The sequence below is a fragment of the Mytilus trossulus genome, unplaced genomic scaffold (assembly GCF_036588685.1).
Source record: "Mytilus trossulus isolate FHL-02 unplaced genomic scaffold, PNRI_Mtr1.1.1.hap1 h1tg000085l___fragment_1__unscaffolded, whole genome shotgun sequence".
NCBI classification, from domain to species: domain Eukaryota; kingdom Metazoa; phylum Mollusca; class Bivalvia; order Mytilida; family Mytilidae; genus Mytilus; species Mytilus trossulus.
Genome location: NW_026963295.1, coordinates 1,876,969 through 1,949,057, shown reverse-complemented (window position 1 = coordinate 1,949,057; position 72,089 = coordinate 1,876,969). Strand labels below are relative to the sequence as shown.

General features: G+C 31.2%; 2 protein-coding genes across 5 annotated transcripts; both read right to left on the bottom strand.

Annotated features, from left to right (window-relative positions):
* Nucleotides 1–36,797: 36,797 nt before the first annotated feature.
* Nucleotides 36,798–47,712, bottom strand: LOC134699797 (uncharacterized). 4 transcript variants are annotated; one of them, XM_063561211.1, is made up of 11 exons: nt 43,621–43,757; nt 43,008–43,094; nt 42,447–42,558; nt 41,899–42,105; nt 41,126–41,293; nt 40,360–40,569; nt 39,743–39,811; nt 39,205–39,410; nt 38,161–38,317; nt 37,567–37,673; nt 36,798–36,919 (listed from the first exon to the last, which is right to left on the bottom strand). In XM_063561211.1, the coding sequence occupies exons 2-11, from the start codon at nt 43,092–43,094 to the stop codon at nt 36,857–36,859; spliced, it is 1,386 nt and encodes a 461-aa protein (XP_063417281.1). In that variant the 5' UTR covers nt 43,621–43,757; the 3' UTR covers nt 36,798–36,856. The 4 variants fall into 4 exon arrangements, 2 of the variants coding, with proteins under 2 accessions (XP_063417281.1, XP_063417282.1); XM_063561212.1 differs by having other exon boundaries at nt 41,126–41,290; XR_010103675.1 differs by lacking the exons at nt 36,798–36,919; nt 37,567–37,673; nt 38,161–38,317; ... (3 more) ...; nt 41,126–41,293; nt 41,899–42,105 and adding an exon at nt 47,580–47,712 and having other exon boundaries at nt 42,516–42,558; nt 43,621–45,633.
* Nucleotides 47,713–64,734: 17,022 nt separating this feature from the next.
* LOC134699839 (uncharacterized) lies at nt 64,735–66,327 on the bottom strand. The gene has a single exon (XM_063561248.1). The coding sequence runs from the start codon at nt 66,325–66,327 to the stop codon at nt 64,735–64,737; it is 1,593 nt and encodes a 530-aa protein (XP_063417318.1).
* Nucleotides 66,328–72,089: the final 5,762 nt, after the last annotated feature.

Here is a 72,089-nt window from a genome sequence, read left to right as displayed (position 1 = left end):
GCATCCACAACAGTCAAAAATATTACCAAGGATCTTGAGAAGGTGAAACAAAACCTTCATTTAAAAAATCAAACATACGAGAATACATGCGACACATTTTTCAGTAGAGTGTTACCTCATCTTGTAAACACAAACACAGATAAGTACTATCCAGTAGGAAGTTTTGGTTTAAGACAACTTTCCATGGGTGCAATTCACCCTGACATTGCAATTTTAGATAAACATTACCGGGGCATTATACCTAAAGACTTGGACTCGACTGCCAGGTGTTTTGGTCAAATTTTGGAGAAATATAAAAAAAATAATCACGGACCTACTGAAAAACCAAAGAATCCAATCCAGAGATTCATGGAGGAGAGAGGTGTCGAGTTTCCAAAATTCAAAACCCCTCAAACTACGACGACTACAACTAGTTCAACAGTAACTTCCGCGAGTGCTCCTCCCGTACAGTATATGCCAACCTATGGATATTATCCGATGGGACCAATGCCAATGCCGTATCAATTTAATGCATCGCCATTAATGATGAACCAAAGAAGAATGCCAGTAGGGTCTCCTTTGCCGATGACGGTTTTCAATCCGACGCAGTCCCCTAGTTTTGGGTGTACTGAGATGGACACAGTAGGTCCTGATGCATTTGAGGATGAGTCGGAGTATATTGCCTGTTTACCTCCAAAGAAGCAAAAACTGTAGAATATTTAACATTTTCATTATACTCTTAGTTAAACTCCGAAAATGCAAATTTTCGTGCATTCATTTATTTTTAGTTCAGAAAGACATTATTTCATGTTGTGCATTAAAACGGATAATCAGAACGTTAAAAAAAAAGGTTGATCAGTTGAACTTTAAACAATGATAATTTGGATTTAATTATTTTAAAATGCAAATTTCAGTGATATTGACATCACGGAGTTCTTAATGTATAAGAATAATGATTGGCCATAAGACTTTATTATTGTTAAAATTTGTTTTTAATTTCCTAGTTTTCAGTTATATTGCTGTTTTCTTTGTTAACCATTAGTTCCCTTGCGGTGCTTAAATGTTTTCCCACTATGGCCTCCATTTTTTTGGGTGAAGCCATCCGATGATACAACGATATATAGATGCAGTATGATTGTTAAGAAACGACTATCAATCCCCACCCCCCACATGTCGATCCAATTAAGTTTTGTTCACTGATCCTGTCGTAGGACCTTTCGCTAAACATGAGTGCATTTGAGTATAGTAAACTTGAAAATGGTAGCAATAGAAATTAAAATACACTTTATTCGTAGTATGTGTATATTCAAAAAAAAACGCAAACCGGAAGTCTAATCTGAATTAAAATTTCTTCCAATGACGGGGCAATATCCGGATGCCTTTTTCCTCGTTTTTCACCCAAATAACTCAATCTGAATACTCATATGAATGGATGATAAATGCGACTATGCACTGTACATATAGGACACAGAAGCGTGTTGATTAATTTATTGTGGAAAGAAGAGAAGCGACACACACTTTGAAGTCTTCTAGTTTAATAGTAAAGATAATTCAAAAAACAATTTTAATAACAACCGCAATGATTAATATGTTGCCACTAAATTTATATGGATAAACATAATCATTATTATTTTGATTCACATTATCATTACTGCAATAACAATATCTATAATTTGTTTCATATAAGATGTTTGGATAGTCACTGAAGGAGAATCTACATGCATTGGACATATTGTGGAAGATGTGACTGGAGGGAACAATGCGACAAGTAATTCACGTGTTTTGCACAAGGATTTTAATACAACTACACAAAAGGTATGAAAACCAAAGATCCACTACATTAAAATTTTGAAATACTTCTTCTTCTACTTCTACCATATAGTGACCGCCTTCAACAAATTGAAGATTATGTCACAGGAGGAAACTTACAACAAGACATAGATTGAAAAAATGTACAAGTTTTTTAAAAATATGAAAAATTAAAAATATAAAATGTTTTGTATAATAAAGTAAGATGTTGTAATTAATATTGAAGCTTTGAGATTGAAGATTTGAAAGAGTCTACTGAAAGCATTTTACAATGTTATCTGGTAGTTTGTTCCAGTCGGTAATAGTTCTTGGAACATATGATTCTTTTCTGTACTGTGTTTTGCAGGATGGAATTTGGAAGCTGTTCGAATTAGAATGTCTTGTTTGTCTTTTTTGAGGAATTAATTAATTATTTTTAGGAATTGCAACCTTTTTGTGTTCAATTTTGTAAAGCATTACCAATCTGGAGTCTTTTCTTCTGTCAGAGAGACTGCGCCATTCAAGATGTTGTGACATGTTACCAACGCTTGAGGTGTTTCTGTATTTGTTGGTAACAAAACGGGCAGCCCTCCTTTGAACTTTTTCAATGCTATCTATGTCTTGTTGTAAGTATGGATCCCAAACAGAGCAAGCATACTCTAGTGATGGTCTTACTAGGGACTTATATGCTTGCTCTTTAATGGATGTTGAACTTATGTTCAGGTTCTTCCTTAGAAAGCCTAGTGTGCGATTAGCTCTCTTGCATATGTTGTTAATATGCACATCCCATTTAAATTTGGAACTGATGGTGACCCCCAGATATTTTGCTGTTGTTACATGTTCTAATGAATGATTGTGTAATGTGTAGTTAAATGTGATTGTTTTTTTTTATTTCTGGTGACTGAAATTACATTACACTTATCTGGGTGGAATGCCATTTTCCAAGTAGTTTCCCACGATGGAAGTTTGTCTAGATCTTTTTGTAATGTTAATGCATCGGAGTTTGATTTAATTGCCAAATAAACTATTGTGTCGTCTGCAAATAAACGTACTGTAGATGTTAGACCAGTTGGAATGTCATTAATATAGTACAAGAAGAGACTTGGTCCAAGAACTGACCCCTGTGGAACCCCTGACTCAACTGCAACATATTCAGATTTCCCCCCCTCTAGAACTACTGCCTGTTTGCGATTGCTAAGAAAATTTTGTATCCAGTAATTTAATCCCCCCTGTATCCCGTAATGATGAAGCTTATTAGTTAAAAAAGAATGTGAAACCTTATCGAATGCTTTAGAAAAATACGACGATAACTTACATTTGTACAAGAAAAACATTTTTTCGCAGTGGTAAATTGTAAAAAAAGAAGATTGGTTGGTCATGTTGGTAGCCATTTTAAAAAAAAAAAAAAAAAAAAAACCTAGAACCTGTCGCCCAATTTAAATGAAGAATATATGAAAATAAGATAGGTTTAAGATAATAACGTGGTAATAAAAAAATCATAAAATAGATTCTCACATAAGCCTGAACAAGTTAGAAAGTATAATTTAACAGGTTCAAAGCAAAGTTCTTCTAAAATTGTTTTTTAAGACTCCATTTACGAACAACATTTTGTGTTTAAAATATGTCACTGGAATAGCCTCAACAAATTTTAACAAATTTGATTACACACAAGGTCAAAGAAGCAAATGCAGCTTCACATAATGAGTAGAACATCACCATTTACCACATTATTGGTCTTTGTTAAATTTGCACTGATGAAAACAAATTATGCCGAAAAGGTCTTTGTTTTATATATATAAAAATATACTTGACATGCCCACATGTTTATTCTGTTCAGAACTAAATACACATTTGCACATAATATAACATTGCATTACATGTAAAAGAGGGATGAAAGTTACCAGAGGAACAGTCAAAACAACAAATCGAAAAAAAAAAACTGATAACGCTAGTGCTAAAAACAAAAAAAGACAAACAGATAACATAGTCACAATCACTGGAACTTATTCATCCTTTTCTTCTCTATTTCTGCCATGTGACCTTCTCAATTTTTCAAAACATTTTATACAAACCCTATATGAAATAGAATGGTTCTATGAAACATTAAAGACATAGGTCTATGATTCACAATCGTTTTACAGCAATGGACTGCAGGATTGATTTTCTTATAGGAAATAATGTTGACCTTTTTCGTATGCAACTGTATGTTATGTTCTATATTTATTTGGAATGACACCTAAACTTAAGCAATATATTATCGTTACTTACGGTAATTTGATAATTGTTTATGCACCGACAAAGATGTCTTCACAATATTTGTGTTCATTCCAGTAGAAGGTCAAGTTTTAACATTTTGGTTTCCTTTATTTGAGAAAGAGTTTTTGTAGTCTTTGATTTCTACGTAAAACAAGAATCACATAAGACATATGCTATATGGATATGTCATAAGGATATCAAATTGATTTTGCACCATACGATATTTTGGTATTGTTTTTGTATACTACATTATATCTTATATATAAATTAAAACAACATTTTAATTATAATAACTTGGTTTTATAGTCTTTCTACTATTTGTTGATTAGCATAATGTCGCTAAATAATCAGAAGATGAATAAGACTTGTTAGAAGAAAAAAATCGCATTATCTGAAATGATGATGAATATATTATTAAATCATACGATATTTTTTTCTTTTTTATATTTTTTATATTCAAACGTGCACTACTACAGGAACAAAGCAGACCAACATCAAATGTCTCACATATTCAGCTGAACCAAAATGACCTGGAACATTACATCACAGGTAAGGCTGGTTAATAAATGTCCTTGCACAATATAATTACTAACACATTAAATGAAATTAATAAACAAGAAAACTTTGAAAAGAAAAATTGAATGTTGAAAATATGTTTTGGGAGCATAAACTTGATATTAGTGAAGCCCATTATACCATAAGCATTTAAATTAGAATAATGTAGATACAACATTTATTTTTCAATGTGTGGGTGGGCCAACAAACTTTGTTTTTATGATCCATTTTATAACCTGGTAATGTTTAATTTCAACAGTAAAAGGTAAATATTTATTTGTGAAGATATAAACTTTTCATGACGTGATAATTTCGAGAAAACAATATTAACTGCACATAAATCACACAAAGAGTTAACCTTGTAGATTGTTAATAAACCCAAAGTTAAAAAAAAACCGAGTAATTTATGTAAAATGGTCAATAGACTGAGATTATGTACATTTTTGTAAGAACCACTGCACTCTGTATGGAAAGATATTTTGATATCAGCGTGTAATCTATCGTTGATATTAAAATACGATACTACATTAGGGAATAATAAGCAATGACATTATTTTTTCATTTTTTTTTTTTTTTTTGAATAATTATGTCCTGTTAAAAACACTTTAAAGCAAAAATGTATCACACGGTTTCGATTCATAAAGTGTATGAAGCATGTTTAACATGAAACCTTATCTACCAGAATGAGACGGTAATAATATTTTATATCAATTTATAGAGCATGATTTAAATATATAAAAGTATGAAGATTGATTAGATTAGCAACTACTCGATTGATATTTAGTAAAAAATGATTTCATTTAATGTTTAATATTCTCATTTTAATCATAGCGTGCAGTAAACATTCAAAGATCCCATTTATAACGATTATCGTTGGAGGTGAAGAAAATTCGTTTCATTCTGCTATAAAGTCATTGGAACGGGAAATTCATATGTTGGCAATAGACGGTTCTGGTACTGTTGCAGACTTCCTTTCAAAGGGATATAAAATTAGTATGCCAAAACGCAAGTTCGTACAATATTGACTTTAAGTATGTTTTTCATGTAATTTGTCAAAAACAATTAAACAGACAATGCACATGCTATCAATCAATGTAACAAGTAAAAAATAACTGTCATATTCCTCACTTTGTTAATACATTTTACAAAGGAAATTTGGGGTTAAACCTGGTTTTTAAGTTACCTTAACCTCAAACTTGCAGGAGAGTAGTTCGGATGAATAGCTACAACTTACGCAAATTTACGCAAATTAGAATGATAAACATGTACAATAGCTGCGGCTGTTTATTTATACATCTACAATGAATTACCAATCAAAGTACTGTGCCTAATGCATGTATGCTATGTACGAAATGATCTACACTTTTTTAATTATATGAATTTTTACCAAATATTTTGTTTAATCTTTAAACCTAACATATTTACCGAGTGTTTATAAAGTTTTAGGACATATATTCCAAATGAACCAAAACTTCAAGCTGAAGTGGCTAGACCTTAACAATTTGAAATAAGTCTCTGTACTGATCAATTCGTTTCAAATCAATTGAATTACCCCTATTCAAATCTACCTTGGAGATCTGTAATTTTGTGGACACATTTTATTGTATAACCCCAACTGTTATTCAGGTATTGTGTTTCTGCTAATATCTTTTTTTTGTAACAACTTTAAGCAAAGGTAGACTGTGGTATTCACATGTTCAATCATTGATTAGTTAAACGAAATACATGATGAAGAAAGTGACTTAAGATATAAAAACAGGAAAGTAATTTGAGAAGACAATTTTGAAATCGAAGACAATGAAAAATTGTAGAATCATCAAAATAAAAAAGGACATTTTACATATACGCTTTTATAAATTATTGTACCATTATTTCTTGACACTTCATCTTTTTCCTTTTTTACAGCGAACAACACAGTGTATTTTCTGACACATTCTTATACGAAATGATAGAAGCAGCAAAAACATTGGGCGAATCGTATAATGAACAAACAGATTTAAGCCTAAACACACGTGAAAAACTAGCGATAAAAATGAAGTCAGTGTTAAAGCAACATAGAAATTGTGTACGTATTTTATAGTCATGGTCTGATATCATTTACGAGTTCGTTCACTATGAGTTCATTAATATGTTAATAATTTGTCTATTATTTCACAAATATTGTTTTCCTCTCTGAGAACTCAAACGAGGAAGAAATACCCATTATGGTATTCATTAGAAATTCAATCTTTCGATTTTAAATCTACCTCTCCTATCTCTTATATCATTTTTCACGATATGAGCTTTAGTTTCTATTTAGCACATTTTATTTTTTTAATATTAAAAAATTAACGTATTGTAGAATGCACATTACATTTCGTTTATGCCCTTCGAGGATTACCAACACTTATGCACGTGAATTAACACTCAATAAATATGTCAGAAAAAATAAGATGACAAAAAAATATAGACTAATTTTCATGATCCGTAGCGCAAATACATGTATAAGTTTTTAGTTAGTCACACTTGTTTGTTTATACCATAAAACTTAAAAACGTGGGCATAATTCAGTTGGTCTGCCACTGAACTAAAAATGTATGTACATCAATGCAAGAGTCCAGTATCATACACGATTCAGTCAATAAGCACAACTTGTCATAGAATACATCGATGCTCGTTAGCAGTGATAATGGACGTAAGGTCGTATTTGCATATACTGTCATAACTTTCATGGTACAAAATGTTGTTATCCATACCAACAAAAACACTAGAATACTTAAAAGTGTTCAACCCACGATGTGAACATCATGATAAGATAATGAAATGACGTGAAGGTATTGAGAGTTGAATTCTGAACGTAAAGTCCGACGACACCATACAAATTAAGGGTAACACCAAACCAACATTTTTCTCTCGTTAATTTTCCTTATATTTACATCATTGAATAGTTAGGGGTCCATGCATCATCTGCCAAAATCTTAATGAAATTAACAGTTTCATTTAATGTTAAGGGTATATTGGATATGACCAATTTTGGGGTAACCTAAAAAATGTAAAAAAAACTAGAAGGTAAAAATCATTCACTGTTTTTGCACATTTTGTAATTAGAAATACCCCTGACTGTGATATTGCATAGAAGAAACATATAATAAAGTAAATATGAAACATCGTGTAAATACTAATAGCCTGAATGTAAAAAAAACGGTTTTAAATAATTGATACGGCGAAAAGTCTTTACAGCTTAGATAAAACATTATTTTTCAAATTTAGCCCGACATTCCTGGAAAAAATTGTTTGAACATTTATTGGTCAGTAATCTTAAAAATCACAAACTTTTATCGAATCTGACGGCTTAAAATTTTCAAACTTTTTACCAAGTTGACTAACATGGCACACGAAAAAGTAAATTTTTTGAAAAAAAATCATAATCCCCTTACAAAACCTCATATAGACTGTCTTTGCGTTCTCTTTATGTGTACTAGTCAAAAGTGTACTGTTCCAAAAATAGTTGTCATAATTTCATAGAGAAAAAACAATAAAATTTCGAATTGGACGAGTATCCTTGGGGCGACTTGACATAATTGTTTATCACAACTATTTATTGTTTTTTCTCGACAGACTAATAATTGCACATAACTCAGCAATGTCAGACGCTATCATAATTCATTGTTTTGACAATCTGCCACTATCTAAGTAATATCCTTGTGTTAATGTACATCACTCCCATTTTTTTTGGGTGTAAACTGGTCATCGATGTTTACAGCAATATGAAAGAATAAGATGATGATGGTAGAAAAAAATATGGGCGTCATGTGGCAAATATTACATGCATATCGAACCATGAGTTGTCAATCTGTAATAAAAGATTTCCAAAACAACCATATTGAATGTTTACATTCTATACTCTCGTACTAAAGTATGAAGGGGTTCTTGTGTCAATCACCGTAGACACACATTTTGAACGATAATTAAAAAAAAACCATAACCAATTTAATGTCATAATCCACACTGTCCTTAGCTTTTGACAACGAGACGAGTACTTACATTTTCTCAAATTTAACCTTGGAAAAAAATGTGTAAACAGATTTTTATCAAATCTTTTTTTTAAAATTATTTAGATTTTTATAAATAATATTCTTTACACCAGAAATGTTATTTATAAAGAAGCGTATGAGTTTCAGTAATATTGACTTGTATATATCACTATCGGACACGCAAGACAGAGATGTATATTATACACCCGACAGGAAATCGCTTGAATACCTGGACGTTTCACCTCACAATACCTTTGGGAGTAATTACCTTTAGCCATGCTGGTGATCAGACAAGGGAAGGTCTGAATTTATTAAAATAAGTTTATTACATAAAAGAATTATGAACAAATTAGATTTTCAAAATCAATTTTCACGGAACACTTATTTACAATCATGTATGACTTTGAACTATGACTGTTTAACCAATTCCCATATAAACAGTTGAAAACAACATGCAGACCGTGGTTATTTACAAAAAAAAAAACATGTTCCGTCTCAAATTAGTAAGTCGGATAATACAACCGTACGATTGACAAGATATCCACTCGCAATTACGACTGCATTAGGTTACTGCTTTGGTCTTTTGAGGTTCATAGAAATATCGTGGCTAAAAAACGGAAAAGATGGTCAAATTGGCGACACGCAGAGAATTGATACTCTAATTTTGAAATCGATGGCGATCTCTTGTCTAGCAGAATAAAATTTTAATAATATCAATGAATTTTAGCATTTTTAAACAGAATGGACATAATATCAATTTTTGATTTTTTTGCGGAGTTTCCCTTTAAGGGCATACGATACAGTTTTGATAATGTATTTACAAGTTCATGAAAAAATTTGCATATAGTCTATTTTTTACCTGATTAAATCAATTATGTAATAAAAAATATACCTTCATGTGCTACTTTTTGAGTAAAATGAGGTCGAAATTTTGTATATTTGCTCAAAATTCAGATTTGTGGCCGTAATTTCTTTTTCGAAAGAAAGACATAACTTTTTTGTTATAATAGATAAACACAAATTGTTTTTTGTTAAGTAATCGGTAATTTCTGTATTTTATAAATATCCTAAATAAATATACATTTTGTTATTCAGAAATAACTCATATTTATCAAATGTTCATGAATTGAGGAAAAAACGTCATTTTTTACTGCATGTTTATCAAAATTAAAAAAATCCTCTATTTACAGTTTTATAAAATTTGGGTCACATAATCTCCCTGCAAAATGAAACAAAATGCCATTTTGAAAAATAGGGGTCCATGAACTCTTTTTAAAATTAAATCAGTTTGAATGATAAAAATCTGTCGAAAAATGCATCTTTTCCCGATATGTCACAGTTTGACGTCGCGAAAATAACAAATTACGTTAGCAACGTCATTACCTTCCCTGTAACTGTATCGTATGCCCTTAAGCTTATGGTTAAGTCTCGAAAAAAAATGCATCTTTTTCCGATATTTCAAAGTTTGACGTCGCGCAAAATAACATTTACGGCAGCAATTTTAAATGTGTCAAAAAGAACGAATTCTTCAATTATTAAGTAAGAAAATTTCTGTCAAAAATCATATATATAGGAAACTTTTATTAAGGTCATATAATATGTGAAAAGAACAAGGATTTGTATAGTTAGATTCTATACAAATCCTTGATAAGACTGATAATAAAATATTATTTCAATGTCATGCAATATAAGCCTTAAAGGTTTAAATGCAAAAAGTTTTTAGAAGAAAGTGTTTAATGTCTGCTTTTTTAGATTAATTCTGCGAATTGTTTTTGTCTGTAAAACACCAAACAGAGAGATAAAGAAAATCACATCTAATTGAATAAAATGGAGGATTGAAATGGAGAATGTGTCAAAGAGACAACAATCCTACCATTCATCGTGCGTTCATTATTCATCATTCATTTTGCGTTAATCCTTCGTGTAACGCTCATCGCTCATCGTGCGTGTATCGTGTATCGTGCGTGTACCGTGCGTGTATCGTGCATTCACCGTGCGTGTATCGTGCGTGCGTGTGTCGTGCGTGTGGTCAGTTTGAATTTTAGAAGGTCTGTATAAGCATAAAGTTGTACTAGGATTGATGTTCAGATCATATCTTTTAGAATTAAGTACCTTTTATATTTGAAAAAATCCAAACACAAACACTGAGTACAATAGATATAGGAAGATGTGGTGTGAGTGCCAATGAGGCAACTCTCCATCCAAATAACAATTTAAAAAGTAAACTATTATAGGTTAAAGTACGGCCTTCAACACGGAGCCTTGGCTCACACCGAACAACAAGCTATAAAGGGCTCCCAAATTGATAGTGTAAAACCATTCAAACGGGAAAACCAACAATCTCTGTATTAACATGCATGACCAATGACTTAGCATTCAACATATATTATTTCTTTATTTAATACATTTGTTCAAATCGAATTTCCCAAAACTTCCATTTTTTTTTTATCTAAATGATACCACAAGATACTTTAGTCAGTAGAGTTGCTCCAAAATTCCTCAGACTCGGTTCATTGTTTTTTTAAAGGATTTCTACCTTTTCATTCACGTCATTTAAAAAAAGATGTTCTTTTGTTTAATGATTGTTGCTGTCAAACATGTACAGCTTACTGGATCTCTTTGCATCCTTCTAACAGCCAAATGTAAACAACATCAATGCTGGATCACTGGGTAATTTACTGCCATGTTGAAAACGCACTTCCGATTTTCAATACATGTGTAAGAGTTGTGCTCCGATATACCAGGTCTTCACCCTTATAAGCCTCGGGATACCGTATTAAAAGGCCATCGATGCTAGAGTGAAATTATAATGAAGAACACATAATACTTATATTGAACTCGACAGATAAAAATCAAAGATTAGCATTATGTGTTCGTTTCAAAAGTTTGACCTGGTATGTTTAATTTTGAGTTCATGTTCGTTTAGATTCATGTGCATTCGTTGTTTGATACCAGTTACACATTAGACATGACAATTCAAGATATATTATTCAAGATACTTTGTAAAGGTAAGATTATTTTTTTTTTTTGCTTTTATGATACGGCTTAAGATTGTTTTTCATTCTGTTACAAAAATAGTATTCTTTTAACCTCAAATATCAGACGTTAAGCATTTGTTACATGTTAGCAGCAATCTATCATCAGCATTGTACATTTCATTACTGAATTTTCGTACTGTTTTGTACTTTGATAAAATGTTCCTAGTTTCTCTTGGATAAATGATTGCAGTGTATTACTGCGAACCTTGTGCTCTATCTTGAAACAAATTCTATAGTGGGTTTTTTTTCAAATTTAACTTCGACGGTTATTGCTAAATTATATTGATATTTAATCTTTGATAAGTTATTTAGAATCCAAACATTTCAATAACAGCAAAAATTTAGTCAAGTTACTTTTCTTATTTAGCTATATGTTCATAGGTTTTGGTTAGAATGGTGTTATCCCGTTTATAAGATATTATGTTAGTATATCCTCTATTATCTAAGTGTGATTTAAAAAAAATAACAGGATGAATGGTTTGATAAGCGGGATGTTATTGGTGATATATATGACTAATGTATTAGTATCGTTAAAATTTCAAAATTGTTTAACTAATTTTACCAAGTTTAAAAACAAAGATACTTCGATATAACACTCTTTATTTCTGTGGAATCATTAATATTCGTTGGAACCAACTTCCGTGGATTTCCTTTGAACTGTTGAACCACGAATTTATATGTATAACTGATTACAAGTTTGCTGAAGGAATGAATGCAGTCTCTGACATAACAACGACAGTAAATATCAACGACAATGATAGTTTTTCTCAATTTTTGTAAACTGTACACACGAAAATAAAGGCATCGATTTTTTTAGCGTTGAAACATAGCTACACAAATATGTCATTTCTTCATATATTGTGAAATCAGATGGACTTGGTTATAAGTGTTGCCATGATTTGAGTACCAATATATATATATATACATATATTTCTCCAATTCTTCGTCAATTTATCCTTTTCTGCATCCATTGTTATAAACAAATGTTTAATCAACGTGTGGTTCGTTTGATCTCAGTAATTCATTGGTTTAAATCCGATTATGATGTCGAATTTTCTTGCTTTCCTCTAAATTTCTTATTGTGACGGCATAAAAAAAAGGCGACCATGCCTGATGACGTCACATAAAAAAAAGACATCTTTTTGCAGATCACTCGAAAAGAAGGAATAAGTTTGAGAAAATTATCAGAGAAACAGATTCGTCCACTCAATCTCGTGTAATACGATATTTATCCACTCTCGAAATTATATTAACGAATGATCTTGAATTTGACATCATTTTAGCCTCGGGTTTTTAAATGTGTTAATTAACACTAGTTTTCATATTTTTCTAAGTAAGTTCCTTCTTATCATCGTATTCTGATTATGTTTTCGTGTAGGTGATAAAAAGAAAGAAATGAAAAAAGGCTACATGCTCAACTTAGTTGATACATGGAACAGACATGACATTGCAGAGAAAGAAATATTCAATTTAGAAAACAGAAGTGTTTTCAAGATGTTACAGGTAGATAAATATGTTATCTCAATATAAACATCTGCATGCACAAGGATTATTGATACATGTCGTTGAAAAGAAGATACAGTACATACCGGATTAAAAAAAAAACACTGGATAATTCAGACGCACTTCGCAGCTAAATGTTTTTACACAATTCAAAGGTATCTACAACTACAGCATTCGTATATCAACAATGCATCTTTTTAGCGTGTTACTTCGCTTCTTTTGATTTATTTCTATTAACCTTATTAATATTGATAAGTTCATATACTCATATGAACAATCATCTATTGCTATTTTGCAAGTTGAGGCATGTTCAAATTCACCTTGATCAGTGCATATTTTAACATAAATTCAAAACAGGAATAACAGTATCATGAGTATGTTTTTATCAAATTCAACTTTGTGGCGTTTTTCTATCTAACAACATGAACAAGAATTTAATATATAAATCGGTTGACCTCAACGATTATTCTAGTTTTTCGTCCATCTGTTCAAATGACGCGATACGAAACATAAATAACAACTTCGAGTCAGCTTTTATATTTCATTGTCATCTAATACATGTAATGATCAGATTAATAAATATCAATTTATCAAAAAAAGAAAATATTGCAATTGGTGCATTAATACCAATATTTAGTTTTGTAACAACATTGTTAAAAACGACAACTGGCAGGAGGACCTTCAACATATATGCGTAAGAAGTCAATACACTTGTGTTTCTTCAATTTAACCCGCCAGGCTGCGCATTATAAAAAAAAAGTGATGCTAAAAATTAATGTTGTGTTGGATGACGAACATACGTAAAAGAAACGTGGAACTGTTGGAAATTCTAACATGGTCTTATACGTTATATTCGAATTTCAATGTGAGTGTAAAAGAGAAAAACCATTATTACAGGCCATATACAATTAAATAATTAAATATGCTAAAGATTTAAAAGCGATAAATGTTTTCGATATTTGAATAATAATAAACTTGAACTATGACGACTCAGAACTAGAATTCGTGACATACGTTATTACTATGTAAAAGTTATAGCGTGTCATCTGTTGTATAGCATAGCTTACACTATAACATTAAAGTGTATACGCATTTGTTCATTTATTTTTTGCACCATACAGATTTAAGTTATAGATATATGCTATGTACAGAAAAAGTCCAACATAAATCGAAAGAACATTTTAAAGTCGATACAACATAAATTTTACATTCACAATCCGAGTCCATTGATCGATTCTAAGTGTTATTGGCTGGCAACATGTTGAACTTCCTTTTGATTCTCAGACTATGGAACAGTTAATTAAGAAGCAAAATTTGCCCATCTAACTTTTTTTTATGCAGAGACAAATTTGAAATCAATGGTATATTCTTTTCAAAATCGATTGTCAGATAATCAGACAAAACGACTGCTGCTAGTCATACTATTATGTAGGTCAATGTTTGTAATTATATTATGCAACATCCGTATGTTTCAATCATTTCAAAAACAGATTTTCTTTAACCATTATCGGCGAATGATCTGTAAATCTACAGATTGTGTTTATTCATTATTATGAAATTTAAGTCAATTGATGATATTGAGCATTGACAAAATCGTATCTTCTTATTTGTTTTTCGAGATTTTATATAATCATATAAATTCAGAATTGCAACCGAAAAAACCTAGTTTGTATTCGAATCTGTGTTAAACAGAGTTTTAAAGCACACACATTCGTTAATTATCAATATCCAGACACGATATGTATTGCATCAATACTCATGGACAGAAAGACAGATATACAGTTGTTATTTATATTACAGTATACAAACATAAATATGAATGACACATCAATCATTTTTATATTTTATAGACTGAACTAGGCAAAAAAGATAGCCATTTAGCGAGGTTATTTGTCAACTCATTACTCCTAGACAGAGTTCACTTCGTTAAGCTAGTTCTTGAATATGTCCTGGATAGAGAACTGTATAAGCAGTTTTTAGAAATTTATCTTGAGACGTTATATCAGGTAAGTTCACCAACAAAATATTCTGTGTTTGATAGACGTTCCTGCAGGATCTGTTTTACACAAATGTTTTAATTAACAATATAATAGTAAGAACTTATTTTTTATTCATAGGCCGAGGAAGTGTTTAAATGATTATTACATTCATTTAACAGGCCAGGAACATTACCTTATATTGAAATGCATGAATTAGCATTCGTATGTTCTCGCACGTGTAATTGTTTATTTACGTGTGACGCAATTTGATGTTACCTGTTGTTTTTTTTACCAATCCACGAAATGAGTAACAATGCATTATGAACAACTACGTGTTTAAAATGAACCGATAACACGTGCTACTGCCTGAAAAACAACACATTTTTTCGTGCAATGCGGGATTTAGAATTTCGCTTAGTTATTCATTTTTTTTATCCGCATTTATAGAAAGTGATATAAAGTGTTCGTTCCATGCTCAGACTAATGAAGAGTTGTTGCTATGCGAAGAAACTTATGTTTGAATTACCAGATGCATAGCTATTTACATGTTTGATGATGACATGCAGATGTCATGTATTCGTCTACCAGACAGCAACGAAACAACAGTGAAAAACAGAATTACCCATATGACAAACATACAAGTGTAAAGTTAGCTGTCGATAACAGCCGATGTTAATATGCATGAGTGCAGCAACTTTCGTGAAGGTAGTTAAAAAGAAATGCGTAATGCATTAATTTTGTGTTCATACAAAAGACGAAAAATTATAGTTTTTCAAGTATCTAATGGGGTTCCTTAACATTAAGTTTAAAAAGTAATTAAAATCGAGGAAAACATTTATATATTTGTCTTTAAGAAACAACAGCGAATCAATCGCGGCCGTCAATAGCCAACTATACGGTACGGGTTTTTCCTATTGTTGAAGGCATTACAGTTGCCTATCATTACTTACATCCACTCCATGTGTGCTTGAGTGGATAGTTGTCCCATTTGGCAGACATACCCCATCTCTTTATTTTTGTATATTAACATCCCTCAGATGTTCGGGTTCCATTATAAAATATTTACATAGTACATGACAGTGTTTACAAAATTTATAAAACTATTGATTTTTTACATATTTCAGTTTTTGGGACTTTCAAACTGCTCCCTCTGCTCTGAAGGTAGTGGGAAGCAACTGTAGTTTCATATTGTTTTCGTCTTTGACAAGATTTGTTTTTTCAAATGGAGATATAAGAACTTTTTTTTTATTTTCACGGACTCTGACTCGAACATTTCTCAATCTTAATAAAATCATTGATGATGTTATCCATGTTTATGTTCGACAACGTGGGAACTTAGAAATGTTTATTGAAAACTGCAGTGTTGGATCTAAACGTACTATATTTCTTTTATTCATTTGATATAAAAAAATCTATTTTTGTATATAAAATAAGCCCGTTTTGTTATGTTTTTTACACAAATAAAAAATGTGTGGTCCCATTATGGTTTACTTTTCAGCAACGAATCTATGATTGCTTACTTTACTAGATTGTGCCTTGAATGGAATAATGTCCATATAAAATAAGCCCGTTTTGTTATTTTTTTACACAAATAAAAAATGTGTGGTCCCTTTATTGTTTACTTTTCAGCAACGAATCTATGATTGCTTACTTTACTAGATTGTGCCTTGAATGGAATAATGTCTCATTTGGCATTAATACCTCATTGTCGTATTTCTAACTTGATTGGTAATATTGCACCCACTATGATCCAGATGATTTATATACTCTGAGATATTACTCATGCGTCAAAAGGATAGCAGCCGAACGATAAAATACCTCTTACGGACTCTGTTCTATGGTCGGGTTGTTGTCTCTTTGACACATTTCAAATTTCCATTCTCAATTTTATTTATCGAGTGCTGAAACTGTACAAAATATGTTAAGCTATTTACCGTTCGAGCTTTTATAAAACTTATTTTTAGAATACTGATATAACGATGTTTAAATCGTGATTAAAAGTATACACATCCAGTACATATAATGTATTATTTCATATTTTCTATATTAGCGCAAATTATAGATTTTAATTGATAGTGCTTCGTAAGCCTTTGAAGGCTGGCTGATTGACTTTGTATCAATGTATGTAAAATAAATATTATATCAGGTTGCACTATTAATAAAATTATATATATATAAAAGTGGTTCCTGTGCCAGTTTTCGAGTTTTTCGAAGAAGAAATGTGTTTGGAATAACATTATATATGTTTAAAAGAGATAACAAAATTTTAATACTTTACAATGACAATTTCATCCGAAATTTCACGGTTTGACGCCGTGAAATTATTGCACAGGTACAATGCATAACAATGGGAAAATACCTGTTTAACTACTTTGACAAGGCGAGAAAGAAAGTCGAACAATGAAGCTCGTAAGCAATATGTTTTTCAATCTGAGCATGCGAATTTAAGATTATGTTATACATTTAGCAATCAACATATTCGCAAAACAAATACATCATTTTGGAAATTACTATGCAAATTTATTCTGACGTCAGGATATCTCGAGTTCTCGACCTGTTTAAAAGTCGATTTCATTATGTGGATAACTAGATAGTTATGGTATTGGGCAGACATCCTGTTTACTTAAATCTTTAAAAGACCGCAAAAAACGATGAAAAGGTCATCACCATTTTTCAAAACAAAACACATGGGAAATTTAAATGTAGAAACATTGATTGATTGATTTGTGTTTACTTTTCACCGGATAAGCCCTAAAACAAGAATCCCACTAACAATCAAGGGTTATACAATGTGATTAGGAAAGAGAGGTAAATCCTGTTCCTTCGGTGACATTTCAAACATGATAAATATGACACTTCAGAAGGAAATTGAGAGAGTTAACACCGTGTCTACAACAATTATAAGTCATTCGTGGTCATTTATATAATATTTTATATACGTGTTTCGAAGACAATCAACTCATGATTTTTTCTATTAAACCAACGAAGAGATCACTGTATCTGTACTAAATTACACAGTTGATTTGATGATGCTTCAAAAGCAACAACTGTCTATCATGTACTACACACGAGACAAAGCTGTAACTATAATACCATATATTGATGTCATTATACCATGAGATCAGTATTGTTCTCTTGAAATACAAATTTTGAACCGATGTTGTCAACATTGTTACACCCAAAGAGGTTCGGAAAGCCTTCTTTTACATCCGCGTTTTATTTAATTGAGCCACTGAGTGAATTGTAACTGAATCAATGTTTTCCATCGGAACTACATACTTGTATTCCTTTATTTCAGAAATCCGGCTGTTATGCATGGCATCTAATTAAGAACATGTCAAAGGTATACACTATAACGTGTAATACTAATAAAAAAACACGAAGGGGATAGCAGATGTAGTATGATTGCCAAGAGACAACTACCCACACGAAATAAAATGACACAGTCTTTAACATCTATAAACAAATAGATATAGGAAGATGTGGTGCGAGTGCCAATGATACAACTCTCTATCCAAATAACAATTAAAAAAAGTAAACAATTTTAGGTCAATGTACGGTCTTCAACACGGAGCCCTTGGCTCACATCGAACAACAAGCTATAAAGGACCCAACAAATTAATAGTGTAAAACAATTCAAACGGGAAAACCAACGGTCTAATCTATATAAAAAAACGAGAAACGAGAAACACGTATAAATTACACAAACAAACGACAACTACTGTACATCAGATTTCTGACTTAGGACAGGTCCAAACATTTGCAGCGGGATTAAACGTTTTAATGAATAAAACATGTTTAAATAAAATAAATTAAGCATGTTTAAGCCCGGCGATTGGATGCGACTGTTTCGAGTCACTATAATAGTCTTGTATGATTTTAAAATTAAGTTTAATTATTTGTTTTAAAGTTAAGTATGACGCCCATATTCAATGGACTTTTACGCATTTTTGTGAAGAGGGAATCTGTGTAATTTACTCGCTATGATATAGACCCATTTCAGTGGCTTTAAGTTGTTTTCTGCTATTTTGTCGGGTGGTTGTCTCTTTGACCCGTTCACAATTTGCATCTTCAATTTTGATACATCATTATTTATACCTGACATGTATTTCAATATTTCAAAAACGAAATCATTTAATTTTACAAGTGTAGGAATTATTCTTTTTCAAAAGTGTATTATTTTAACAAAACAAAAAGAAACAACAAAATCTCTTTCCTAAACATTATTTTGTGTCAACCAATCTTCACTGTCTAGATTTAAATGATACATTTAATAGTATCAAACGATTGTGTTCATATTTTCAAAGGACACAACGATAGTAGAACGGATAAATAAAGCCGTAAATAGTATACTCGGAAGAAGTGAATTAACGCCTTTTACATCTAGAACAGGTAAGTAGAAGGGAGTAGTGTGAGAAACATTTACAAGTACCAGTCCAAAATCAATGGCATAATACTCATGCAATTTAAACAGTGCTTCTAATCAGTGAAGTGTACATACAGACACGTCTACATGTACATGAGGAAATGCCTGTACCGAGTCAATTCGTTTGAAATGTTTGCGCTTTTGATTTTGCCATTAGACGTGTCACGGTACTTAACTATCCTAAATTTATGTATTTGGTTTTGATGTTATATTTTTTATTCTCAGAGGATTTTGTCTAATGCTTAGTCCAGTTCTGTGTGTGTTACATCTTAATGTTGTGTCGTTGTTCTCCTTTTATATCTAATGCGTTTCCCTCAGTTTTAGTTTGTAACCTCGATTTTGTTTTTTGTCCACGCATTTATGAGTTTTGAACAGCGGTATACAACTGTTGCCTTTATTCATGGAATTTATGTTTTTAACTTACTTGAAGTTCTGTATTTTAGTTGTTTTAACTGCTTTTGTCCTATAACTGCTTTTTATTATATAACAGGTTTTGTTCATAATAATCCGTACTCTCAAAAGACTGATAACAATCAAAATAAGATTGATTTCCAATCAAAGAGAAACGTTCAATTTGGTAGTGCATGCAATGAAGACGTCACAACAATGCATAGGAAAACCAACGACAAATCAAAACTATGTGTCAGTTTATTATGAGACAGTTACAATGTGTTTACCTTTTTCAACTTTGATATGGTGATCATAAAATTCAGAAATGAAATTGGGAATGTGTCAAAAAGGCAACTACCCGACCAAAGAACTGACAACAGCAGAAGGTCACCAATGCTTATCATTTTGTTATTGCACTTACTTATCATTGTACGTCATGTATTATATCATTGATTTTACTACCATCAAATAATTTGTCTTTGTATCTTAGCCATCAAACTGAACTAAAATATTAACATGCCCAAAAGATCCTGATTTACATTAATAGACGGAAACAACAAACGAATCAAGAAAAATTTGAAAGACATACGATTATGTTCTGCAAAAAAGTAAATTATTGATCTCCAAGGAAAATTCAAAACGGATATTACGTAATTGAAAGGCAAAATCAAAAGCTTAAACACAACAAACCAATGGATAACAAATATCGTATTCCTGACTTGTTAAAGACATTTTTGTATGCACAAGAAGGTGTATTAACTCTGGTTGTATAACTAAGTAAACCTGTGACTTGTACAACAATATATGACAGTCAGTTAAAATTTCATCATACACACACCTAAGAGACATTGATAATAGATAACAATGTCAAGAATAAGGTACAGCAAGTCAACCTTTTGTTAATATCTTAATCACTATAAAAACAAACAAATTATAAAACGTAACAAAGAAACGCAAAAAATGTATATAGACAAAGTACTGCAGCAAAAATAAAAGACATGAATACAAAACACAACATTGCACAATAACACAATAACGGGATATTCAATTAAACAGCCACGTCACATGTAACAAAGAGACATGCAAACGCATATAGACAACGCACATAAGCTAACATGAAAGACCATAATTCTTTTTTTTTACCTGAGAACAATGACATTCAATTGAAACCTGAATGACTTGTGATTCGCCAAAATGTCATCCTTGTCAAATAATATGTTTGTGCATGAGGAGTTACCTTGGTGCTCATGTTTTCCAAATTCTTTAACTGAATAGTCGTAGTAGTACGATTTACATAGAGCTACAATGCATTAGTCGTGAGATGTGAATCAAAATTTACAAAATGAAGAATACTTTATATTTATTTAGTGTCTATGTGAACAAATTCCTAACGTTTAAGACAATAAAAAGATGTTTAACGATTTGTAGTATGTAAATATGATACTATTATTCTTAAATTGAAATATCACTGTGTTCATGCAATACTCTGGATTCATTCTTATTCGATGAACACTTTTTGTGGTTTCGTTGGTACAGATAAATCACAAATTAAATGATTAACAATTAGCAAATTTTAAATATGTGTGTACGCAGACTTTAATAAGTCCATGAAATCAAGTATTCATGCAAAAGCAAAATTTTCTTTATCATTGAAAATTGGTATCGGTAAAAAAAAGAAATTCACAGTAAGCGTACATGTATTTATATATTAAAGGTAACGAAAAGAATACTGAAAATGTATCAATGTTTAACCATTGTGTTGACTCATATGATATATCAACATATATAATTATGCCGATTAAAACAATGATTACAATTTTCTTTTTTACCAATTATAGTATATCAAAGGGAAAAATGAAAACTCCACTTGCTAGAGTTTGCTATCTATTTTCTGTCCGAAGTTTTGTTTATATCAAGATGAAAGGCTGTCGGCAGTCTCTGGTTGTAATTCGATGACTAATTCTATTGCGTCTTACCTGAAATACAGGATGATGCATATCATACACTAAATACGTGGCATTTTGTTTATTTCGTACTTAGCATCCTGGTTTAACTTTGTTTCAAATCTTTCCACCAAAAATGGTAGACAAACAACTATATATTAATAATGATTTCTAAAAAATTATATAACAAAAATAATAAAATTCAAAAAGGAAAAGTCGATTCTCAAATTGCCAAAGTAAAAGCATACCAACTGAGAATAAAATAACTGTCATAATCTTGACTTTGGTCATGCATTTCCTTATATAGAAATCATGAACTAATCTGTTTGATATATGTAACTGGGTAAATATCTCACTTGTATAACAATAACAGTCTAATATAATAATATTGACAATAACTTAAGAAAAAAATCATTGGGTAAAATTTGTCATTCAGTATTGTGTTATAATCTTAATAATCGAATATGCATGTATGTAAAGTGCACAGTCATGTCAAAGATTTACTGTTCTTTTAATTCCCAAGGTAATTATTCAGTTTGTGTTTAAAAAAAATATTATTCATAAGATATCAAATTGCCGATCAATGCGAATGATTTTGATGATGCTGATGGTGATGATTTAAACTGTTTCAGATAATGATACGGGCCTGGGAATACAGAATGAAGCTATTTTTAAGCACTTTTTTATCTGGGCAGTACTTATGAATCACAGAGAGCTTGCAATAATATTTTGGAAAAAAGAAGACAGCGATCTTATATGTAAGTTAACAATTGTTATGTGAAGCAATATGAAACATTCTTTAACTTACCTGCAAGTGATAAATTCTGAATCGTTACATAGGCTAATCGAATTGACTCGATGAATTGTGATTTGAGCAACGGTCAGATATTATACATTTGTCATAGTATATGAACTTGAGGGGGCTGGCGGGTATATATATTTTTTTTAGCTATAGGAGTTTGCTATTATTTTATATAAATAAACTTTATCCTATATTTAATAGAAAAATAAAAATAAAAATATTGGGTCACCGGCCTTCCAGAGTAACATGCATTTTTATGAAGTTATTTTCCTTCTGTTAAACTAATAGGAGAAAGAACGGTTATAGCGAATAAACAATAAGTTAATTCGATATTTACAATTTTATAGTAAATAACGGCATTTTTCAATGATTTAAACATTTTTAAAGGCATCTGGGGCAAAATGAAATTGATTTTTTGTTAATGTTTGTACCATATCATTATTATATACAACTAATAGTGTAATAAATAAAGTTTGAAATGATTAAAAATTTTCATTTTTTTCTGAATTTGTTGTTCCCTCAAGCATCCTTTAGTGCATACGATACAGTTACTAGGCAGGTAATGACGTTGCTAACGAAAATTGTTGTTTTCGCGACTTCAAACTGTGACATATCTGGAAAAGATTCATTCTTCGACTGATTTTTATCATTCAAACTTATTTAATATCGAAACGAGTTCATGGACCCCTCTTTTTTCAAATGCCATTTGGTTTATTACGCGAGAAGATTATGTGTGACAATTTTCTTAAAAACGTAAATAGTTCATTATCTTTAAATTTGATAAATATACAGCAAAACATGATGGTTTTTTTTTCTACATGCATGAACATTTGATAAATAAAAGTTATTTTTGAATAAAAGATTTAAACAAAAATTATGATATTGATAAAATGCAGAAACTACAAATCATTATACCAAAAAAAAAACCAATTTGTGTCTATCTTTTAAAACAAAAAAAGTTGTCTTTTTTTGGAAAGGTAAAATACGGTCAAAAATCCGAATTTCGAGCAAATATGCAAAATTTCGGCCTCATTTTACTCAAAATGTACCACATGAAGGTATAGTTTTTATTACATATTTTATTTAATCAAGTAAAAAATAGTCTATATGGATTTTTTTTTATCAAAATGTAAATACGGAATAAAAATTGTATCTTTTTCGCTTTACAAAGTGGTTTTCATTTGTGTTAGGATAAGGCGAGATCCATTGACTTTTGTTTTAGAAGTCCTTTCTTTTGGTGATAAAATCAGTAATCTTTGTAATTTAATTTAGTCTCTAATGCATGATGTTTTTATTAGCTGTTACTCCTTTTAACTTGTGTCAGTAACTGCAGTTACTCTCAGATATGTACTTGGTGTCAGGCACTGTCCACTCTATGGTTCTGTTGGATGTATACATATTTGTTTCCACCTGATGAGTTAAGCCTTTGATTTGATTTTTATAGTTTCGTCATATGTTATACTATTTAATGTAAGGAAGTCATTCACAAATAACGGACAAACGATGGTCAAGTTCCTAAGCTTGTTGTCAAAACCTGTATAAGCTGTACCCAAAAAGATGTTTAACATACATTTCCTTTTAATTAAATGTTATTGCAGCAGTTTAAATAAGCTCAATAAGAATGGTTGACATTCAAATGGTGTGTGAACATTTAACGTATGCTGTTTGGTTCATCAACATTATTTGTTTTTCTGTTCGATTACTAGGCTTGATCATACCTTTTCCAGTAAGATTTGAAAATGATCAAATGAGTGTTGATCAAAATATGTATTCTTTGTTTTTTCTTACGTAAAATATGTCACAATATACATACATAGACACATTTATTTTTTTACTTTATTCATATTAATAACACGTTGAATTCATCACATTCAGATTCTGCATTATATGCAAGTTCACTTGCTAAAAAACTAGCTGAACATAGCAGTGCAGACGCATACATTGATGAACAGGCTTCTTTATGGGATAGTTCTAGGTAAGCTATATCAATTTGAAGGTAGACGTGTATATATAAGAGATGTTGTATTAGTGCCAATAAAGTAACTCTCCATCCTAGTCACAATATGTAAAACAAAATCATTATAGGTCACAGAATGTTCTTCAACAGGGAACCTTGTCTTATGCTTGTTTAGAAGGCTTATTTCTGAATTTTGTAATTACTACCTGTGAGCTCGAACTGTCGTGTTATAAAAGGACACTAGCTGTACAATTCATGCCTTATCAATTATGTGAAATTCAACAAAAATCTTTTAATGTACATACTATTACGATGATCTATATTACAAGTGTCCAACAAGAGAAAGATCACAGTGTACAGGCATATTAAGAAAGATATGCTGAACCTGTGAAATGAAATGCATATCCAACTAGAAAAATATTATTGTCTGCGCTCTCTATCTAATTCTATTGATGCTTAATTTGGGTTATTTGACGGTTGACGGTTGCGGGAGTAATCTGGACAGACATTTATAGATGGTGTCATATCTGAAATACTTACAAAATTATAATTATCTTTATAGTTATGCATATGAATAATTATAGATGAAGAGCTCGTGTGATCATATTTTTCTAGGTGGAAATATTTCCTTCTACATGTTAAATAGATACGTAAATTGAGGTTTTGGTGTTGACGAATTAGCTTTTGTGTGTCTGATAAGTCAATAGTAGTTTATTCCTGGTTATTCTGTTCCTTCATTTATATCTTTTAAATCAAGCGATTAAATTCTTCCTACAGGTCAAATTTAAAGGTTACAAAGCAAAACGAATTGAAATGTGTGGAAGCAAATTAATAATGCGACGGTGATGTCTTTATTTCCCTTAGTTTGGTAAATTTGAAAAGCATGAGTGTTGATAACGAAACACAATGACTTTCTTCCTATTATAATGATTTTAAATATTTGAAACACAAAACGAAAAATCATGTTTTTCATTTTTTGTTTACATCGAACTCGTTAATGGCTTATTTAGTTAATGTGATACGATTATTTGTTACAGACATATTTTGATTGTCCATTTGAACTTGGTTATATTGATCACAAATCTGTGTTATCGTATTCGATGAAAACTCATTTGTATTACTATGTTCTAAGCAATTTGACAATGCCATATTATGACGATCATGTATTTCAGACATTACGAAGATCTTGCATACAGTGTGATTACAGAATTATATTTCAAGAACAAAAACAAAGCTAGGCAGTTGTTGGTGACAAATGTAGAGAGATATAATTCTACTACAATTTTTGAGGTAGCTGAAAAATTCACACTGATGAAGTTTATGGGACACGCTGCATGTCAAACAAAGCTGAACAAGATTTGGAAGGGTCGCATTGCATCTGACACATCACTTCGTATGGTAAATATTTTTACAAATGTACCAAAAATAGATTTCTTGACCCCGAGAGACGAACACTTACATCATTAGTAAAACTAGTTTCGTGTTGTATATTCGTCAATTGCATTATAAATTGGTCATCACAAATTATTTTTTCCTTATCTATCAAATTTGCTCATTGACTATTTTGCTGCGAATTTTAATCTTAAAATTCAGACATGGGTCATTACATATACTTATTATAACATATGCTTCAAAATTTTAACATACGGAGTAAAATTACAAACAAACTAAACTCTAGAGATAATTTAAAATTCGAAAAAGACCCTGATGAAAAGGCAAAATCAAGAGCACAAACACGTCACGAGAATGAAAGAATTGTTTACTCTTTTTCGCGTGTATGGCAGTTGCATATGATTCCATGTACAATATGGAAAAAAGCAAGTTCCAAGCATGTTTAAGCTAGATAGAAAAATGGCTATGGGACTTTAAATACTTACTTGTTTAGTTAAAAGACATTCACTAGTATATATTTTGTCCGTATGCTACAAAAATACAACATTGATATTTGCATTGTCATTGTTTTTGTGTATTAGTAAACAAATATATATTTCGTTTCCATTTTTTGATACACATTATTTATAAATTGATTTTTAAATCTTTTTAAATCATTGTTCATGTTTCATATTTACAGGCACTTGCAGCTCTTTTAACTTTTTTTGTACCAATTTTGATAATGAAAATAGTAAAGAAAACAAACAATAGGACTGCTCCAGAAACAGATGGGGAAAAACAGGAACAAGAGCAAAGTACAGTTCTTACGTTGATGAAAAAAATGTATTATTTTTTCAACTCACCATGGATAAAATTCCATCTTTCCGCTGTAAGTTGACTTACAGTTTCTCTAATCATTTATTTACACTTCATTTGAACTATGATTGATAGTTGTCTCATTGACCATTGTAATCATACTACATCTCCTTTTTTTATAACAACATGAATATCTTGTTGTTTTATCCAGTGTCATTTTAATCAAAACAAAAAAAAATAATTAAAAGTATGATTTATTTCAATTTTAGTAAATTGAGAAAAACATGTCAGTGTTGTACAGCATACATGTATGTGAGCTCCGGTTAAATCAAATAAAACACTTGTGGGACACAAACATAATTGATGCAGGTAGTATATACATGTGCTTTTTTAATTTGCAAAAAAGACTTCATATTTAACTTTTGCTTTGTGTATTGCCAGGTTGTGATTTTTTTTTTTGAAAAATTTTCAACGCAAGGCACTTACAAATATATTCGTGATGGAAAATAGGAAACCCTCAAGTGATTTTTTTAAATCGTTTTTACAATGTATGTTGCACTAGTATGTTTTATGTTCCTACAAAGATTATGAATTTAAAATAATTCCTGCTACATATCAACGTCCAGTCTATGCTTCGATGTATTTGAAAATTATTCAGACCTTGTATTCTAATTGGTGATTGCTTGAAATAGATTTGAGTCGGAAAGATAATAATTAGGCATGTAATGTTTTGTTTTAGAGTGGCACAAAATACCGAAGGGTGTAACAAACTCATCAGTCTAAAAACGAACAATTGTGTACTGAACAACGATAAGTGATCGACAGATACACATCTATATATATATATATATATATATATATATATAAACGCCTAAAAAGTGTACATAACAACACCAATAACACAAAAAGGAACTATAAATGTAATTATTTATAAATATTTCGGATAACAGATATCCTTCGTCAGTCAGATTCTGATTTTAAATGAATCATCTTTAAGTCTTCTTAGATTAAACTTTTACTAAATCTTGAAATTTATACAATAAAAAAGGCAAACCGAACATCAGTTAAGACGCTTGCATCATTGCAAAAATATGTTGAATATGAAATAGGTTATATGATTAATTACATCAGAGGGTTCAAATAAATGTTTTGAATAAAAATAATAATGTGCGATATGAACTAGGTATATATATATAGATTGCCTAACAATGTAATTTTAACACACTATTTAATATGTAAATATAAGAATGTTTAAAATATTTACAAAATGATGAAAATAGCGCAATATTTCGCTAGACCAACTAGGTTTATCAAGCGTGCATCTATCCAGGTGAAATCGGATGAAGATGATAAGAAACTTTTGCAGCTCAATGTATATGTTGAACTTAGCTGCCTTGAAAATAAGAAAATTTTGCAGCTCAATGTCTATGTTGAATTTGGATTGAGCTGCCTTAAAAATAAAAAAATAAATAAATTTTTGCAGCTCCATGTATATGTTGCTCTTGGATTTAGCTGCCTTAAAAATACATAATTGGAAGTTGAAATTGGCAACGTCCATTGGCCGATATTACGGGATAGAAAGGACGATGCTTTGTTTTTAAGTTATTCTTTATCTTTCCTGTATCTTTTCTCGTCTTTTTCGTTAAGACCATCAGGTTCTAAAGTGTGGAGTTAGTGGATCCAAAAGTTTTCTCTTCTCCTTCTCGCCGTGGTGTCCCACTCGGTGTTGACTTCTATAATTTGGAAAGTGACATTTTCAAAAGGATGTTTCGTAGAACGAAGATGTCTTGTGAGAGGACAGTTTTTGTTGGTTTTGTACGATGAACGATGGTTATTAAGCCGAATATTAAATTTGTCCATTGTTTCTCCCACATACTGAATCCCACAAGTGTCACATGTTAATATATAAATTGAGTTCTCCGTTTTGGAGTTGGAATTTGAGTAGATGGTATAATTTTGTTTAGTAACGGAGCTGATGAAAGAACTGCTTGTATTGGCAGCTTTACAACACAAACAATTCCTTCGACCACATTGTTTGTAGCAACCGGGCGATGAAGTAGGCTGCTTTACTAATACAGAAGTCACTAATTTGTCACGGATGTTTTTAGGTCTTCTGAAGGCCATGACTGGTGGTGATGAAAATACTTTTTTTAGATTTAAATCATTTTCTATAAAATATATAATACAACTTGAAAACCAAGGACTAAGCGATTATAAATCCGACAAAAAAATGGTGTCATATTAGATTCTTCTGTAGTTTAAACATATATTACTCCATGTGTTGAACTCGTCTTCCTGCAAATTAAAATACAAACCCACTTCAAATCAAACATTTCATGAATAATACATCCAGTTGTACAAAAACACTTGCACAATACATATCGCTTGTTCGTCGAAATTGTGCTGTACATTTGAATTTTAATCTAGTATCTTAGTTAATTCGAAGTTCACTGCATTGTTTTATTAAAACTGCAAACATTTTTTTTATTAGGTGACGTACGTTGCAATGTTGGGGATATTTTGCATGTTTGTATTGACAGATTTATATCCCATGTCTGAAAAAAATCCTTCAATTATGGAATATTTTGTGTTTATATGGGCTGCGTCATCATTCGCAGAAGAAATAAGACAGATGTAAATGTACAATAAAAGGAAAAATATCGCTGGCTATCAGAATAATAAGAATAGATGGAAAAATAAAAATGCGTTATATATTTTTTTGTATAAGTTAAACCTTCGAAGAAACGATGACAAAAATATTTTGCGTTTTGTTTTACTTCAAATATGGGTTCCAATGATAACTGTATGACAACAAATATATCATTTTATAGTTGACTATACTTGTTTGGGTAGCTGAACATATATAATGCAAAATTCAGAGACAAATCCTTCTCCTAACACATGTACAATTCAAAAACGTTTTATATGACGTCACCGTAAGTCTCATAATGTCATAAAGATGTAAGAATTGAGATTAAGGTAGATTCGGTTTCAGCAATCTATTTATATAATAAATAGCTCACATTCTAAAAATTAAAAAGTAACTTGTAGTCAAATGTGTTATTGATAATGCCAGGCTTTGCGCAGTTTTCAAGCACATTCCCTTTAATTTGTTTATTAGTTGAAGATATTAGCAGGCCAAATCGAGGGAATTGTGCAAATGATGATACAAGCATGAAAATTACCACAAAGCATCATTATTATATACTTTTAAAGAAACAACTGCTGGCCATTAAAAAAAATCATTTTTTTCAAGATGGCCACCGCCGTTTTCTAAAATGGCTGTTTTTTTCAGTTTGAAAATACTGATTTTTTTCTGGAAAACTTTTCGTTGACCTTCTTTTAGTGAAAAGCAGCTGTCAGGTTTGGTAGCTACCTTCTTAACATGTGAATAATTCACTAGACATGAGTATTTGACACAAACCGGTTTTGCACATGCGCGAAAATGTAACAAAATTCATTAAAAAATATTTTAACTATTTACTATAAAATAAGTGATTTGGGATTTTCAATGATATTATGATTTGGTTTGATATCATTTTTCAAGGTTATAACACACATGATTTAACAATTTTGCGCATGCGCAAACTATTTATAGACATACTGATGAGTGATTTGTATGCACTACCAGGGCAAACTGGTATAAATCGTAGTTCATCATTACTCTAAAAAGCAAGTAAGTGTAAAATCTATGATGACACTGTTAAAAACAAGCCAATTCAGTTGCAATGATCAGGTATTTGATGGATAAGACGGAAAATGTGGTTAAAACGAGAAAAATATCAATAGTAACGATCAGCCACTTTTGGTAATGAGTATTCAGTGGGAATTGCCTGATTTGTACAGAGAAGATAAGTTTATCGTCATGTAAGGTGGATTTCACATTGAAATGACTTGTAATAAAATTCTGGGTGATATATTACGTGAAGGTAGATGGACACATGTGTCATGTGTCCCCACTAAAACCATTATTGCAACACCTAGAACGGCATATTCCTGTATGTATGTTCAAATGTACCTAGGACTAGACACGCGCATCAGATAACTCTGTGTTTTAGCTTGAAAGGTATATATCGGCTTAAGAAAGCTAAACACAGAAATTATAATCATGTCATGACTTTGTGACGTTCAATGATTTGATAGACTGGCGTAAGAAAATATAGTCATCTCTACCACAGTTCAATTCCTGGCGTTCAATTATAAAATAAGAACTACTTGTGAATTTGGTAGTATGCTTATTTCATGAGTCAGATTTTGTACAAAAAGTCCATATAAAGCATGATACTGTATTCATTTAGGTCTTGATCGTGTAACATATTCTTGATCGCGACCGACCTTCTCCGAGATATGGCCTCCCTTCTCTTAAGTCACCCACAGTTGGCAATTGATTTTGAAAATGATAATTTTACTGTACGTAGGACCAGAAAATATTTCTCTTATAACACAATTGATCAGACAAAAAAAAGAAAAATGCAATTGTAAAGGGCGATGTGTTGTCATAGGTTTAACCGAAGACCTCATTTAGACGTATTGATGGTAGCTAGACCAGAAGTCAGTAGACTATCAGATAAATTTGCAAGATCTTCTTTAAAAAGACCAAAAGCAAATAATTTGAAAATCCTTTGAAGCAAATACAAAACGAAGGAGAACCGGTTTCTTATAACCAGATTAAAAAGAACAACTCTTATTATGTCGGTAAAATAAAACTGTAAACGTTTTCGTAAAATCAAAGGTAGAGCTCTTAGATATCTTTTCTAGACTTTTATTTTTTTGTCGCAGTGGAAATATTGATTTGGAATATTTCTGAATCCATAAAGACAAACTGCTCCTCCGTTTTTGTCTTCTGATGTTATTTTAAGCAGTGGTATTAAATCTGTGCAAATGGATAAACTTGAAACATTTTTTAATTTACAGATCCAAATTCTGACGCATTTATCGTTGATAGAGCAGCAATGGTTAATTCCAGGCCACCTTGTAGGGGATCAATATTGGATGATTTTGCAATTGTGTTATACGGCCTTAAATAAAATCTTGCATCGATAAGTATTCAAGAGTAGATATTGTTTTAGATTTACTAAATGAATTATTGAAAGGCTAGATGTGAGACGACAAAAGTTGGGTTCTGGAGTAGTTTTCTATATGAAGATGACAACGAAACGACATTTTTCAAGAGTCTTGCCGACAGAAATGTTTCTGTAGAGACTAATAATGATACTTTCAAGCTACCCCTTGTAAGCATGGAGAAGCAGATATACGAATGTTTGTCCATGTTCGGCCTGATTATGAAAATTGTTGTAGGACGGTAATTTAAGGTAGCACCGACACAGATGTAGTAGTATTAAGAATTGCAGCACTCCAAAAATATGGTGGAACAAACTGTGGATAGGTTTTGGCAGGAATGAATACTTTTGATGGCTTCCTGTACGTGATATGTCAAATGCGTTTTGTCCTCGTGTAGCTACTCTTTCTTTCATTCATACATTCAGTGCATGTGACACTAAGGGAATAGGTCAGTTTGGATGACATAGGAAGTATTTCAACATGTAAGGGACGTACTTATTTCTTTGCTGAAGTATAAAGACACATACAAGGACATAAAAGAAGCATTTGTTTACATCATGTATGACAGAACAACATCAAAATTTGCTGTTAACGAGGCACGATGGAAATTTTTACCCAGGAAGCAGCGGCATTGTGATGTAGTTCCGCCTACAAGAGTGTTTTTTACGGACCACATCCAAAGAGCAGCGAATCAAGGAGGATAAATTTGGTCTCAGCCTGATTTATATACCAATTCATGAACACTGGGGTTGGATGAAAGAAAAAATCGAGGACTTCTTCGACTACCGTTAAAGTTGCATCCTCCTGTCGGGAACTTTTGAAATGAAGAGGCGAAAAATCTAGTTGTGTTGGTGACTGTAAATGCTAACGTTCTATCCTTCCTTGTACGAGTTTAGTTATTGGCTACTGTTCGATAATTTTAAGATAACGAACCTGTCTTTCTTACAAAACTAGACATTTAATCTTAAAAAAGAATGTGATTTCACTTGTTAAGTTGATGAAAATTATAAAAAAATACATTTTCAAAAATTTTGCCGCCATTTTGAAACCGGAAATCACTCTTTTTTGTCATTTATGTGTTGTTTTTCCGTAGTTAAGGAACTGTAATTTACGCTTAATAAAACCTTACATTTGATTATACCTATAACACAACTTTCAAAGAATTACAACTGGATATGACTCCATTTGCAAAATGATCGGTGGCCATCTTGAAAAAATGGGAATTTTTGATGGCCAGCACCTGCTTTCTTTTATTATCGTTTAGTCCACCTGTATACCAAATTTCATGCTTGTCTTTCATGCTAGTGTTATTACTAGTTAAGTTGATGAAAATTATTAAAATATTTTTTACGTATTTGCATCTAATTTGGAACCGGAAACCACTATTTTTCTTCAGTTATGTGTTGTTTTGTCGAACTAAGGAGCTGTTTTTACCGTTTTATCATATCTTAAATTGAATTATACATAACACATCTTTCAAGGATTAAAATCCCTTGTAAAATTGCTTGAAAGTAAAAAAAATCGAAATTTTTTACTCGTTAGCCGAAATTTTGAAACCGGAAGTCACCTTAAGTTTTATTAATGTATTGTCTAGTCGTTATTTATGAACTGTCATTTTCTTTTTATCAAATCTAACAATGGATTTTACATATAACACATTTAAAGGATTAACAAAAATTGGCTAATTTGTTATCACGCCATTTTAAAAAGTGTGGTGGCCATCTTGAAAAAATGATTTTTTTTTCTGGCCAGCAGCGAATTTTTTGTTAGTATCATTTAGTAAACCATTATACCAAATTTCATGCTTGTATCACGATTTGCACAATTATGTTCATAATATATTCCACTATATCTGTTACCAGGTTCATAATTAAACTGAGCATTTACTTCTTCAAATTATGTTTTCTTCCGAATTATCTCGAAATTTTATATTAAAATTTTAAATCCAATGAACAGCCCAAAATTTTAAGCAAAAAATTGTAATGGTCAAGATAAACCTACGACGGGACTAATCTATCAGTCCCAAAAATTAAAATCAAGTTAGCCACTTCCATAAAAAGCAGATGTCATCCTAAATCTGTTATGACCGCCTAAGATGTAAACTTTAGACATGTCCGCTACTGAATTGAAATTCAAAACCAGTCCTACAATAATTTAGTACTTTGACCTTGACTGGTAAAATTGCTCAGAACCTGTTATGAAGTAAACAATGTTCATGTCTGTTTAACGCTTACGTAACTTTTGACTATGACGGGTTTACATTCATAGATTGAGTTAATTTGTATAGCATTTTATATACTGGTATAACATGTGTAAACATATGAAGAAACAACAATGATTTTTACATGTTCTATGACAAAAACTCGGGTCTTTTTATTAGGCTTCAACACATTTTTGATTTGAAAAAAACAATAGTCATATCCACGGGTCGTGTGTGCAGTTTTCCTTTAACAAGGGTATTGTCTACCAAATAAGAAAAGAGCAGACTTGTTTACTCAAATTATATTGTAAAGCAGTAATCAATTATATTCTTAGTTAATTTGTGTACAAGTTAAACTACTTGTATCCACAACTATAGTCAAAAAGTCTGAAAAGACAAGTTTTTGTCTGAATTTGCATGAATTTTTACTCGACTTTCTTAATTGGTATGAATGATTTTTTTTAAATTCTTGACATAGTATTAATTTGTCTCAAAAGGTTCTTGATTTTTCTTGACAAGTGTCTTGACAGTATGAACATTGTTTTAAAATTTCTTGAGACTTCCTTTATCATCTGATAAAAGTCTGGATTAGTCTCGACAAATTCTTGACTGTCTTAAATTTGTCTCGATATGTCTTGACATATTCTTGACATTCTTAATAATGTCTGAATATGTCTTGACATATTCTTGACATTCTTTATATCTGAACATGTCTTGACATATTCCTGACATTTCTTAAATATGTCTTGACACTATATCAGCAGTATGAATTAAGTCTGAAATGTGTACAGATTTGTTCTGCACTATCTATGACATTATACTGCTGTTATTACTCCTTTTTATTATGGCTAAACTAAACTTTGAAGAATCAAGGATTAACTTGGTATAATAGGATACCCCTTTTGGCACCTTAGATGGAATACCCTTCATAATCACCCATGTATTTAAATTTTGATTTATTTTTATTAGACATTAAATTAATTGTTTTCACTTGGAACATAAGTTGAAGTAATACACCTATCCACTATCTACTGATAAGCCCACCCCCCTTAGCAACACATGGCAACCCAGCATCTTAGGTCAAGCTAATCAACAAAATGGCGGTTATTATGAACATTGAATAATAACAAAGTAAAGAAAATGTTATAAACATATAAAGAAGAGCAATAAATATATATGTTTTTGTGTTCAAATGTGATAAAATAGTTACTCCTCAAGAGTTGAGAGATTGATTTTTGAAATTCTGACCATTTAAACTTAATTAAAAGAAACAAATAGAATATTGAAATTTGAAGCTATACTATAGATTACTTTCATTCACAAAAATGTAGTTTTCATTACACGATATAGAATATGATATGATTGATAAGATAAATTATGATGATAAATTACAGGTTTAATTAAGCATGGCTCATGAATGTTGATAAGTATGTTTACTGTGTAGACAAACACCCCAGTAAACAATCCAACGTTGACATTACGTTGGGACAACGTAATACTATCGTTGTGACAACGTAGTAAAATTACGTTGGTACAACGTAATTTTGTGAACTCCCAGGCACGTGCTGACAACCATCCACACAACGTTGGCACAACGTAATTTGTGACGTAATTTATTACCATCACAAGACGTTGGGACAACGTGATATCACAACGTTAAATGTTCCTTGTCCTCATTGTATTGCTAGGACCAATAGTATTATCAATTCCAGATGTAAATGGGGTCAATATTTCAAAAATAAAATGATATGATATTCAAAAAAGTCGATTTGGTATGATGGCCAATAAGACATCTCTCCATCTTGAATTAAGTATTGTTGATGTTAGTACTTGTAACTGTACAACCTGCAACATGATATCTTGGTACATGCTGCAACTTATATGGTTAGTGTTTCATTGTTCTAGAATATCGAATTCACTATAATTCTAGAATTTAGATTAACTTTGAGGAAGGAAAACAGTTTTTAATAAAAAATATGACAAACTACCAGAAGCCTGTAATTCAGTGGTTGTTGTTTGTTTGTGTTACACATTTGTTTTTCATTCATTTTTCAACATAAATAAGGCTGTTAGTTTTCTAGTTTGAATTGTTGTACATTGTCTTATGGGGGCCTTTTATAGCTGACTATGCGGTTTGAGCTTTGCTCATTGTTGAACGCAGTACGGTGACCTATAGTTGTTAATATTGGTGTCATATTGGTCTTTTGTGGATAGTTGTCTCATTGGCAATCATATCACATCTTTTTTATACAACATACACCTTAATATTTACTTTTGAATCTATCAGCTGAATTCATTACAAAATGAAGAGCTAGGAAAAGTGGTTGGGAAAAGGCCAACAGCTTACCGTCTAGTTTACAAAAGATATCAGACATGTTCCTCATGTCGTAACAATAATCCCTTTCCCTTTTCATAAAAGTGACCTACAGGAATTATATTGACCGAGTTGTAATAACATTAGAAACATGATAGGGTGCCAAATGAGATCACCCCAGAGTGATAGAGTTTGGGTTGCTCATTCTTTAGTTTTCTATTTTTTGTCTTGTGTACTACTTTTTTACTATTTGTCTACTTCTTTTTTTAGCCATGCATGGTGTTGTCAAGTTTATTTTTCGATCTATAAGTTAGCTCAAAGTTCGCCCCTCTTTAACCTGAATTTCAATCAAACTAACTACTGCTTTTTTTCTGATAAAGGCCATATTAACCAATAAAAATGCATGTAAAATGTTTCTGAATTTGTTTTTATTTTCATTCCAAATTTTAGTTTTTATTTGACCAGTTATTCCAAATTATTGATTTCTGCCCTCTGATCAGCTGGTTGGTTGGTGTTGGTTTCAGGTCTCTGAAAAAATAAAATAATCATTTATTATATAAAAATTAAAATAAAAATGGGTTCCATTATATAAATTACAGCAGTTCTTTCAAAAAAAATACCAACCGGTGAGAAACATAATCAACGTTTTTTCTATAGTTAGTAGTTAAATAAATCTTGTAGATTCATAATATGTAGATTCATAATAATGTTGTGCTGTGACTCAAATGTACTTTTGCCAATTATACACATTTCGATAATTTATATTAGAAATTTTAACATAATTTCAACCCTGAGTACATACTAATTTATAACTATTTTAACCTTTGTTCTTATCTTAAAATTGTTTTTTAAATGTACATCTCCATTCTAATTGTATTTTGTCATTCATCAATTTAAGATATTAAAAGATTTTTTAAAAATATATTTAAAATTTACTACAATACAGCAACCCTTATAATATATCATATGCCAATGAAAGCAATTTATAAAATCAACAAATTGTAATCTGATAAACAAAATTAATAAAAGAGTACGTTCATGGGCTAATCATCAACTATGCATTTTATGATAATGAGCATTGTGTATTAATTTCCCTAAATATGGTTCAGGCAAATTAAAAGTAAAAGAACAGTTCAAGAGTAAAACTATATAAAACTGTATAAACTGATATTTACCTTTTTGTATCTTGGTCCATCTTTTTGAGCTGGTGCATGCTTGAGGGTTTCTGCTATGCACTCCTCAACCTCAGACACACTGCATCTGTGTATTTTTATACAAGATTCTGGAAAAAATATTATAAAAACAATCAATTATCTTCTATATTCAACAATTAAAATCTATCTGATAAGCAAGCCTTTTATAACCATTTTTTTTTTATCAAAGTTTGAATAAATATACTCTAGCTACAACTGCATCAAGTGTGATACAATATTTATCCAATCAAGAGAGTTAAATTTTCCAATTTAAAATGCAAGGCTTGCTGTGAGTTTTAAATATCTAAAATGTAATCCTCTCCAGTGGATGAATATCATATTACACCAGATTTGGTGGTGGATTCTTTAATGATTTTCAATTAAGATGCAGGCAATCTTTTTTCTTCTTTTTTGAAAGATCTGCAAAAGATTTGTACTTTGAATGTGACGTCAGCAGATCAAATAAACTACAAAGGGTGCAAAAAGGGATAAATTGATAAAAATTACAGAGAGATTTTTTGCATTCTAACATCATTCCTTTTTTACAAAATCTTTGAAGGAAATTTTCTTACTTACTTGTGACAACTCTACAAAGGGATAGCTCGGAGAAGTTCTTCTTTTTTTTCCCTTTCAAGCTATAATTGGACCAAAGACCATTCGTCCCCAATACTCTCAGCATTTTTCGGACAGTGTCCCCAACTTTATGACCACCTAAGGTACTAAGTAGGTTTACCTAAAAATCAAATCAAAATGGAAATTAAAAAAAATATATTTACATTTGTATCACAGCACTCAAAGGAACAAGTTGATAAAATGTTAATCTTATTTGTTGACAAAGTTAGCAACTTACACCACATTTGTCTAAAAATTTTGCAAATTTAAACTGGATGTTCATAGATGAATATCATTCCCTTTATGAATGGACTTCCAGAAGCCTTTTCATAATGAGAATTAAAGTCAGATGAAACGAGTAAGAGGTGAAAAATAATGTTTGTCCAATTCTTGAACCAATGCATGTATACATCATGAACTTAGTCCTCTGTGCACAATTTTATCATTTTTTCTCAAATATATCATATAATCGTCAATTTTTTTTCTCTCTGTTTGTTATGATTTAACAAATATGGCTGCTTATTAAATGCCGTGTTTTGAAGCAGAGTTTTACCGATTGTCACCCTATAGTAAACAAATCACAAAATGCATGGGTATTGGGCATGTGTTTAACATGTATAATCAGATATTTGTTTATTTCAATGACAGATCCATGCGTATTGTGGTCACCGAATTGTTACCAGGAGGGTTAAGCTCGGGTCACTATGCATACAGAAAATATGTCAGCGAATTGCTTCCTGAAAGCAAGCAATTAAAAATAAGTAAACTTCTTCTAAATGTGGACAAATTAAAGAATTTTACTCAGAAAAAAGTACATGTACATAAGTTGTATAATGAATACTATCCATTATTAAAATGCATATTTTTTTTTAATTTGAGGTTTCTTATGACTTTAAAATACAATTTGTAAACAATAACTGCACTGTACGGTTCGGACCTTGGATTTTAAGTGATTTTTTTACCACAGTGATGTGTACATTAATTTTAACTTAGCTTAGTATTACATACCAATTTCTTTTTAAATTCAGGGTTTTCTAGTTCCCTAATAATCTCCAGCAACTCCTCTTCAGATTTTGCTGGAGATTGTATCACATCCTCAATTATAACATCTTTGGGGCCTGATTTTGATGACAAGATTTGCCCCAACATCTCCTTCATTTCTTTTTGATTTTCCCTGATCACTGCCAAATTTTCAAGGATTATCCTCTGAGTGGCTGAAAGGAAAACAATGTACCTTGAATAAGAAATTAGATACTGCTATTTCAGGAATTTTTGCAATAAATATGACAGTCTTGTATTCTTTCAAAATATTAATCTTTTTAAAGTGAAAGAAGCAGTTCTTTCCTCTAAATGGCAATTATTAATGCACAGAATAATTTCTAAATTTACAATAATATATATGAAAACACATTTTCCAAGAACTGATAATAGAAGTATATATATATATCAATATAACACAATACAAATTGATAATAATATTAATATATTGTATATAAATTTGTAGAGGCATGGTTTTTTCATAAATTTTTATATAGAGACCAACTACCTTCAATAGTGTCAACTCTTCTTGTCAATGGCATCCGTAATCCAGGCAGATTATCCAGGAATTGGTTATCTAAATAAAAGAAGATTTTAAGATAAGGAAAATTGTTAAAGCCGATTGATATTTTTTAAAACTCTTTTATTCAGTCTTCTTATGGCATTTTTTTAACATATTAAAGCAACTAACATGTGTACTCTTTCTTGTTTATTTCTTTCTTATTCCATGATTAACAACAATGTGTCTAAAGCACACAGATGCATATGCCCCAATAGCATTATCATTATCAAATTTGAGTCAAAAATCTTATTTGGCAATATATCATAGAGAACATGTGTATTAAGTTTCAAGTTGATTAGACTTCAACTTCATCAAAAACTAACTTGACCAAAAACTTTAAAATGAAGCGAAACCGAGGGACAGACAGATGAACAGGCCCACAGATTAGAAAACATAATGCCCCTCTACTATTGTAGGTGGGGCTTAAAATAAATGTGTCTGTTTAACAACTGCAATTTTTTATTCTTGGCTAGATGCATAGGTTCTGATTTTCTAGGTCATTACTTAAAGAGTATGTGTCCACAGTACACTGAAGCCTCACTATCATGTTGTTACTAACTTACTTGTATTATGTGGTGACCAATCTACTACTGGTGATGGTGTCATTGATGACCTTACCATCCCTGGTGATGGTGTCAGCAATGGTGGTGGGGCTGTTGATGACCTACTACTACCAGACCTTATTGTTGATGGTGACTGTGATAAACTTGATCTGGTCATTTCACCTGTCAAGCTTCTGTTCAGTGGTCTAAATGATGATTCTGTTCTGAAATCTATATTATAAAAAATAACAAATAAATAAATAAACAAATAACCAATTTTAGACTCCTAAATATAGTAAAATAGGACAGTATGCATACTAAAAGACAGAAACTTGCAATATGTAATTAAATTAAAGATTAAATGGTGGAACAATATTATCACATTTGAACAGCAATTCAAGTTAGGCTTTCACTGATGATTATATTAAAAATAAAATATGTCTTCAAACTACTAATCTTATCTTTATTTCAAATCATTCTCCAATGAATGCATGTTGTGGATAATGATTCTTTGATCTAGAACAGTTCAAATATATATGAAACAGATCGAGCTATTTTTCTTTAAAAAAAGGGGTCCCAACTCAAGATAAAGGGGTGTTCTTATTATATGTCCTATTTCAAATGCATTGTTCATAAAAATGGGGGTGTTTGAACTTTCAACCCTTGACCATCACCCCCCCCCCCCCTTTTGGATCTACCACTAATATCTATTCAAGATGCACAAATGAGTTTTAATGGCAATTAAATAATACAGGAAAGCCTCACTATCATGTTGTTACTAACTTACTTCTATCAAGGGGTGTCATATCTACTGATGGTGATAGCGTCAACTGTCTATCCATTTCTGGTGATAGGGCTGCCAATGAACTTCTGTTCAATGGTGATAGCATTGGCGGCACTGGCAGTTTTAACACTTTTTGGGAAGAACATGGTGGTTCATCTTCATCCGAGTCTGCTGAAAAAAATATATACAAATTTTATAGAAATGACTTGAAAAATAAAGTTCATATACATTTTTATTTCAATCAACAGGCTGCACTATATCTAATCTACCAAACTAGACCACTGGTCATAAAAGAATTTCTAACAATCAAAAGAATCTATACATGAGTTTTCAAAAGTGATCTTTAGAGCAAAAAAATTGTTTCAAAAACAGCTGTCTTTCTTTTGCAATCTAGATTAATCAATATATATCAACAGATCTTCTTCAGGAGGTCAACTGCATCAGCTTTTTTAACTTGGGTGCCATATTTTTTAAAAGGCTTTTACATAGTAAAATGAAGTTAACTGAAGACTAAAATTGCCTACAAAACATCAACCAAATAATTATTATCAAATACTGTAAATTCAGAAATTATTGCAAAAATGTGACAGGGTAATAATATTAGCAATAATTGAAACTCGCATGTCTAAATTCTGTGCTTCAAACAGGTTTTTTCTCAATATCACAAAACTTAAAATTGTATTTTAGTCTCAAATGACAAAATCAAATCATAAATGCACCCAATAATTTCTGAAATTACAGTACTTAATAAATGTATATATATATACATGTATTACCATCTGGAATACTGGCATATTTTTGAGGCCTTTTAATTGTCCTAGATTTTGTATGTACAGGTACTGGCTGGACATTGACAGGGCTATTTGACTGTTCTGGCTGCACATTGACAGGGCTATCTCTCTGGGTTTCCCCCTGATCCTCGCTCTCTACATTTGAAGTGTCTAAAGCCAACTTTGACTTTATTACAGCCATTTCAAATGAATCTGCAAATTCAAAATTTAAATATTAATTTGTAAAGACATTAAACAAACTTGTATACAATGCATAGTTACTTGTGTTATAAAATGTAAAGCACAATCAGTTTTCTAGTTTGGCTAATGATATGTTATTTAATTTTCAACACAATCAATCAAATTTATATTTTTAAAGTTCAATATAAAATATACGGCACAAGTGGCACAGTTCTGACATCACAATAGCTTTCAATAATTTACAGTATTAAACAATTTCATTTAGCTTGTAAGCTCAAAGTAAAGGGGGTTCAGCTCTTGTAGTCTAAACATTGTCGTGTTTTTATCTTCTTAATAAGACAAAATTTCTTTACCTGCAGATGCAAATATACGGACAGAATAGATCATCCACCTTTCCTTGTCAGGTACTTCCCCTTTTCTTGCTCTGGTACTTTGGTTGTTAAAGGGCCACCAACATGCAGATTCCTTTAAAAAAATATATAGACAATGATAATAAAATCTTACATTTAATACTTCTAAAAAGTTATATGTATATGTATATAGAAAAGTTTCGGAGTGAAATATAAATGTGTGTTTGCCGATTGTTCCCTTGAAATATTGGACATTCATAAATAATTCTATTGGGCATTTTTCAACAATTTCTTTAGCAATAAATTAGATATTTTGTCATTTAATGCATGTGATGATGATGTGGTTTTTTTTTCAATCTATATGTGTTAATTGTTTACTGTTATCAAAAATAGGTTTCTACCTAATTCAGTCAACTATTTTTGGTTTTAGTTTAATGTTTTGTAAATGTGAATATCTTTCCCAAAGTAGATTCACAATTGCCAAAATTTACAACAAATTGATTTCGTGTGCATAGCAGTCAGTGCTTTAAATAGCTAAAATAATGTGTTTCTGTCAGTTCTTACCCCTTCCAATGTTTTTACTAGCCATTTATTGTGTGCCACTGCCACCGAATCATCCTGAAAACCCACAACTACATACTGCTTTAACATCTGAAATGAAGAAAATAATTTTAACGTGAATCACCAATTGGAAATACTCCTGAATAATTAAAGTTCATTTTCATTATCCTCGACAATGAATAGAATGTACAAATATGAAAATGTGAGCTACATTGTACAAACGTACTGATATGGCACATGTATTTTTTTTAAGTTCACACATGCACAAAATGTACTTTTACTTGTTTTTAATTTACATGTGAAGCATACAAATTGATCATGTTGATACTCGAAACATCAATGCAACTGGTTTTTCATACGCTTAAGAACTCTAATGAAATATTAAACGTACTTGCATGATGTTGATCGAGGTCTATTAAGGAAAAATATGTTTTCAATTGTTTTTGTCTCTTTGACTTATTCCCTTAACTCCCATTCTTTTGTATACTCATTGTTATATTCCCTAAAATTACATGCAGAAAGGTTTGTACAACAATGTTAGTTTTTCAAATACATTTACATCAGATTCAACTCATTCAACAGGTTCAAGTTATAATTTTAGTTAGTCTTAACTTACCTCTAAAAGTCATGCAGAATTGCTAAAAAGGTAACATGCAAATCAACATCTTTGTTGATCTCAATTGCTTGACGATTAAGCAGTCCAACATCAAGCATTTTCATCTGGGAGAAACGTTTCTGGAATCTGTATCCTCCAATAATTCTTGAGTCACATGGCATATTAAAAATAGCTTCTCCCCTTGAATACACACGACACAATATTGATTTACCTCCATTTATTTCACCAACAACTTCACAGCAAGTGTGATTGTTCAAAACAAAAGCATTATTTGGTTTCTTGTTGCAAATGTTGGGAATGACGGTTTCAACTTTTTTCGATTGTAAATTTTCTAGCTCACTAATTCTTTTAATAATTTGGGATAGCGGATTTTTTCCAGATCGTATCATTTTTTTTAAGTGTTGCATATGATTTTCAAAGGAAAATGCTGCACAGTTATCTAAACAGCCATATTCCTTTGCATCATCAGCCAAATGCACCATGCTGTGAACATTGTAGACTAGTATCTCTTCTCCATATAAAATTTGAGCCTGTGATACGAAATACACCAATAATTCCTTTGCATACTCAACATAATTTTCAACTAAAACTGGACTTACGAGTATAGTCATGGCAACTGAAAAACTTAAGAAATGTTCATATAGCTCTTTTTTTAGTACACCTTTTAACACAAGCTTACCAGTGTAAAGTAAGAACTGCCTGTATTCTGTGGCCTTCCAATAGTCAATTTCATCCAAGCCTCTAGGTTTCCTTGCAAATTTTTTTGGAATGAATTTAGACAATTGGACAAGTCGTGTACTGATTTCTTCAATATGACCAAATGATATTTTGGTCTCCTTCTTTTTACCACGCATCCAAAGTAATAGTAATCTTTTCATGACACCAAGACAAGCCTGATGCATGTAGTCAATAGGAAATGATTTTATCATATCTATTGGAAGATCACAAAACGGGGATCTGGTACGGTGATGTTCTGGTTGGGTTTGGTTGCGAAAAGATAAGTCTGTCCTATATGGTAAGTTTTCTATTTCTGGATAAGTCATCCTGCCTTTCCATACACCTCTCTGTCCACATCTATCACAACCGCAATAACCACTGTAAAGTTTAACTCCTTTAATCATTGCCTTTGCTGGAGCATCACAAACAATGCATTTTAAACCTATGTCGATATGTTTTTCGTTTAACATTATTCCTCTTTGAAGAAGTATATCTAATTCATTAATCACTTCATTCAAAAAGTCTAAGCTTTGTGGTTTGGAAGTTCCCAATGTTAATGTAACTGCAAAAACTTTCATTGGTTTCAAATTTATACCACACAAGACTGGCCAAAGTGCTTTTTTTGAACTTTTAAATAATGGCAAACCATCAATATTTAAACTTATTTCTACCCTGTTAACCTGGCTAATTAACTCGCATGGATACTTTTCCAGATTAGTTTTTAGTCCTTTCTCCAAACCAAAATTATAGTACTCCATATTTGATACAACTTGTGTGTCAATATGTCTTTTTGTTTGTAACAAAGTCCGGGCAGTGGAAGGAAGATTTTTGTGTCCATTCTTAATTAAAATCTTGAGCAACTTGTCAAGTGCATTTTGTTTAATAAGATTTTCAGTCGCCCACTCTGAAAGATCAGTTAAAATAGTTGAACTGTCACCTTCACCTTCATTTTCTGAATCTGTTATTTCAATGTGTTGATCAATCATATCCCAATTCCATTCTTCATTTATAATATCTTCATTTTGGTTCATTGGTACACTTGAATCAGAGTCATCTGATAAATCTTGATTCATGTTTATGTTAGGAAAACTTGAAGATTCTATAAATTCTTGTCCAAGTCCACAGGTTCCCACACTTTTGTTTTGGCTAAAATCTCGGCCCTGGGCCTCGTCATCATCAGAACTTGTTGTGCAATTAGCATTATTTGAAGCTGCATGTAAATCTTTATTCACTGCACGTGAAATACTCATCCACCGTCTCCTGTATTTTTTACGCCTCTCTTTTTGTAAATCCATCCTGGAAACAGAAGTTTTGAACAACATGCACTTATGTTAGCTTAAGTTAGTATATCAAAACAAAAATCAAACAAATGAAATATTTCTGTACTCAAACATTAACTTTAGTTTTTTTCCCCCGTTCATTTTTAAATGTTTTTTTGATATCTCCAGGCTTGTGGGTATAAAATTTTCAGAAAAAAATGAAACATTTATTTATCAATACAAATTTTATTGATTACCTTTAATAGTTGTTACTTTATCATATGGTACAAAAATATTTGAAAAAAAATCAATTCGTGTTGGCCCCATGTGATTTTCAAAATGTAGATATCATTAAAAAGCTTCAAATTATCTCCCTTAGGTACAAAAATGACATTTTTGGCATTAAAATTGAAATATCTTTTTAACTCATCGGTGACCTATATTTTTTATTGTTGTTTTCAAATAAGCTGTACATAAACTAAATAATTGTAAAATTTAAGCGATTTCTGTAATTTAGTTCTTTTTTTTATTTCGATATTACCTCTATTTCTTCTATTAGTTCAACAGATAAAAGGACATTAACAAAAATGTATGCTTCTTTCAATGGCAGATTGTGAGAGTAAATGAACGGTTACCCCATTTTTTATTTCCGTTTTCTATTAATAGATTAAGTTCATTTATACATGTAGAAAAATTAAGCGAAATCCTATATTAAATTTAAAAAAAAAGATTTAGACTCGCGAGCCCCCTTAAATGAATAAAACCCTAGATGTAAATGTAGCTATATATACATATATTGAAAGATTTATATATACATATATAACTATATCTCACAAATGTAAAATAATTAAAAGGGAGTTCAGGTCAATAGACATAAACAAAGTTTCATGCAAAGTGGTTAAAGCTTTTTTGGAGTTATTGTCTGACATGCTGACAACTGACCGACAGACAACAGTATACCGAAATACACCCTGTAGATGAGCATTTAAAAACCAATGGTTCTTAATATTAAGGCATACTTTTGTCTGTTTACATGCGTAAAAGTCCAACAAATCTTTGTGAAAACTAGGTAATAATGTAAGTGCCAAATATACATGTACATACATTCCAAAATTCATAAGTGTTATGTTTGATTGTATGTCTTTATTTTTTATTACACTTTTAGTGTCATTAATAAACACCTTGATTTGATACCTTACATTGAAAAGAGAAGAAGACCCTTTCTACTATCTACATTGTCATATATAATATCTATCTTTCTGTCAAGGAATGGACTCATTTAAGAGTGTATATATAGATGTACTTCAGTGATACTTCACTACAGCTCGTCTGCTGAAAACCTTCAAGTATTTACATGTACAGTTAAAATGAGATCTGTATGCATGTACATACTTACTTGTAACACTCGTGGGCCTGGAAGTGTAGGGGGCAAACTTCTTCAGGGATGAACTTACGAACGGACCTAATATAGTAAACTGGGGTATATACATTTAAAGCGGGGAGTTTATACACATTTATACACAAGTTTTATACCCCACCCCGTCTTGACCTTATTATAACATATATATAAGCCTAGGTCAAACTTAGACTTTTATACTTACAACATTCATAAAAGAACATTGAAAGACACTTGCAGCCTAACTTACATGTAAAGTTACTATATATACTAGATTAACTTCCACCCCCACCCCCCTTTTCTTATATTACTCACTCAGTATTATATCTTGAAAATCAGCACAAGATAATCGAGCAAATTTAATATTAGATGAAAATTGCATAAATTTTGGCTCAAATATCCCTGATCAGTGCAATATATTGACAATAAAAGAAGAAGTATCATATTTCAACACGCGGTCTCAGACAATATAGACTTGAACTTTGAAGAAAAACCCTTTAATAGACGCCCAACACGGCAAGATATGTTTTAATTCTTGTTTTTATCACGGAGTATCTTTTAGGCGTAATATTAAATTATTATATTACCTTTTTCTTTGTTCTGCAATCTGTATTGTGCTAAATTTCACTGCTAGTTATATCATTCACTGTTCAAAACAAGCGGTAAGTTAATACTCATGAATGTGCGCATGCTCAGACTTTTCGTAGTAAGCAGAGGTAAAACCCGAGTACTGCTGAACGTTCCACTAAAACCAATCGTAAAGGAAAAACCCGATATCTTAAAATTAAAACAATAATAATAGATGATGATATATAACTTCTTTTATGACATAAATGAATAAATATTCATAAATAACATTAATATAACAACACATTTGAATTATAATATTTTCTTGGACATTTTCTTAAAGTGCAAATATTATGTCTGAGTGAAAAAAGGGGGATTGGGAATCAAAATAATCGTGACCTGGAAATTTGTTTCAACTGAACATGTTTTTATTTTATTCTAGCGCTGATATTCACAGGGTTGCCAACTACGTTTTTATAATGTTGATACGACGTAACAAAATGTTACGTTGGATTATGCTAGTTGTAACAACGTTGTCACAACGTAATAAAATGTTACGTCATGACAGGGTACTAAATTCACGTGTATACGACGTAATTTTATAACGTTGTCTGTACGTCTAAATCCAACGTTGGGATTTTACGTTCCCACAACGTTGGTACGACGTAAACTAAAGACATGACGTTCAGACGACCATCAACCAACGTTGGGAGTACGTCGTGTGTTTGCTGGGACAGCAGTGGGTCAACTTGTAAAACAAGCATCATTGCTCCAATACCTCATAATTGTTTATTGAATAATATTTAGCCAATTTTATTTTTTATGTCCATAGATAACTTTTACTGATAATTAAAATTCCTATCACTAAGTAAAAAATAAAGAACAAAAGAAAATTAATTTATTTTTTGCTAACATGAATATTTGGTCATTGATGTTCGTCTTGGCTTTAAATTCATATAGACTCTTATCCTTTTAAGATATAAATATTTGCACATTGTACCTTTTTAATTTCAAGTTAAGAAAATAAAATATATCCAAACTTCTCACTACTTTCTTTTTCTTTTTATAAAATATATAATAATAATCCTGTTTAATCAGTTAATATTCCCACAGAAGACCAAGTTGTATCAAAATTACACTTCATTTTACTAATGGAGCATCTATTTAAATATATCTTTTTATTATAATTATTCAAGTTTCCCTTACCTTTAAACAAAATTCTAAGAATACTTTCATTTCTAAATTCAATTCTTTAATTGCTGAATCTTAACATTATGATATATAATGTTATTTCAAGAAATAATACATTCTAACTTGGATGTTTAATAGTATAATAAAGTCTTAAATGAATGAAAAAAATATCAATTTGAATTTTATTTAATTTGTAAACCAATCAATATCTTGTGTTTCAAAATATATATTTTTTCATAATGTTTTTTAAATACTATTAGCATGTAAACAATATTTTAAAATCAATAAGCACTGTCATCCTATTCCCTTTTAATTGATTTATTGATTAGTTTCATTTATTGAACTAACCTGTTATTTTGTTGGAAATTGACAACTTGACCTTCCTCTACCCTCCTACATTAATTACTTCCCTAAAACAATATTATTAATGATTTAATTGCGAAAATTTCCAAAAAATTCTATCAAATTAACTGTTCAGATAAGAAAGCTTGACCGAGGTTATGTCCGACAACACGTGCTGCTATCAAATGTTTACACATGTGGTAAATTGACCACATGTGATTGGTCAATTAACTGATGATTGACAGGAAAGTGGATAGGTGTATTGACAAAGAGCATTTACATTTTTGCAATTTCGAAAAACTGCATATCAAATTTGCTTTAGTAAAATACTTGTCTAGAAGGCAGTTTTTAAATGTGACCATGTGTCTCTTTTGGACCAAACAATTCATCTTTTGGGTTTGTGTGGCTAAATAAAGAGGGGAGGGAGGGGGGCCTTTCGTGTAGGTTAAAGAATTCGTTCTCATGTTGATTCAAAAACCTTATTCTTTTTTTAGAACAACCCAAAAACATTTTGTATTCAAATTTGTGTTGAATTTATAATTTTTCATCATTTCTTTTTGTGATAACTCCTTCCTGAAAAGAAAAAAAAAAGGTTTATATCTTTATTATGAATGTCTGTTTGAGATCCATTTCATAAGATCACCTTTGATGGGATCCATTATGAATACTTTTTTTCATATTCCTGGAGTAGATAATAATTTTCTTTTGGAATGGTCAACTGATAAGTTTTATGGCTGCTAACAGGTAAATTAGTAATTTCTATTTGACAGTTGCGTGTATTCTGGGATGTGGAAAGCCTTAATTCTATGGGAAACATCCTGTCCATATGTAATACTTAATACATTTTCCAAAAGATGACATTACTCAAAGTTTTCTTCTGTTAAATGAATGATTTGTTTATCATCATAATTTGCTATTTATATAAACCACGTTTTAATACAATAACTGTTTATCATGTTTTGAATATTTTGAACATGATGAATGTAGAATGAAATATGTCTACAGAATGATTGGTTTTAATCATTTAATTAATAAGATTTAGGAATCAATATTTGTAATTTAAAAAAAAAAAAAAAAAAAATGATTTATATCATCACACCCACATTTAAATTATTTTATACATTAGACATTAGATTTCATACCAGATGTGCATTTGTAAGAATATTTAGATGCCAAATTTTTAAATTATTTTACATGACTTACTTTCATATGTTTTGCTTAAAAAAAACAGTATATTATGTAAAGAGAACTAAAAAATCAGAACTGTCAAGTAAATTTAAGACACAATTCAAAATGTTAAGAATATGTCCAGCCATAATAAGAAAAAATAAGAATGTCAAGAAAATGTTGAGAAATTTCAAGACAGTATTCAAATGTCAAGAATTTGTCTTGAAATTTTAAGACCATATTCCGAATGTCAAGAATATGTCGAGTTTTGCTTGAAATTTTGTGCGATATATCTTTATGATCGTAGGTGCATGTAGTTTTTGTTTTTGTCGGTTTTTCGTTTTTTCTTTCTTTTTAAATATCGTTTTTGCGTGTTTTTTTTTAATTTCTTGTATTGTTTTTTTTTTAAACATTTATTTTCAGGCTTATCATCTCAAGCAGTTATCTCGTGATTTCATGACCTTGTTTCGTTTTTGGACGATTTTTGAAGCTGTGATGTACTCTCTTTTTGTTGTGTCAGTATTTCTGCGATTGACATTGAAAGCGGATAAATTTAAACATGCACGCATGACTTATGCAATAACACTGGGATTATTCATTATCAACACCATGCAGTTTTTTCTAATTTCAAAACGCATTGGACCAAAAGTCATTATGATTGGAAGAATGGTAAGCATGCCATTTGCAATAGGAGTCAGATATCATTTAGAGACATTAATATAGGGCTTAAATGAGTTTATATATGCTACTTAGACCAATATGAACAAGAGCATACTTTTAGTTATTCTATACAATCGATGTACAATTGTTCAAAGGTTTATAACTCTATGCATGTATAAGCCTCACGGGACATTAGTGATTTGGTCAAATATAACAAGAGCATTTATTATATATTACGCATGTTGAAATATTAAGGAAATCGAAATTTAAACAAACAAATCAAAAGTTCATGTCATTTCAACGCTAACGTATATGGTTTCATTGGTCTTTATAGAACAATACATTCGATAATGAATAAAAAAGTAATATTCGCTTAATTTATTCCCGTTTCAGATGTTCGATATAATTTTCTTTTTAATGATATTTGCTGTGTTTGTATTTGGTTTTGGTATTATCTACCAAGCAACTATGTATCCAAATTCCGTACCAGGATTTGAACTTTTGAAGGAAATCATTTACAAACCATATTGGCAGTTGTATGGTGAACTTTTTCTGGATCAATTTGAAGGTAATTTAAGTTTCAATGTTAAGAAGAGGGCATAAGATTTGTCCTTGACAACTTTACAGCTAAAGACATTTTACAGGATTAAACGCCTTTTAACAAAAAATGAAGATTATTCCACACTCGTGACCTCTATCACATGTAAATTGTATAGGTATGTCATTGAAACGACGTGGGCGCATGTAAGTATTTGTTGTTTAACGCAAAAATATTACATGTACTCCATGAAATTTCCTATCTGATCAAAAGTAAATTGGAAAAAACTCTTAATATCATTCAAACGAACGTTTTCGTGTATTATTTAATCTATCGACTAACGTGCAGGGAAAAAAATTGTAACGTCGACGTTATTATCGCCGTCGTCTTATTTGCATTGGTTAATGATCTAATTTTGTATGTAACGCGTCTTCTGTTTGGCTGGCGTTATTCTTTTATCAGCCCATAGACATAATTTAGTCATGTGACCGTGACGTCATCAACGTTTTTTCATTGTTTTCTACGGTTTAAAATGAAATTTGGAATTAAATTATCAGAAATGACTGTAATATTGTTTCTGTCTATTCGAAATAACATAAAAAATGTGGTGCTCACTGTAAAATAACCCGCTACGCGCGTTATTCAGTGTGCACCAAATTTTTTATGTTATTTCTTCATAGACAAAAAAATATTGCAGTCATTCCTTAACGAAAAGAAATTCAGTCAACTTCGTCTATCGAAAATAACCACCGGCAAGATCGACTAACGGAAGTTTCTCTCGACCAATCATATGAATGTTTTTCCTCATCTTATAAGAATATTATATATATATTGATGTTTTATAGACTTTTAGTTTCCCTTATACCAAAAACAAATAGAGTGTTTGGTTCCCCAGTTTGATACTGAGTTTTGATCATGAACTTTCAATTATTTTGATATTCATATTTACATGTATGCAAATAGGTTATATTGTTCTATTTTATCAATGTTTTAACCAACATATGGACAGAATACTAAGAAAAATGTCAAAGATATTTCTTTCTTGGTTTCCAAAATTATTTTACACGCTTTAATTAGGTTCATGATTTTGTTAAATCCTGTTTGTCTGTACAACTTGGTAATATAAAATCATTAAATTCATCTTGCAGTTCATATATCCATTGCTTATAAGCATGACTCGAAGATATAAACACACTTTTATTTTAATTATTTTTCAATTTAAAACCTCTCTCATCAAAATGGTTAATAAAAACAAACCGCTATTTATGTTTTGGCATGCTCTTCGTAGAAATATTTTCACAATTTCTTTTTTTGGCATTATCTTAACTGGTAAATTTGAAATTATTGTTACAACTAGTTCCAAAAAGGGAATAACTGCCTCATTATTAACCAAACTGATTAGTTTTATCTACATGTATCAACATTAGCAAAAGTCAATCAAATATATATTGTATGCACAGTTTAAGAGATTCCTGATATCTAGAATCAGGAATAAAGTCGGCTGCCTATTTCTAATGACACCAAACAAATTTTGGTCATGTTTGAAAGCTGCAACAAATAGTTTTAACACACCACAAGAATGAAAAGATAAGCAGAAAAAAGAAATAATGCTTAACCCCATGAAAAAGGGACGAAAGATACCAAAGGCACAGTCAAACTCATAAATCGAACATAAACTAACAACGTCATGGCTAAAATTGAAAAACCAACCATCCAAACAATAGCACACATGATACAACATAGAAAAATAAAGAAAAGCAACACGAACCCCGACAAAAATTTGATTTGATCTCATGTGCTCCGGAAGGGTGAGCAGATCCTGTCATAACATATGGTAACCATTTTAATAATTGACTACTTATTACCATTTATTGCACTAGTTCATACAACATGTACAATGTATACATACTTTTACAAAGTGTGGGACCAAACGCATAAACAATATAAACATAAGAAATTATTTTTTCTGTAAAAGTAAAAATAGACCGTTATAATGAGTGATTATCTGATTTTGGCTATTTCTTCTTTGATTTATACAGGAAAGGAACCGTCTCCTTGTACGCATGATGTTTCTTTATATAGTAATGGAACTATAGACAGATGCCCAGACATTCACCAAATGAATACGTTTTTGCTGGCTGTGTACATGGTGGTTACACACATAATACTTATCAATCTTCTCATCGCCATGTTTTCGTAAGTATATCTTTAGTTTAATTGAAATATTTGAAATATCATGCCATTACTTGGAGAAATATCCAACTTTACATCAAGGCATTTGCGACCTTATCTAATATATAATAATAAGACACTAGTGTTTTCATCTTTCATCTTACATGTAATATGATGCAAAACGCAACAATATTGATTCAAATAAGGCCACCCAGTTAAACTTTGAAGACGAACCTCAACAGAGAAAATCATGTTATTTTGTTGTTTTGTAAACTGTAATGTTTTGTTATATTTTATTGTTTTTTTAAAAAGTTTACCCGTAACAAATTTTGTTGTTCTTGCATTGTTTAATTTTAATGAAATCAATATTACTACTTCAATGAGAAATCAGATATCTTTCGTAAATCGTGCTCATGCACCAATCTTAGATATATGTTTGCTTTAATAAAATACAGCATATTGCTGCTTTCTCAAATCCTAGACATACATTCACCAAAGTACAAGACAACAACGAACTAGTTTGGAAATATCACAGATTCTCCGTCATCCAGGAGTATTATGACCGATCAACCTTCGTTTCACCATTTACTATCATTAGCCACTTGAGGATACTGATTTTGTGGTTATGTAATAAAAGGAAAAATAACAAATTCAGTAAGTAACTATTTATTAAGTTGATGGATTGTCAATTAAATGAATTTAATTTAGCTACATGTTATAACACATATGATATTAACAGTACTTTGATAGTGCACGTGTATTAACTCACGCGCACTGACACTTACACCCAACTGTGTTTCACACGTTTTTCCTGTAACAATGTAGATTAGCCATGCTAACAGTAAACGTAGTTTAATGTACAGCATGGCTAATGTTATACTTTGGAATATTAAACACATGTATGGTTGCGTTATATCTAGCTTTAACCAAGTTTATCGAAAAAAAATGTGAGCATCCTTTAAGCTCTGTTTACTTTAATTAGCTAAATTACATCTGTGATCCTTGGATTGCTAGTAAGAAAAGTAGTCAATATCTTTCATTTTTTGTACAATCATTTTCATATGTAGCAAATGGTTGAATGAAACGGTTTTTATAGCTAGCTGAACACTTGTGTGACAGTTGCAAAACGTTTCATCATTTAAAACATAATGTGTAAAAAAACCCAACAAAAACACTGCTTTATAATTACTTTTTGATTTCGATATCGACTATTTTAAGCACAGCGAATACATTGTTGAATTAGTACTGTACACACGAGATATCAATGAGTCATGTTCGATCTGAACCCACCCCACCCCCTCCATATGTTTATACATGTATAAACGACGGTTATTGTATATATTTTTTAAAGTTTTATTATGAATAAAAGAGATTCTATTTAAATTCACGAATGAAAATGTCTTTCTGGCATAGTCTAATTTAGCATGTATAGGGTTTTATTAATTCGCACGAATTGAAAATGTTATATTCATGATCGGTAGGAAAACCAACTGTAAACTTGTAAATCATCAACCACATTATAGTCCTGCAGGATCGTATGTTTTAAGTGCAAGTCTTTGTAAGAATCAGGCTGTGGTAAGAACATTAACACATGGCCTAAAAAAGCAACCCACCAAACCATATTATTTTGCAATCTTAGCAAATTATAGACCTATCTTCCAATAATTCTTAAGTTCTGGTGCGTGTTAACCATATTGTATAGTTAGAAACCAAACCAGGGAAAATAAACAACTATAATATCATTTTGAACTTAACTGTTTAAGCTGATTGGTACTTGATTTCAAAATGATTAATATTTATTTCACTTGAGCTTATTACTAGATCTGGTCATACGGTAAAGGTAATTCTTACTAGTGCATGCAGAACAGTTTATTATTACAGCCTACGTTGCCTCTTTTTTTTTTATCTAGGTAGATCTTTACATAGAAAATAACTGTTTAGTGTCTTTAAATATCAGCTGTATTTGTACGAGGCTATGAGACAAGATGTAAGCAAGCTTTAAGCGAGCTATTATACCTGTTTCGAGCGGAGTTCAAATACATCTGATATTTAAAGACACTAAACAGTTATTGTCTTTATCCTGCTATTAATTCTGTATATTATTAGTGTTTTGAAAGACACAAAAACACACATTTTGCATTTATTTTCGATTTGAAATCCTTTGAGGCCCGTAAAGTAATACCGTCGATATGTAGATATCACACATTCAGCAGAAAACAGGTTCGCCAAAAGAAAAAAAGAATCTCGAATGGTCAACAATGATACGTCGCTCAAGTTGATTAATTATCTATTATAACACAACAACTAATTTCAACAGTACATACAAATAACAAAACATTGTCAAACTTGAGAAAGGAGTGTACGAGTTGTCCTAGGCTTCAGACTCGACATTCACTAAAAATGCATAGGTGTTTTTGTTACACAATCACATACATTCAAGTTTTGACATCGGTAGTTGTCATCGTAAAAAAAGACTGCTGTTCATTTGTGTATGTTATCAGAAAATTCGTGCGATTCTTATTGCTCTAACGAAATGTAAGAAAACAAACCGAACTTATAAAAGTTATCGTTAATTCGCAAATGATACGTCATTGGAATGCGACTCCAATACACATTCTGAGGTCACGTAGGTTTATACAATACTCAGTCCAGCTTTTAAGCGATATTTGTATAGTATACAGATACAGCATATCGATATCTGTAGGTCTGTACCTGTATAGTAGAACACCCAATTACAGGATAAAATCATACAACATCCCCTTATCTTAATTTTTTTACAAAACAGAAACAAGGATAATACTAAACTGCAGTCAACAGAAAGAAGTGATTAATATCGAATAACGGATTTTAAAATATTTGGTTACAGAAATATTCAATACAGCAGACAGGGAACTGTTAGCTACTCTAGAACGAAATGCTGTGTACAGCTATTTCAATTCATCAGCTAGGTTAAGAAGATATCACGCCAAAAACGTTGAAGCGGAAAAAGACGAGTATGTTTATTTTTTTTGTTTTCTCATTTCCTTATTTGGTCATATTTTCAAGTGATTTACATGATTCACATTACAGGAGTTTTGTTACTCAGTTTCAGCATAACAAGCTTGTCATCACACTAGTATATATTGAAAAGGGATAACATAAGGTTCCAAAAGAGCAAAACAAATATAGGTCAATGTGCTCGTTTTCCAGATTTAGTGCAAAAACTATTAAAAAATATTAAAAAGTAACAAAGATGTTATGAGACTTTGACAGTTGGCTTATAATCTATACATGTTACAGATATATAAAAAGGAAAATGGGGGTCAATGGGCCAAAGATGTTAAGGAATTAAAATGGATAAAACCAGATGATTCCGAAAATCTGACAAAATTCAAAAACATGACAAGCGAACTTCCTAAAATGTATAACCTTAAGATTTAATTCAAGGGATTTGAGAGTCTTTTTTTAGCATTTTGGCATACAACTTAAATATTGATTTGATATTGCAAATCTAAACATCCTACTTATTTTAAAGTCTAACAAACAAGATTATTGCATAAAAAAGTAGTGTAACCGTGTATTTTAGATTTGCCTAAGGAAAACTCCAATGTGTATTCAGATACTGTGGATGACCAATACAGATCATAAACTTACAGATGCGTTCCATTAACATAATTGTTTTGTTTCAGGTTTGAAGCAAGTTATGAACAAGATACTGATGTAAGCATACAGGAACATATTGACCTCCTCTCATCTGAAGTTGACCTAGTTCAGAAAAATCAGGAGGAAATTCTGAAGGCTGTCAGACAAATAATGGCGACGAAACAAAAAATGTTGATAGTAGAGGTTCCTAGAGGTAGAAAACAAATATATGTACCAGTGGAAGTACCTATAAGGCACTTTGATAATATTTGACAACATGAAGTTTATAGTTTACATCAAAATCATATTTAAGAAGATACTACACAGGATTTGCATTACTCACGTTAAAAATCCGACGAATTAAAGTTAACAATACTATTACTGTGAATAACGTTTAGTTTACAAGATTTAAATGTTTTTTGGTTGACTTAATACACTGTTTGACATTAACTTAATATCCGTCTTGCTGAATACCTTTTTTGCGACATGTTATTTATTGTTTGTCAGAATAAATAAGACGCATGACGCTGGGACTATGACATACGTTGATTTTTTCAACGTATATCGTTTCGAGTGCTTCGAATTATATGACTGGACACATACGCATGTTATTGACATTTTTAAACACCACACACAACTTTGTATTTTTCTTATTGAATCTGTTTTGATTTTATTTTATTTCCTCTGTTGTAAAAATTGCATGTCTATGCACTGTATTGCATATTCCAGTGGAATTTTGGGTATTTAGGTTTTTCGTAGAATGATCTGATGATTTTGTTCTGATTATTTTTAATTTTATTTCTTTTTCCGCCACTTTTTTTTATTGTGATTTTTTTTGTTTTTCGATATGCCGCTTACATGGCTTAAGGGCATACGATACAAATTTGAACCTGTATTTACAAGTTGATGAAAATTTGCATAAAGGCTATTTTTTACGTGATTAAATCAAATAATTATTAAATAAAACATATACCTTCACGTGCTTCTTTATGAGTAAAATGAGGTCGAAATTTTGTATATTATCTCAAAATATAGATTGGTATCCGTATTTTCTGTTTCGAAAGAAAGACATAACATTTTTGTTTTTAAAGATAAACACAATTGTTTTTGTTAATAATCGGTTACTTCTGTATTTTATAAGTATCATTAAAAATGATGCAATTTTCTTCAGAAATTATTCATATTAATCAAATGCACATGAATAGAGGAAAAAAACGTCATTTGTTGTTGCATGTTTATTTAAATTAAAAAAAATGCGCTATTTAGTTTTTTTTAAATTTGGGTCACATAATCTCCTTGCAAAATAAAACAATTTATTGTTTTGAAAAATTGGGGTCCATTCACTCGTTTTAAATTAAATCAGTTTGAAAGATTAAAATCAGTCGAAAAATGCATCTTGTCCCGATATGTCATACATTGTAGTTTGACGTCGCGAAAATAACATTTTACGTTAGCAACGTCATTACCTCCCCTGTAACTGTATCGTATGCCCTTAAGGTAGTACCCAACACTTTAACTAAAATAACTTTTGGTCGTTTAATTTTCTTAAAATTTTGACAAAGTATTTACTTTGACCCTTTGAAAAAATTTTATTTTGAACCAAACATTTTATCAGAAAAATGACACTGGTTATATGGCAGTTTGACAAACACTAATTTTGATCATTGAGAAGCTTAATATCCCTTTAACAACACAAAGTAATAAAAACGTTAAGCTGATTTTACAAAGTTATCTCCCTGCAGGTACCATATTAAATTGTTTGCGTATGATATCATAAAGTTATTGGTACTTTGAAACGGACCACTATTTAACCGAAAACTTTTTAATGTAGGAATTATCTCCCCAAACACTGTTTTTCTTGTGTTCAAATCTCCTTCGCAACCGTTCAAGATAACGACACAATTATTTCATCAATTTGATTGTTATATTCTCAGGATCTAAACACATATTTGTGAAGGAACCGGTCCGGAGACTACACAATTGTAACTTGTTTCCCCTTTTTGTATTTTTAAAAAAGAAATATTTAGTTCTAGCTTTTTAGCCATAAGTTACAAAGACCTAGGGTCTTCTGATTTGAGATTCTTGTTCCATAAAAAAAATAGGGTCAAGGTCAAAGGTCAAGGTCATTTTAAAGAAAAACGTTGCAACTTTGATAATTCAGGTGGAGACACGGATTTGGAGGTCAAACTGTGTTGTACGATAATCTATAAAATATTTTGGGATGCTATGAATAACTAATTTCATGTGCGGACATCACAATATTGCAACTAATTATATAACAATCAATTATGTCATAAATATGTCATAATTAAATTACCACAATTTGAAAGACTAATCGTTATCCTTTCTTTTTTTACTTTATTTACAAAATTTAAAGACGGATGAAATAAATTACATTAGTTTAAAGTTTAAAAAAGAAGATGTAGCATGATTGCCAATGAGACAACTATCCACAAAAGACCAAAATGTCACAAACATTAACATTTCTAGGTCACCGTACGGCCTTCAACAATTAGCAAAGACCATACCGCATAGTTTGGTATAAAAGGCCGTGATTGGAAAAGGAAAGTCTTGGTAAAGTGCAACATTTGCTTAGTATGTAAGTTTTAAAAAAATCATTAATTGAAGTTAAATCCACCATTTTCTATATATGTTAATTTCTGTACCATGTCAAGAATATGACATTTGCTATCAATTTGATGCGTTTGAGCTTTGGATTTGGCCATTTGAGAATGGACTTTCTAGTTGACATTTTCCTCGGAATTTTGGAATTTGTGTGATATAACTTCTTAAGCTTTCTTCAAATATGTAGATCACAAGTATCCAATATGTATAACTATGACTTATTTGCACTTTTCAAACTGACGACAAAACACAACATGCTACCAAGAACACAATAGAAAAGTAGGAACATTCACAATGAGTTTTTTATTGGAGGAAGAACCATGCATTGCCCCACCAGTGCAAACGTTGCGTTTACAATTCGATGTAAGGTTACATTTATTCGTTCGCAAATTTGGTCAATATGAGGATGACTGCCTACTGTACAAGAATTGGCATGTATCTTTTATCTGCTTTGACACATGAATCTATTAATAGCCTAACAAGGAATCATTACGCAATGTATGCTTTTGTAAATGTGACAGTTCTAAAAGTGAGAAAAGGAGTTACAGCTTCGGTAGAAGAAGGTTCAAATAGAAAATTTTGCTCTAAACCAAGTCGGACCAATATTGCAATATTTTGACAAGGAAAAAAATTGAAGCAAAATTAAATCTGTATGTTCTTTTCCTTTTTATGTTCGAATGTTTGCACGTACGTTCTTTCAGTGAGGTGGCAAATCAATGAAGTATAATATGATTTAAACGATATTGCAAGCATCGTTTTATTCTTCCTTATAATACCCTGTATGTTGTTAACGCATTGTTAACAAATAGAAATATTCAAAAATGAGGAACAACATTGGTTGATATGGGAATACCGATAGTCGATGATAGAATGACATCATACAAATGATACCAATAACGTAAATTTAGAAATGTGTGTGTTGTTTTCGAACCAGCAAGATACAAAAGGCGAATTTCAAAGTTCATATGCAGTGTCTAAAATCGTTATTATCAAATTTGTGTTTAGCAATTGCAATTCAAGAATTTACGAACTACAGATGAACAGATTTACAGATTGACAGATTTTCAGATTGACATGTTTACTACAAATTTACAGAGTTAAGTTATACACGTCTTTTGCATATATTGCACGACAAAGAACATTGTCAACATTGATTTGTAGTTTAATGAATATGTATCCAGAATTTTCACGGAGATATGTTTCTTATTTAACTTTTTTTAATTTAACAAAATCTTTAAAACATTGTTATAGCTTCCCCTCAATGTGCTTTGTATAAACATAATTCATATAAATAGTACATTTCCGTTTCTAATCTTTTAAGATTTACCTCAGCTTTAACACTTACCATGCTTATTATAAAAGGGACTGGTAAAAAATGCATCTATTAACCACATATCTGACAATTAAGACCAAGTTACTTGTACTTATATACCTATATGGAGTTATCTTATTTCAGAAAGATACATCATTCTTTCAAAAATTCAACAGATCTATGTTTAAATAAAATATGATCCAATGCATAACATACTGACTGACCTGTGCATACTATAATTAACTTGTAAATACTATTCGTCTGATAGGTTTTTATTGACGGTTTGGAAGTTTATTTTTAAAGATCAATCAATGAGAGTTGCAAAACAAATGTCATTGTTTGCATTTTGATTTTAGATAACATAATGTGAAGTTATGTTAATTAATCGCATCAATACAGAGACTTTATCATATAATTATGTCAGAAGAATTTTAAGGTACAACTTTCATAACACGTACTTTAGCCGTATTTGGCACAAATTTCTGGAATTTTGGGTCCTGAATGCTCTTCAACTTTGTATTTGTTTGGCTTTTTTTAAACTGTTCTGATCTGAGCGTCACGTATGAGTCTTATGTAGATGAAACGCGCGTCTGGCGTACTCAATTATAATCCTGGTACCTTTGATCACAACTATCACACCACTGGGTCGATGCAACTGCTGGTGGATTTTTCGTCCACGAGGGTATCACTGGCCCAGTAGTCAACACTTCGGTGTTGACATGAATATCAATTATTAATATATGGTAATTTTTATAAATTTCTGTTTACAAATCTATGAATTTTTCGAAAAACTAAGTATTTTCTTACCCCCAGGAGCAGATTACTTCAGCCGTATTTGGCACAATTGTTTGGAATTTTGGGTCCTCAATGCTCTGCAACGATGTATTTGTTTGGTTTTTTAACTGTTTTGATCTGAGCGTCACTGATGAGTCTTATGTAGGCGAAACGCGCGTCTTGCGTATTAAATAATAATCCTGGTACCTTTGATAACTAATTAAACAAAAGCCAGATTTAACATATTCTTGTGTAAGATTTAAAAAACTTATTGATTCACACTGAATAATAAATCTTACTCTGACCAACATACTGTGATAGTCGTTTTCGTGTAACATGTACATGTATCACAATTCGTGCTCCTTTCGTGTCCGTTCTATACTTGTTTACATTGATAAATACCTTTTTCTATCAAATGATCAACTAATAAAATATTCTAAAATTCTATTAAATAACATACATGTGACTCACAACGGGGTCGGGTGGTGGATGGGATATAGAAATATGTCCTGATTATCTTTAAAACAAAAGTTTATGCAAAAGTGTACATTGTTTTTTTTAATCCCCCTAAAAAAGAAAGAAGTATACAAGACATGGTTGCATAACCTTAAACTAAAAGCAAATAGTTGCATCTATAACAAGCTTAAATCAGTGTGTGAATACTGTTTGAACAATCTTGATCCGAAGGATATTCGATGGTAATTATACTTTTTTTTAAACAAATTAACGTAGCAATTCTGATAGTTAGAGTTACTTTTATATAAAGTGCATTTATTTATTTGAAGGATAGTTCCGTATTCAGAAAACATAATTGTTCAATAAATACAGTTATGTGATATCAAATAACATTTTTTTTAAAACTTTGATCTTTAACGGCTATTGACAAGGAACAATATTGGAAATATCCATAAAGTATAATATTCCCTCTAGCCTGGTTATCGGACATCTCAATTTTTTTATTATTTTTTTTTAAAACTTATCTTCAAATTATATCAGAGACATATGCCACGTTAAAAGATATATATACAACTCGTCTTAACATCAACCCAACAATGTTAGATCTGTAAATTTGCTTTCGCAAATTTTTTGTTCTTCACTCGCCGGGACTCTAACCCATGCTGCTGTGATATTGTGACACCAAATCGCCTGCACTGCAGCTGTCCTGCTAGACCACACGACCACCTGGGCTCTAAAAAAAAATAAATCGTTCGGTGGCCGTGTGTTACCTTTCCTTGTCAATTTTAAACTAGCGTCGTACTTCAGTACATGATATATAAGGCATGAAGATGTTGTTGTTACAGATCAGCTCAATTATCTATAGTAAAGGATCCTACAAATTAATTTAAGATACAATCACAGAAAATAATTATATTTATGAGTACGTCTGAGTCAGTGACAACTCTACAACAAATTTATCCATCGTATCGCCACCAATGATGGTGAATATATATATATATATATATATACGAGTCTAAATTGAAAACTACGTTCAAACCTATGACTGCGTTGGATATATATATAAGTGCCTATAAATAGCAGCACATGACATACAAATCTAAGGGAGTGTGGATTAATCAGTACAGAGATTAATTCAATTACACAAATAAAATTATAGATTGCCTAACAATGTAATTTTAACACACTATTTAATATGTAAATATAAGAATGTTTAAAATATTTACAAAATGATGAAAATAAACGCAATATTTCGCTAGACCAACTAGCTTTATCAAGCATGCATCTATCCAGGTGAAATCGGATGTAGATAATAAGAAACTTTTGCAGCTCAATGTATATGTTGAACTTAGCTGCCTTGAAAATAAGAAATTATTTTAAGAAAATTTTGCAGCTCAATGTCTATGTTGAATTTGGATTGAGCTGCCTTAAAAATAAAAAAAATAAATAAATTTTTGCAGCTTCATGTATATGTTGCTCTTGGATTTAGCTGCCTTAAAAATACATAATTGGAAGTTGAAATTAGCAACGTCCATTGGCCGATATTACGGGATAAAAAGGACGATGCTTTGTTTTTAAATTATTCTTTATCTTTCCTGTATCTTTTCTCGTCTTTTTCGTTAAGACCATCAGGTTCTAAAGTGTGGAGTTGGTGGATCCAAAAGTTTTCTCTTCTCCTTCTCGCCGTGGTGTCCCACTCGGTGTTGACTTCTATAATTTGGAAAGTGACATTTTCAAAAGGATGTTTCGTAGAACGAAGATGTCTTGTGAGAGGACAGTTTTTGTTGGTTTTGTAAGATGAACGATGGTTATTAAGCCGAATATTAAATTTGTCCATTGTTTCTCCCACATACTGAATGCCACAAGTGTCACATGTTAATATATAAATTGAGTTCTCCGTTTTGCAGTTGGAATTTGAGTAGATGGTATAATTTTGTTTAGTAACGGAGCTGATGAAAGAACTGCTTGTATTGGCAGCTTTACAACACAAACAATTCCTTCGACCACATTGTTTGTAGCAACCGGGCGATGGAGTAGGCTGCTTTACTAATACAGAAGTCACTAATTTGTCACGGATGTTTTTAGGTCTTCTGAAGGCCATGACTGGTGGTGATGAAAATACTTTTTTTAGATTTAAATCATTTTCTATAATTTTCCAATGCTTCTGAACAATGGATGACACATTTTTAAAATCAGGATGGTAAGTGAGTACAAGGGGTGTTCTGTTAGCTGCTTTATTCTTATCTTTGTACTCAAGAAGTTCTTGGCGACTAGTTTTGTTTGCTCTTTCGAAAGCGCTATCAATGATGTTGTTATTTTATCCTCGAACAACTAGATGTTTACGAAGTTGTCCAAGTCTAGCATCTTTCGTATTTTCATTAGAGCATATTCTCTTGATTCGTAATGCCTGGCTGAATGGGATACCACGGGAACAATGTTTAGGATGGCAACTTTTTGGAGAAAGGAATTGATGTTTGTCCGTTTGTTTGGTATGAAGGTCCGTTATAATGGTTCCGTTCTTGATGTAACTCGTAGTATCGAGGAAGTTAATTTTCTCCATAGAGAATTCAGATGTAAATTTTATTGAATGGTGGAAAGAGTTACAGTGTTCTAGAAATTCATTAAGATGTTCTAGTGAATCTGTCCATCTGAAATCAATATCGTCAATGAATCGGAACCATGATAAGGGCTGATATGGAGCACTAGCCAAGAGGCGTTTTTCAAGTTGGCCCATAAATATGTTGGCATATGACGGTGCCATTTTTGTGCCCATACTAGTACCGTCTATCTGGAGATAGTGTTTTTCATTGAAAGAGAAGTTGTTATTCTCCAGTACTAGTTTGAGAAGTGTAACAAGGCACTCGGTAGGAGGATTTTTTTGACTACGAGTGTTCCATGCCTCTTCACACGCTGCTATTCCTTCGTCTTGTGGAATGTTGGTATATAAAGAAGACACGTCCATGGATGCAAGTATAGTATTGCTTGGTAAAGGATTGAGGCTTTCCATTTTCTTTAGATAATCAGTTGTGTCTTGAATGAATGATGGTAGTTCTTTCACATGAGGTCTTAGATGATGGTCTACAAATTCTGATATCTTTTCAGTTGGATGACTATTCGCTGATACAATTGGTCGACCTGGATTGCCCGTTTTATGTATTTTAGGCAACATATAGAATCGTCCGGCCTTTGCTTCGTTCTCAAGAGGTTGGAGATAATCAAAGGTGTCATTGTCTATATGCTTGTTGTCGAACATCTCTTGTAGGATGGTGTTGATCCTTCGAATAGTATTAAGCGTTGGATCTGTGGTTAATTGTTTATAAAAATTAGAGTTTGAAAGTTGGCGATTCCCCCCTGCTTTATAATCTGTTTTATTCATGACAACCACAGCACCCCCTTTGTCGGCAGGTTTTATTACAATATCCTCTTGATCTTTTAATGCTTTCAAAGCTATACTTTCTGACTTGGATAAATTATAATTTCTTGTATTTGTTATACAGGACTTTATATCAGACCTCACGTAGTTAATGAATGACTCCAAGTTATCATTTTTACTCTTTGGTGGTTTCCATGAACTTTTTTTCCTAAATTTTGGGATGGACGTGACTTCTTCATTGGTGTCAGTATCTGAATCTGTTAATCCGGCTTCTTCAAGGTTTTTCTTGCCCCTATTGTAGAAAAAATCTTTCAAGCGTAAACGTCTAGCGAATTGGTCTAGGTCTTCGTCTAGCTGAAAGTTATTTACAGTTGATGGGATGGGACAGAAATTTAAACCTTTACTTAAAAGAGATTCCTCAGCACGTGTAAGTTCTTTAGATGACAAATTTACAACAATGCTTTCAGGTTTTTGTTTCCGTCTTTTAAATTTTCTTTTGCTAGGGGTCTTATGGTTTGTTGTATTAATATCATTCATAGGCTGATTTAAATTGACAGTTTGAATTTTATCTCTTTGAAATTTATTTTTTTGTTTTTCTTTATGTTTCGATAGTTCAATTTTTTCAATATCTGCGAGGCGACGTTTAATTATTGCTAAATCGTCACGAGAAATGTTACTATTGTTGATGATATATGATATTTCATTTACAATTTGATTGTAATTTGTGGTTGTGAAAGAAAGTAACAGTTGAAGAAGCTGGATTGAGCAGTTAAACAGAATTTCATTCCAACGGCTCATGAATCTTTTGGATTTGTGTCCCGGTGCCTGGGGACTCACTTTGATGTTTAAACCTTTTGGTACAGTTTTACTTTGAATATAATTTTGTAAGTTTGATAAATGATGTTCAGTTTGTAGTTTCTTTTTAGTTAAAGATCTTAGTTTCTTGAAATGCTGTGCGCTATCCATGTTGTAAAGATAGCGATAGATTTGAATGGATTACACAAACATGTGTGTAATGCGTGCTACTGGAGATAATAATATAAGTGCCTATAAATAGCAGCACATGACATACAAATCTAAGGGAGTGTGGATTAATCAGTACAGAGATTAATTCAATTCTCAGAGATTCAATTACACAAATAAAATTATAGATTGCCTAACAATGTAATTTTAACACACTATTTAATATGTAAATATAAGAATGTTTAAAATATTTACAAAATGATGAAAATAAACGCAATATTTCGCTAGACCAACTAGCTTTATCAAGCATGCATCTATCCAGGTGAAATCGGATGTAGATGATAAGAAACTTTTGCAGCTCAATGTATATGTTGAACTTAGCTGCCTTGAAAATAAGAAATTATTTTAAGAAAATTTTGCAGCTCAATGTCTATGTTGAATTTGGATTGAGCTGCCTTAAAAATAAAAAAATAAATAAATTTTTGCAGCTTCATGTATATGTTGCTCTTGGATTTAGCTGCCTTAAAAATACATAATTGGAAGTTGAAATTAGCAACGTCCATTGGCCGATATTACGGGATAAAAAGGACGATGCTTTGTTTTTAAATTATTCTTTATCTTTCCTGTATCTTTTCTCGTCTTTTTCGTTAAGACCATCAGGTTCTAAAGTGTGGAGTATATAAACGAGTCTAAAAACCAATGTTTTTCTTCATTTTATACTTTTTTAAATCTGTTGAAGAGCTGTCCGAGTGTGTATCGTCCATATCACATTTATATAAGATTAAAATATTTCACAACTTATTATAATTTCTCATGATTCAGCAAATTGAATCCGAAAATAGCTAACACAAATTTCATATCAAATAATCACCTACTCTTTTGTGTTCTTAAAGTATTAATCAATCCTTAAATGCATTGCTTTAAAATTGAAAGGCCTCTTGTAACAGATATGTGTTTGTCTGCAATATTTTAAATTGCACAAATATTTCAAATACCTAACTGTCTGCGTATCAGTAATAGACAATGAACAATTCGACTTGTAAAACTCGATCTCAGTTGCAATCTTTATTACATTTGTTTTGCTCGGAAGACATTTTATACAAAAGTTAATCATTCAGTTATAGATAATGCATATTATAAGAAATTTTCCTGTGCTAGAACACACCGAGGGGTGTCAGGTTTGAAAAAAAAATATATACACACTGAATTAGGAATGATGTTCTAAAATATGAGTATATTTCTTATCTTTGGATATTACAATGACCACATTAAGGATTGACAATTAAGGAATCTACATATACAGTGTACCTTGTCTAATAAGACACACTAGTGGACCAGAACAAAATATCAGATGAAGCAGGGTGTCGGAATACTCAGGTTTTTTCTGCAAGGATAGGCCTATTTTGTGACCATAAACGTGTATCGGTTTTATCAGGATGAGTGAATACTCAGATGTCGGATTAGACAGGTTACACTATACGTGTATAAATTTTATATAAGAATAAGATGTGATATAATTGCCAATGAAACAACTGCCCACAATAGACCAAAATGACACAAACATGACAAATATGAGTCACCGAACGGCCTTCAACAATGAGCAAAACCCATCCCGCATAGTCAGATATATGCATATTTGAAGAAAAATGTAAAGTGATGTTTATTATACTCATTACGATTATGTCTCTTATGTTTATGAACGTAAGCAATATTTTTTCTGCAAGCCTCAATGTTATTTACCAGCAGCTTAAAGCAACACACGCTGATGTGTGGTATTGTACAGACGTGTGTGAAAGTCCTTATAGTATGTATGTATGTATGTACTGGTAAATGACTCCGATATCCAAGAAACCCCCCGAAAGTTGCGAGTGTACAGTTGCATCAATATACACTTCCCATAGTTCGTAATTCCTGGAAAAAAAATCAACGAAAAAAAGTTTTTGCATTCTTAAAAATTCTGCAATACTAACAACTCTAAAGATAAAGATATTATCTTTAACGATGAAGTTTCGTCCCAGAGTATTTCACCAGCCCAGCCCAGCACTTTGGTGTTGACATGAATATCAGTTATAATGTCATTTTCATAAAATTACTGTGTTCAAAAGTATGAATTATTCTAAAAACTTATGATTTTCTTATGCATAGATAACTAAAGCCGTATTTGGTACAGCTTTTTGGAAAATTGGGTCCTCAATGCTCTTCAACTTTGTATTTGTTTTGTTTTCTAACCATTTGAGCTGATCTGATTGTCACTGATGAGTCTTACTTAGAGGAAACGCTCGTCTGGCCTATTAAATTATAAGTATGGTACGTTTGGTAAATAATAACAACAATGGCAATACACAAATGTCAAATTATCCACAGATAACAATTTGATTTGAGATTTGACCATTAATTTAAAAATGCTTCCTGATTTTAAAGAAGCAATTGAATCTTTTTCGTGTGTTAAGTAGTTAGAACAATAAACATAGCATGGGAAACATCGACCATCAATGCAGCTTTTTTTTTTTTTTTTTTTTTTTAACGATAACAAATATTTTATTCAATCATGTCCTGTTATATAAATACCTAAGTAGCCCAGGTTGCATACTTAGGGGCCCCTGTTTTTTAGCATCCTCACTTGACCAGGGAAAATATCAAATGAGTTTATACAATAGTTTTACATACATAATTATATTTAATTACAATTGATTTTCCCACCTGATAGGATCACTGTATAACATCACTATCGTATATCCGGTTCACTGAACAAAACATGTGTTGATTTAAACTGGAAATACATTAAAATTTGGTTGCGACAGTAAGTTATTGTTTGACTTGAAGAATTTTGATGTGATTGAACAGAATTTGAAAGTATTCTTTAATATATATATATGGATTATAAAAAAGGATAAAGCACATGTGGTGAGTACAAATGTATTACGAAGGATAATATATGTGGTAGTTTACTTATGCAATTAATATGCACAGACATAGATTCAAATAATAATTACAATAAAAGATAGTGTGTTTTTTTTCTGTTATAATAACATAGTGTTCACTACTTTATACACAATATACAATAAGATAAGTATATATGGAATCGAACACACCTTTCGTTTAGAACAGTTGAACTAAGTACATCTTCCTAAATTTTTTTTCGATAAAGAGTTTAATTTTCGTTTTGCATATATACTTTATATCCGAGCGTAGCAGAAGAAATTTTAATTCGTTTTTCATGTGCATTTTTAGCATAACCTGTACAGACTGCACATTCAGTTTAGTTTTATCGAATTTGCATTTATTACGTATTTTCCAAATAGCCCATTTGAAATAAAGTATTATTGCATTAACAATGAAATTTCTCGAATTCTCTGTACAAATTCCTAATAAAATATCCTTTTCAACGAGAACCTCGTCGTTTATAAAGTTACAAAGTTGTAAATTTCTAACAACCGTTTCTATCAATGGTTTAACATTGTTACATTGATAAAATAAATGCTCAAGAGTTTCAATATTATTAATTTCATCACATAAGTGACATTTTCCATTTGACATGCGCATTATTTTCAGTCTGTTTTCTGTATTTATAATCCTGTGTGTACATTTCCATTGAAATTCTTTAACTTTTTTATTAATATTCATTTTACTTAGATTTAGCCAAATATTTTCCCAATTTATATACTCACAATACAAATTTTCCCATTTTGTTTGACACGTAGGGGTCTCAATTATGTTAATGTTTAATTGAACATATTTTAATGTCAAATCCTTGATATTAATGATTTTATTGTCTGGATTTAAAAATTCAAGGTTTTCATAAATTTTTATTGTGTTGCTTTTTAAAGCAGGTTGATCATCGTTATTTTTTAAAATCTGCATGAATGTTTGTGGTATGGAACTTTTAATTCGTGAATATTCCGAAATACAATTACGTTTATCTTTTAATTGTCTATATATTTCATTGCACGATTTAAAATCTTTGGTATTATCGTCCATATTATCTTATTCAATTCTTTTTTGTATTTTTCGGGTATACCTCTTATTTCTAACTCATAACCACACACTAATATAATTAAATTTTTAACAATAAGGACTTTTCCAGAGTAAGTCAATTTTCTACTTTTCCAGACGTGAACACAATTTTGTACTTTTTCTAATATTGATTTCCAAATTTTGTCATTGTCAATGTTATAACCATGGTGAATACCTAATGTTTTTATGTTATCTGTTGTCCAGCTTATCTTTTTAAAAGTAGGTCGTCTGCGTTTATTTGCGCCAATATTTATTCCCTTAGTCTTTTCGTAATTAATTTTAGAACCCGATGCCTTTTCATATTCGTCTAATATTTCAAAGGATTTTTGTACAGAACTTTCATTTTTATTAAATAATTGGGTGTCGTCTGCAAACATATTTAATTTGGTTTCTATTAGCTCCCCATTTTCTTCCCCAGGCAATATAATGCCTTGAATGTCTTTTCCTGCCCTTATTGCACAGGCCAAGGGCTCTGCCTGTAATATATATAAAAAGGGGGCTATAGGACACCCCTGCCTGGCTGATCTAGAAATTGAAAAATATTTTGAGACGTAGCCATTTGTTTTAATACAAGTCTTTGCACTTTTTAATAGCATTTGAACCCAACCACGAAAATTGTCCCCAAAATTAAATTCCTTCATAACGAAGTCTAGCCATCCCCATTCCATCATATCAAAGGCCTTTTGTTGGTCTAAAAAGACAATTATATCCTCTTAATCTTCATCATCAATATATTTTATGATATCCTGTATCATTCTATTCGCTTCCGTTATGTGTCTGCCTTTTACAAACCCTTTTTGGTCGGGATGTATAAGCTTAGGAAGGACTATTTTTAATCTTTCAGCTAGTATTTTAGCTATAACTTTATAATCGCAATTCAGTAGTGTAAGAGGGCGCCAGTTTCGTATATTTTCCCGTTCCCCGCCCTTAAATAATAATGTTAAAACTCCTTTATATTGCGAATCCGACAATGTTTTGTCATTAAATATTTCTTGCAATAACGTACAAAATTCTTCTTGTATGATATTCCAAAATATTACATAAAATTCAGATATGATCCCGTCCTCCCCTGGGGATTTATTTGATTTCATAATTTTTAGAACTTTCATTATTTCTTCCGCGGTAATATCACGGTCAAGTATTTTTTTTGTCGTCATCGTATAGTTTATTTTTGATGGACTGGTTAAATCTTTAGCACTTTCCAAATTCCATCCCTCGGAGCTAAATAAATTTGAGTAGAATTTAGCTTGTTCATTTAGTATTTCGTCTATATTATATTTAAAATGTCCATTGTCTGTTTTAATTCGACTCCATAATTTATT

Coding starts and splice junctions, on each gene's coding strand:
- LOC134699797 (XM_063561211.1), bottom strand. CDS start 43,094: ATGTTAAAGCAGTATGTAGTTGTGGGTTTTCAGGATGATTCGGTGGCA. Junction 39,812..40,359: donor TTGGTCACCACATAATACAA/GTAAGTTAGTAA, acceptor TCTTTTATTTAG/ATAACCAATTCCTGGATAAT. Junction 36,920..37,566: donor ATGGACCAAGATACAAAAAG/GTAAATATCAGT, acceptor TTATTTTTTCAG/AGACCTGAAACCAACACCAA.
- LOC134699839 (XM_063561248.1), bottom strand. CDS start 66,327: ATGAATGATATTAATACAACAAACCATAAGACCCCTAGCAAAAGAAAA.